The sequence below is a fragment of the Pipistrellus hanaki genome, assembly GCF_964339955.1.
Source record: "Pipistrellus hanaki genome assembly, chromosome: 5".
Classification (NCBI taxonomy): Eukaryota; Metazoa; Chordata; class Mammalia; order Chiroptera; family Vespertilionidae; genus Pipistrellus; species Pipistrellus hanaki.
In genome coordinates, this window is record NC_140507.1 from 26,077,704 (window position 1) to 26,144,826 (window position 67,123).

General features: G+C 47.0%; 2 protein-coding genes across 5 annotated transcripts; one reads left to right on the top strand and one right to left on the bottom strand.

The window, feature by feature from the left end:
• Positions 1-2,864: 2,864 nt before the first annotated feature.
• Positions 2,865-16,128, bottom strand: SLC4A9 (solute carrier family 4 member 9). Its single transcript, XM_084885128.1, has 22 exons — positions 15,851-16,128; positions 15,351-15,511; positions 14,958-15,071; positions 14,490-14,545; positions 14,183-14,340; positions 13,833-13,920; positions 13,303-13,457; positions 12,956-13,075; positions 12,634-12,808; positions 12,349-12,482; positions 11,947-12,209; positions 11,016-11,074; positions 10,379-10,567; positions 10,160-10,273; positions 8,815-8,976; positions 8,511-8,689; positions 7,753-7,825; positions 6,315-6,383; positions 5,884-6,057; positions 5,139-5,294; positions 4,702-4,802; positions 2,865-4,340 (listed from the first exon to the last, which is right to left on the bottom strand). The coding sequence occupies exons 1-21, from the start codon at positions 16,051-16,053 to the stop codon at positions 4,749-4,751; spliced, it is 2,856 nt and encodes a 951-aa protein (XP_084741254.1). The 5' UTR covers positions 16,054-16,128; the 3' UTR covers positions 2,865-4,340; positions 4,702-4,748.
• Positions 15,935-42,079, top strand: HBEGF (heparin binding EGF like growth factor). Of its 4 annotated transcripts, XM_084885113.1 has the most exons (8): positions 15,935-16,057; positions 29,433-29,606; positions 29,927-30,225; positions 30,437-30,610; positions 33,552-33,729; positions 39,278-39,433; positions 40,211-40,301; positions 40,649-42,079. In XM_084885113.1, the coding sequence occupies exons 3-7, from the start codon at positions 30,180-30,182 to the stop codon at positions 40,281-40,283; spliced, it is 627 nt and encodes a 208-aa protein (XP_084741239.1). In that variant the 5' UTR covers positions 15,935-16,057; positions 29,433-29,606; positions 29,927-30,179; the 3' UTR covers positions 40,284-40,301; positions 40,649-42,079. The 4 variants fall into 4 exon arrangements, with proteins under 4 accessions (XP_084741239.1, XP_084741236.1, XP_084741238.1 ...); XM_084885110.1 differs by lacking the exon at positions 40,211-40,301; XM_084885112.1 differs by lacking the exons at positions 15,935-16,057; positions 40,211-40,301 and having other exon boundaries at positions 26,626-29,606.
• Positions 42,080-67,123: the final 25,044 nt, after the last annotated feature.

Sequence of the window (67,123 nt, forward strand, 5' to 3'; positions counted from 1 at the left end):
CCAAAACAAGGTCAGAAAAATATAAAAGGGAAAAGAAACCAAAAAACAGAACAATAGAAAGCCAAATAAAACAAAACAAAACATATTAATAATTGCTCTAAATGTACTTAGTTCTCTTATTAAAAACTGGGATTGTCAAATTGGATTAAAAACAAAAACCGGGACGGGGATGGGGGGTAATGCAAGGATTCTTTTGTTATTGATGTTTCTATCTCCTTCTCCCTCTCCCTTCCTCTCTGAAATCAATAAAAATATTTATTTTTTTTAAAGAAAAGTCGTGAAAGCCCGGCCTGCGTGGCTCAGTGGTTGAGCATCAACCAGGAGGACACTGTTCGGTTCCGGCTGGGGCACATGCCTGGGTTGTGGGCTCCATCCCCATGTGGAGTGCGCAGGAGGGAGCTGATCAATGATTCCGATCATTGATGTTTTTATCTCTCTCCCTCTCCCTCTCTGAAATCAATAAAAATATATTTTTAAAGTGAAATATATAGAATATTTTGAACAGCATAATTAGGCTTAATAGAAATAGATAGAAATTTATTTTTTAAAATGGATTATAAACATTTTAAGCATACATGGAACATTTATTTTAAAATGATCACATGTGAAATGATAAAGTTAGCTCCACAAATCTTTAAATGCAATTAAGTTAGAAATCAGTTACAAAAAAGGTAACTAAGGTGGAAAACATATCTTTGGAATTTTTAGAAATGCACTTAACTTTTGGGTCAAAGAGAAAATAATGTAAAAATTAGAAAATACTTAGAAATGGCAATGAGAATACTGTATCAAAATTGTGGGATGCTGATAAAGGAGTATTTTGAAGGAAATCTATAGCAGTAGTGTTTACTGCTATAGATTTGGGAAATAATTAAGGCTCAAAATAGTGAGCTAAGATGTTGGAAAAACAGAATAAACCTAAAGAAAAATTATAAGGATTACTAAAGAGCAGAAATTAATAAAGTAGAAAAATATTAATTAGAGAAGATCAACAAAGCCAGAAGTTAGCTATTTGAAACTACTAGTGAAATAGACTGACTTCTACCAAGAGTAACCAAGAACAAGAAAGAGAATGTACAATATTAAGAATGATAAGGGAACCATATCTAAATAGCTAAGTGGGCTAACTAGATTAACTAGATAAATAATATAACTTTATGTCATAAGTATAAAAAATGAAATTAATAGATTTCTAGAAAAATACAATTTACCAAAACTGACTAAAGAGAAATAAAGATCCTAAGAATCCTATTACTTGAACCTAAAACTGCTCTAAGAAAAATAATGTCTTTAATTTAAAAAAAAATCCACCCTAGCTGGTTTGGCTCAGTGGATAGAGCATTGGCCTGCAGACCAAAGGGTCCTGGGTTCAATTCCATTAAGAGCACATACCGTGGTTGGGTTGCAGGCTCCTTCCTGGCCCAGGCCCTGGTCAGGGATCATGCAGGAGGCAACCAATCAGTGTTTCTCTCACATCAATGTTTCTATCTGTTTTTCCCTCTCTCTTCTACTCTCCCTAAAAATCAATGGGAAAATATCCTCAAATGTACATTAACACACACACACACAAATTTTTTTTTTAAATCCCATAACTGTCAAAGAATTTGAATCAGCTTAAACTTCCACAAAGCAAGTATCAGGTTCAGATGGTTTCACCAATAAGTCAATAGAAAAAAATGGGTAATTGAACTGTGGTAGAATCATACAACACAGCAATGGAAATAAACTATACCTGCCTACATCCACATGTTTGGTTCACAAAACAATGTTGCGCGAAAGAAGCAGTCACAAAAGAATTCATATACTATGATTCCATTTATATAACATTTAAAAATCGGCCAAAAAATAAATACACAGAAATACATAAATGTAGCCCTGGCCAGTGTGGCTATCAGTTGGTTGAGTATTGTCCCGAATGATGTTTCTCACATTGATGTTTATCTCTCTTTCCCTCTCCCTTGCTGTCTCTCTAAAATCAATAAAAACATATTTTAATAAAAATATATAAATGAATTTGTAACTATAAAGAAAAACAAGAAAATAATTACCATAAAATTTAGATAGTGTTTACCTGGAATTGGGGATGGAATCTGGGAGGAACAGAGGGGCTTCTGTAGGGCTAGAAATAATCCTAATTTATAATATGACTGTTGGATACAGAGGGGTGCTTTTTATCATTCCTCTTTAGATTCATACCTAGATATATACTCTGGAGAAATTCTTGAATTTGCCAAAAATATTTATCTAGATAACATATATATATATATATATATATATATATATATATACACTCTTTTATGTATATGACATACATATATGTATATACATACTCTTGTATATGTGATATCTTTTTTAATTTAAAGGTTATTATTCTATACAGATAACTAAAAAAGAATGAGGTACATATATATATGACATGGGAAAAATATCTAATGCATATTCAGTAACAAGCATGTTAAGGAACTCAACAGTGTAATCCCATTTTAATAAAAATAGTAATGTGTCCATTGAAATAAATTTGAACAATATACACTAAAGTGTGGACACTGGTTATCTCTAGAATGGTTTCCATTTCAAAATCATACAGTTCTGTAGTATTTCAATATTTCTTTAGTAATCTCATTTACTTTTGTTGTTAAAAAAATAACATTGTATTTTTATTGATTTTAGAGAGAGAGGAAGGGATAGGGATAGAGATAGAGATAGAAACATCATCAATTGGTTGCCCCTGCACACCCCCTACTGGGAATCAAGCTGCAACCTGGGCATGTGCCCTGACCGGGAATCAAACCAGTGACTTCTTAGTTCATGAGGAGACACTCAACTGCTGAGTTATACTGGTTGGGCAAGAACATTATTTTTTTAAAATATATTTTTATTGATCTCAGAGAGGGAGAGAGAGATAGAAACATCAATGATAAAAGAGAATAATTGATCGGCCGCCTCCTGTACACCCCACACTGGGGACTGAGCCAGCAACCTGGGCATTGCCCTGACCGGGAATCGAACTGTGACTTCCTGATTCATAAGTTGAGGCTCAACCACTGAGCCATGCAGGCTGGGTGAGAACATTGTTTTTATATGTGAAAAAAACCTGTTTTAAATAGAAGGAGGAATACTCAATTTAGAGGGACTTTGTTTCTCTTTTTTCAAGAATTCCCTGACAACCCACCAATTCTATAAAAGAGAATCTGTGAGGACAGAAAGTTCGAAATGGGAAGGGCTTCTGCACTCAGGTCCCTTTAATGGGGTTGAGTGTGAATGGGGCCTGGTCAGGTCCTCCGGCTTACCAGCCTGTCCTAACCACAAAGCAAACCTGCCTGTTCCCTGACACTCTCCACCCCAGCTCAGGAAGGTGACTGAGGTCTTGGCCAGCTGCCTTCCAGACTTGACCCATTGTTCCAGGTTCCCAACTGACTGAGCATCTGACAGTTAAGCCAAAGGCCAACAATGTCCTGACTTCCTGAGTAAACACCTGTGAACTGAGAGGACGTGGTGGGGTCAGAGCAAGTGTTCAGGACATAGTAGGGCAAAGAACAGAGCAAAGCCTTGATAGGGCATAAGAAAAGCCCAGATCTTATTCTGGGCCAGTCATTAAATTTCTCTGGAACCCCAGAATTTCTATTGCAAGGGGTAGGTAGGCTCTTGGGCTCTGAGAGGCATGGAAAAGAGGGTGTTCTTTAGCCCAAAATAGAGTTCAGCTTATGGGGAGAGGCAGGGGGTATTCCAGGCTTTGTACATGTTGTGCCATCAGCTTGTCCTGGCTAGCTTCTATTCATTTTTCATATTTCAAATTATAGACCACTTCCTCTTAGAAGCCTTCCCCAACTCCCACAACCCCACCTTTACCTCCTCCAAGAAGGACTTAAAGGCCTCTGCTCACACCCTCCCCCTCTTCCCCCACCATGCTTCCCCTTACCCAGCACTGTCCCACTCTAACAGTTACCTGTTTGTCTTTCCCACTGGGATTTTAACTTCCTGAGGTCAGGGACCATGATTATACAGTTATTCTGTATCTCTAGTACCTAGATACTCCAAGGGTACTCAGAAAATGTGGGGTGTGTTGTGTTTTGTTTTGTTTGTTTTCAATTTGACTTGAGAGAGAGATTTATTGTTCTACTTGTTTATTCATTCGTTGGTTGCTTCATATGTATGCCTTGACCAGATAGCAAACCTGCAACCTTTGCATATTGGGATGCTGCTGTAACCAATTGAGCTACCTGGCCAGGGCAGAAAATGTTTTGATAATGAGTGAATATAATGAAGGAATGGCAGAGAGGGCAAGTGATAGAATCCTTCCACTTGTCTGGAGTGTGGTTCTCAGCCGCCTAGGAAAGAGCCTCCAAAAGCAAAGGAAAGTTTCAGGGAAATTTATCCTCCCTTTTCTCCTCCCCTCTCCTCTCCATTCTTCTGACATTGCACTCCTCCCTTCCCCACCTCCCAACTCCACATCCAGTTTTGTGTGAGCTTGAGCTCCCTCTACTGGCCACACTTTAGTGGCCACAGGGAGCCAAGCCCAGGTAACCTCATTTGTGTTTTTTTTCTTCCCTCTATGCATTTCTGGACTCTGGGGTTCATGAGAGATTGGAGCATGTAGAGAAAACAGGCTAGTCAACACACTGGAGGTTTCTTAGGTCTGAGCTCTCTTTCCCACCCCCATTCTGATTCTCGACACCAAGGGGACTTCCCTCACACCCTCACCTCGTGCTCAGTTTCCTGGAATCTCCACTCGCAGATTCCTACTCCAGCTAATTCACAGAAATGTTGATTTCCGGAGCCTTTGGTTGATACATCAGCTCTGACTGTGGAACAGAGATCTCAGTATGAGTTGGGAATAAACAAATAGACAGAGACAACAGAAAGAAAGGACCCTGAGAGTGAAAGGATATAAACCCACCATGAGACAAACACAAAGATCAGGGTTGTATCCCTAGCCCTTTCCACCCCCATGGGCTTATAAACCAGGGCCCTGCCTTAAGAGGGAAGATTTCCCTCACCTCTTCAATGTGCCTATGTCAATACAGAGCTAAGGGGAGTGACTGTATTGACCAGATATTAGACTTCAGGGGCAATCCTGGACGACAGTGCTTCCCCCACCCCTGCCCCCTTCTCCTGAGAGGGCCCATCCTGGAGCTCACATCTTCACTGTCACTTCCACTGAACGAGTACTCTGGCTCCAGCCCCTTCTCTGGGGTGCTCCTTTCCTTCTCTGGCATCAGCTCATCAAGCCAGAGAAGTTCTTGTGGTGAGAAGACCCACTCCAGTACCTTTCGGACCCCCACCAGGCCCAGCAACTGCAGGGATACAAACAAAACCCAGCGCTGTCAGCAACAACAGGAGGAACATGAACAACAGTAACAGTTATTCAGCATTTCCAATGTGCTCAGCATTGGGTACTGTTTCACAGAAAGCTAAGACATTCCTAGGAGTAGATATAATAATTGCTCTGCCATTGTGCAGAGAAGGAAACTGAGCCCTGAAAGTTTAGAAACTTGTAACCAGATTGGTCCTACTGCAAAGACTGTGGCTCTTAACTTCCTCGGTGAGTAGCAAGACCAGAACTGCCTATTTTATCACCTCACCATGTAACAAAAGCGATAGCATTTCCTTTCCCAGGGCCTCAGGATTTTTCTGGGCTTTCCATCCCTCCCTGTGGTTGATAAGCCCAAAGAGGTTGGAAAGGGAGTTGAATCAGGTATCCCAGGACTAGCCCATCTATTGGCATCCCTCTGCCGTCTTTATTTGTCCTAGGATTCTCAACCAGGCACGGTCAGGGGGAAAGGAAAGAGGGAAGAGTCTTCCACTTATGGAAGCCTTGGCCACACCCTCCCAGGCTCAGAGCCTCTCAGGAACCCCCCAGGATGCCGCCCAACCCTGAGTCACCATGATGGGAAAGATGATGGCTGCAGGTGTAGACTTGACTATCCAGAGCAGACCCAGGCAGGCAAGCTGGATGGCTGTGAAGAGGTGGACCCTGCTCAGAGGCACATGCCTCAAAAGCAGGAGGTCTGGCTGGTGCTTTGCTGGCATCAATAATAGCTGCACCCTCTTGGTAAACTGGGGGAACAAGAGGAGGAAGAGAGCAGAGTGTTTAGGTAGCCTGGAGAGTGTCACTGTTAGCCAGTAAAGCTCAGCACTCCCTTGGCCCCCTCCTCACCCAGGGCATGGCAGCGGAATCCCTCTGCCCAGAAGAAACAGGAAAAGAGGACGGGAGGGCGGGGGGGGGGGGGGGGGGGATTGGAAAGTACAGGCAAGAAGTACCAGAAGGAAAGGAAAGGAGGAGTGGGGTTTCCTGGTGATTTTAATGGGCTCACCTGGATGCTGCTAATTGCCGCCACCCCCATGTACAGGAAGATGCCATAGAGCACAGGCATTGGGATGAACTGGTAGAAAGAAGTGGAGAGCCAGCAAAGGAGTTGACCTCTGCCAGCACCCAGGTGTCCCCTTTAGGCTCCCACCCCAGCCTCTAGCACCCAGCATCTAAGCCTACCCAGGTTTATCTCTTCCTTTCCCACTTTGCGTGCCTGATTTCATTGAATCTTCACGTACGTCAGATGAGGTAAATTCTGGAATTGTCTCCATTATACAGATGGGAAAATTGGGTTTCAGAGAGACTTGGTAACTTACCCCTTATCTAGCTGACTCCCCACTCTTATCCATCACTTTCCTCTCTGCTTTCTCTGTTCCTGCTTATACTGACCTCCTTTCCTTCCCTCAACATGCCCACGTTTATTTCTACCTCTTGCAAGGCCCTTTGCTTTGCTATTTTCCTTCACCTAAAATGCCCTGAATTCCTTCTCACTACTCAGGAAAGGTCTTCCCTGATCATTTAAAGTAGAGCCCTGGCTCGAAATCGCCTTATTCTCTTTTACTTCTCATAGAAGTGATCGCTATCTGAAATTATCCTGTTTTATTGTTGTTGTTTTTCACGTCTCCTCTCACCAGACTGCAAGGATTGGCTGATCTCTTTTGATCACCACAATATCTTCAGTCCTGAGACTGTGCTTGACATATGGTTTATGCTCAGTAAATAGCTGCTGAATGAGAGTCACCTGGTTAGTAAGCCGCTGGTCTGGTCCTTCTGGTTCTTTCAACTACTCCACTCTCACCCGGCCTCGGTGACCTTTCCCTTCCCTAACCTCTTGTGGGCCTGCCAGGGACTCTGTGGGCCAGTCTCCACACCCTCTTGGCTGCTTTGCTGTCTTGGCTTGTTGAACCTTCCTGCTATTACTCGTTAACTTTTGTTTGTGAGTGGGTGTTGCTGACAGGTGCTTGGTTCTACATTCCTTTTCAATTCTCTCCTCTCCCCGCCTTCTCCCAGGTGCCTAGCAGAGCCTTGCACACAGAAGGTGTTCTTTAAATAATATGGTTCTGGTGAGGAAGAAGTGAAGTGCTTTTGCCTCAAAGTTTTTGTGAGGTGTGATGATCATACTCTGAATCTAAGGCTTGTTGGGAGGCTGGAGCAAGGGCAGTGCTTGGCCTTTGTGTGTGTGTGTGGGGGGGGGGGGGGGGGCGGGCATTCCTACACCCTGTACACTGGGTAGAAAGCCTACTTGGTAAGAGTTTGGGTTCTCAGATTCTGAGAAACTACCGTAGTTTCTCATTTGTAAAGGACACATGCATCTCAGAGCTAATGTGAGGATTGAATGAGGCCAGGTATGGAGAAACATGCGCTAAGTGTTCAGCAAATGTCAGTTCTTGTGTTTATTATCACTACCCTGCCCCTGACGCCAGCCTGCCTAACAAATGTACCTTGAGTATAGGTGCCAGGAAGATGGAGATTCCTGTAAGGATGAACACCACCAGGCCTGTCAGCCTCTGCTCCCTGTGGGGAGAGGGCAGAGTTAGCCAGGGTCTGGGGAGCCCCTGGGGTGCCCAGGCTGGAGATCCAAGCCAGACATCACTATAGACCCTGGGAGGAGGGAAACGGAGGGATCCTCCAACTATCACCTTAGCTTGGTGTGAAAAACTGGAGAGGAAGGGGCAGGGCACTGCAGAGTGGGGGCCCCGGGCCTCTCCATCAGTTCAAGCTCATAGTTGCTCTTTCTTTCTTTTTTCGTTTTGTTGAAAAATTAGCAGTTTTTACACAGCCACAAAGACTTTCATTTCAGTTTACAAAGTCAATTTCACAGACTTTGGACAGATTGTGTTTCCAGCAGTTACAAAATTGTTTTTATGGTGTTTTACCTTACAACATCAATGCAGTGCCTCCACATTGAGCGGGTTTATTGGGTGGCACCTCTCCCTTGCTCAGCCCTGACTGCCTCCCCGCTTCCTTCAATGACGCTCCTCTTGAGGGCCCTCCCAGTCCCATGGCTGAAGGAGGAGAGGGAAGATCAGACACACCCATCTCAGAGCCCATTCACCCCTCCCCATTCACCCCACTGCAATGATCATGGGGCAGTGAGAGAGCCCTCTGGAGTTACTAGCTTAGAATTTAAGCTGCCCAAATAACTGCCTTGTCCCCTGCTACCCACCTCCCATTCCAGCCTCCTGAATCCTGGCCTCACCTGATGCCCAGGAAGCTGGGGGGCTCCCCCAGAGCACAGGCTCTGCTCTCTCTCCGAAGACTGTCCATGTGGGCCAGGGAGATGACAGTGGCTGAGACATACCAGGGGAGCCCAAGCACTGAAGTGAGCAGCATCAGCAAAGCCACACAGAAGAGGTCCAGGTGGAAGCCAGCTCCCTTCTGCAGGTAATGGTGGGGAACTGGGATGAAACTAGCCCTCTGGGGTGGGAGAGGGGAAGCCTGGAACCCACCCTGGGCTTCTGTCCCTTGGTGCAGGGGTCTCGGGTGCTCCCGGCAGGCCTCACCCGCAGTCTGTGTTCGGCACGATTGAGAATGACCGCTGTGATCTGCTGGTCCATGAAGATGAGAACAGACAGCAGCAGGGCAGGCAGAGCGGCTGCCACACTCAGCCACCAGGGGTTGGTTCCAAAGGGTGACACCAGCCAGTCACGCCCAGGTAGTGTGGGCTGTGGGAGGACATTCTGTGGACGTATTGGAGAGGGTCTCCCAAGAGCACCTCCCCTGCACGCTCCAGCCTTGGCTCTTCCAGTTTCCCTTACCACTGCCCCACCCACCAAGGCCCTGGATGCTATGTGGGAGCAGTGTGTGTGCGTGCACAGCTGGTTCAAAGCATCCCAGTACTTTAAAAGAGGGCAGAAAGAGGGGAACCAGCTAGGGGGTTGGGCTGGAGCCAGGGGCTCTAGACTTTGGTTCTCTTGGGCCCTCCCTCTTTGCAAGAGGAGGAGGGGGTAGATAAGACCTGCCCATACTTTTTTAGTGTACAGAGCTCTCCTCCCTGGGCACCCTCTCTCAGCATCCAGGGTGGGGCAGCTCAGGCTCAGACCTGCCTTGATCTGGGCAGGGGCAGGGCTGGGTGTGCCTGCGTCTGCTCTGATTATAAGCGTCTGTGTGAGGGCCAGGGCCCCAGATGTTGTCTTGGGTTCTGAGTCCCTGAGGCTGCCTCTGTTGGAGTCCCCCTGCTGTCTTGTCTTAGGGGAAGCTGGAAGGGCGGTCTCCAATCGCACAAAGTGTAGGTGCCAAGGTGCTAAGCCCTGATCTGTGCACTGTTTTGCCTAGAGAGGGAGCCCCAACTTTACCGGATCAGGGCAGGCAACATGGGGTGAAAACAGAGAGTGTGGGATAGTGGAATGGGTAGGACTGTGCCCAGGGTAGGGGAAACCATGACAATAACTACCATTTAGTGAGGTCGTGGTATGTGTCAGTCCCAGCATTGTGATAAGTGCTTTACACTATTGTCTGTAAACCTCAGACACCTATAAGTAGGAACTATTGTTATTTATTTCCATTTTATAAATGAATAAATTGAAGATCAGAAATGTGGGTTAACTTGCCTAAGGTCACACAGCTAAGAAGTGGCAGAACTGGTACTCAAACCCAGGCCAACTGCCTGGAAGGAACCCATCCTCCTAACTCCATTCTATAATGATAGCTCCTGAGTATTCTGTGCTTATTATGTGTCTGGAGCAGCATCTCCTTCATCCTCACAACTCTGTGAGGCCATTATTATTACTATTTCTATTTGACAAGTGGGCAAACAGGATCTTAGAGGAGGTGGAATGCAGAATTTATTCATCTTCCCCCTCCAAGGTCCTGTCTGCTGGCCCTGTTTTCCCCTCTCCCAGCTCTCACCTTGAACTCTCTGGGCACAGTGAGCTTTGGCGTGGCCAGGCCCAGGAAGGCATCAAGGCCACAGCCCAGCAGGATGGCCAGGACTGAGGAGAAGTCGCTGAGTACCTTGCGTACCTGGCCACACAGTGGACACTCAGTCAGGTTCACCCCTTCCCATTTACAGGCAGGGCCCAAGGCCCAGAGCTAGTCCTCTCCCACAGAAAGAGAGTTGACACTCACCACAGATGGGAAGAAGCGGCTTGTCTTGACATGCTTGAAGGCCATGGCGAAGAGGAAGGAGGTAAGGAAGAGGAGGAGGGAGAAGAAGGCGATGTCTGGAACTGTATGACAGCCAGGGCCACGAGGGCGGCCTCCCTGCCGGACACACTCGGGTGGAGGCAGCAAGGACGCGTTGACCAGGCCCAGGTCCTATATGGAGTGGTGGTCAGGGGTGAGGTTATGGGCCGCAGGCAGCACAAGCATCTACTGATGCCCCGTGAGACTCCGAGGGCCCAGGACAGGAGGTTCCCAGCTCTAGCCTAACCTCCTAGCTGGTTCCCCAGCCATAGCAAATGGCCAGGCCTCTGTGACCTGTGAGGGTTCCTCTAGCCTAGGGGTGTCGAACTCAATCAGAGAAGGGGCCAAAATCTAAAATCCAGCCTAAATCGCGGGCCGAATGGTTTACTGAACAGTCATAAACTGACAATGTCATAAACTGACAGCGGAGTGCAGTGATAACAGTGCGGTGCGGGCCACATTGCAAGGCCTGGCCGGCCGGATTTGGCCCTCGGGCCTTGTGTTTGACACATGTGCTCTAGCCTGTGGGATGGAAAGAGCCAGGAACCACTGCCTTCTTCCTCCCAGGAACAGGTCTCACCGTGCTTAAGATGTCGTCTCTGTCTTTTGGCTTTGTCCTTGTCCACTGAGACTCATTTCCTGGGAAGCAGAGAAGAATGTGGGTGTATGCCCTGCCCCTGGGGACTTTCTCCAGCCCCTCCAGAGCCTAATCTCACGGGTCCAGCAGAACCAGAAAGCTCTGGCTCATCTGTCTGCTGACTCCAAAAGCTACCATGTCTGCTCCTCAGGACACTGCCTGTGCCCTGGCTCCTTCAAATTCTCTACTTATCTCTTATCTCTGGTGCCCAGCACAGGACTGGCCAGAGCAGATGCCCATCAAATATTTGCTCAATGGAAGAGCATACAAATCTACCAGGGGCGGAACTGGTCTTATTCATGCCTGGTGCAGAGGCTGGCACCCTTGAGGGGACACCTCTTTGCCAGTCCTGCTGTTTCCTTCCAGCGGAGGACTATGTGCAAGTATAATACCCTGAGCTTCTCTCCTATAGGTCAGCCCCTCAGTCCAAGGGGAAGAGCAGCCATTTAAGTGATTGGTGAGCTTGGGATTAAAAGCTGGGCATGCCTGCCCCACCCTTTCCTCCCCGGCTCTTGGGAGTAAGCTGCCTGCACGTGCATCCAACTGCTCCTCTGGAGCAAGACAGTCCCTTTTCCAGTGTGGCCGTGACCAAGTGGGTAAGTCTACCTAATTTGCGTTTTGTCGTTAGGAAGCTCATTCACCCATAGATATAGCCATGTGCTTCTGTCAGCATTGTCAGAAATAAAGATGGCATTGGGCCTGCTCTGTGACTTATTTTCACCTGATTTAGAATCATAGTGGGGAGAGTGCTGCAGTTGTTGGGTAAGTACTCAGAATTTTGCTGAATGTAGCCCGGGAGGGGGGGCAGCAAGAAGTCACCCTCTCCCTCCTTATCATCCCTTGTCTTGCCAAGCTCCCTGTTTCCCTCACCCACCTCCAGGGTCTGGGTACTGGCAGAAGCAGCCATAGGCGGGAGAGCCAGGCCTCTGGATGGGATAGGCACGGGTCAAACTCAGCATTTTGCCCACGGCGTCGTAGATGAAGATGAGGCTGATGAGGGCACAGAAGCCTTCCTCGGTGAATCGAGTAAAGTAGCGCACCAGCACACTGGCCTCTGTGGCCACCAACACCAGGCAAAAGGTGGCCACCCAAATGCCCACCCATAGGCGGAAGGGCAGGTAGTCCAGGCTGTAATCTCTGGGGGGTGAGAGACAGGCAGGGCTTGGCGGGCCATTCTGCTCCCCACTTAACCCAGGACAGGTGCCCCTAGAGCCAGACAGTTCCACCCTCCCCTACTGACTCAGCCAGGATCAGGCTAGTGATGAGGGAGTCCCACCTGCTGAAGGAGAAGAGCAGGCGTTCAAAGACCAGCACTGGCCCGGTGCTGCTGAGGATGGTGAGGGGCTGGCCGGCCATCAGACAGAAGGCAGCGCCTGCCACCGCCGTGCCCAGGAAACTTTCCAGCACCCCCTAGGAGCCACCAGAGGGCCTTGTCAGCTTAGGACCCTGGAGTCCTCAACACAGGAACCCAAGCCCACCTACCCATAGTCCCAGGGAAGGATGAGGGCATGGCTGGAGGAACACCAAAGCTGTGCTGTCCCCCTTCCACATCCCTACCCACCTGAGCACCATCGGTGGCTTCTCCCAGCAGCCCCCCAAAAGTGATGGCGTTAGTGATGGTGGCCAGGTAAATGTAGAGCACAGCTGAGAAGCACTGAGGGTGCAGGGCGTCCAAGAAGTCACTGGGGTACCACAAGGCCTTCCTCCGGACGTCCTGGACAAGGCCCCCAAACAGCCTCCCGCCCACTGGTCGTCAGTGATACCAGTTTCCACGCCCCATTACTGCCCCTGAGCCCCTGCCACAGTGAGCACACCTCTGTGCTCCTGGGTCTCCTTCCCCCTCCCCGTACACGGATCCTTACTCCTACCCCAGCTCGCCTCACCTGCCCATCCGCTGCAACTCCGGGCTGGGTGCCTGCGGCACGTGGCCGTGCCTGTCCTCAGCTGGAGACCCATATCGCCGGGCAGAGGAGCCCTTGACCTCCTGCATTTGCGAGGGGAGCCTGAAGGGAAGGGGAACCCCAGGTGACTGAGGTTCTCCAACTAGCCGCAGACTGGGAGCCAGCTTCATGGCGCCCTGCCCCCTGGTGGCTGCTCGTATCCCTGCGGGCAGACTCCAAATTCAAAGGTAAGTCCCTGTTCCTTTTGGAATCCCCTCCCCTTCTCAACAGTGGAACTGGACCCAAGACTGGGGAGAGGAGGATCTAGATGGGATGATTACCCCAGATACCTTTTGTGTTGTGAGGGCAGACATTTAGGCGGGGGAATCCGGGCTGTTGGGTCCCACCGGCCTGGAGGGAGCACTGTCACCTCCTCTAGGAAGGCATCCAGGGCTGCCAGAAGGGCATCAAGGTTGCTGGCCCGTCGAACTGACCACTGGAATTGCTGGGGACAGGCACAGAGTGGCAGTAAATGCATATCTGAGTTCTTACGTCCATTTCCACAGTCTCAAAGCTGGACACACGAGTCACAAAGCCGACTAGTCACTCAAACATGCGTCCATTAATGCATGCATTCAGTATCTACTGGGTGCCTATTGTGCCAGGTAAGGGGGCTACATGGTAGCCAAGGAAACTTAAGTCCTCTTGCTCACACACAAAGCCACAGTCTGCCTCATTGCTGTACTCAATACAGAAAGACTACACACACACACACACACACACACACACGCATACACACACACACACATATGCATACACACACATACACACACACGCATACACACATACATACACACACACACACACCTGCCCAGCTCACCGGGTCACTGAGCAGGACAGCCATCGCTCGGCCCATTTCATGGTAGCTCCTTCCCAGCATTGGGGGACCGAGAAGGAGGCAGAAAAATCTGAGGAAGGAACCAGCCCCAGAGAGGGTTAGAGGCTGCTGTGCCATAGGGCAGTCCTGACTTATGACCTCCCTACCAGTCCCTATAAACACACTTATGTGCACACCCACTTTGCTGTCCTGACCCCTAACCCCTCCCCAGACCCCTGAGGACCATCCCCCGCACACCCCAAGAGATCTGGACCAGAGATCTCGCAATCCCCTTCCCAGTAACGGCCCTTCTCTGGGCTCCAGGATCCCTCACCCCCACTCCGCAGCCTCACCTGCTGGGGAGGGGCACCTCAGTAATGGGCCCCAGCACCACTGGATCCCGCAGCCGCACAAAGGCCCCCAGTGGCTGTGCCAGGAAGCCCAGCTCTCCTGCCAGCACAGCCCCGGCCTCAGCCCCTGGAGGCAGCTTCTGTCTCAGGGAGTTCTGACGCTGATGGGGGTCCAGGGAGACACAGGATGAGAGGTTATTTGGGGAGGGGGATGTTGGCAGGATATTGGCTGATGAGGAGTCCAGTGGAGGGTGGGCCCCTGTTGATCCCTGCCCCCTGCCCCAGCCCTGCCCAAGGAAGGGCGGCAAACCTGCTCCTTCAGGAAGGCTTCCTCATCGCGGGAAGCCTCTCTTGGATGGGCAGACCCTTTAAAACAAGGTTTTGCAGGGATTTAGAGCACTGGCTTTGGGAAGGGACCCACCGGGGCTTCCTAACCAGCGTTGTCACTGACAAGCTCTGAAAACGAGCACATCCTTCCCCCGTCTGAGCCTCAGTTTTCTCATCATGAAAATGGACACTATTGTGGTACTTCCGAAAGGGTGCTTGTAAATATTAAACAAGAAGCTCTCTGTGCAGTGCTTACCAAGAACACCCTTTCACAAAGCTCTGGTTGTTATGGTTCTAGCCTCTCCCTTCTCCCCTCTCGCCCATGAGTCCTGGGTGGAGGGTGCAGGTGTAAGCTGAGGCTAGGCCACTCGTGGTCCAGAAAGGTGCAGGGGGATCTGGGACTCTCCCACCCTAGGATTTTTGGTTCTGGGCCCAGGGATGGGCCTCTTACCCCAGCAGGGCCTGGTGCTTGTGATCTGGATGAGGTGCTGGGGTCTCTGCAGCAACAGGGACTGCAGCTGCCCTCTCAGCTCCGGGCTCAGCGACTCCACTCTGGTCACCTGCTCTGGGAAGCAGAAGTGGAGCTCCAACCTTTTCCTGAGAGCTCCCTGCCCCGAATACTCCCTGTCCCCTCTGCCCAGGTCACTTTCCCTCTTGGGAGTCCCAGGAAATGGAGGAGCCAGGGAACTTCTTCACTCTGCTTTTCCAGCTCCTCCTTGTAGGGGATGGATAATCCCTAAGGTGAGTGTGGTGGGCCCTGGAAAATTCCAATACTTTTGAGGGAAATCTTAGGGAAAAGGTGGCATGGCTACCCAGATCCTCCCTACAAAGGGTCCCAGCATACCCACGAGCTCCAGGAGGCTCTGAGCTGGGCAGTCCAGCAGGACAAGGCCCTCCATGAGAAGGCTGCGGAGCTTCTGCAGGCTGGGCAGTGCCAGGGTGGGCACATGGGGGGCACTCCACCGGCCCCCACCCATCTCCAGCTTCTCTTCAAACAGCACCCACCTGCAGTGGAGAAGGGTGGACAGTGTTACTGGGAGCACCTCTCCAGGTCCAGGTGGGGACCCAGGAGAGCCAAGGAAGGTAAATTCACGAGGGAGACGTGACCCCAGTGGTGCAGAGTAGGCCCTCCTTTCACAGTCACCTCTCATCTTGGTCTTGGGGAACTCAAACCTAGACTGCAGAGAAGGCAGAGCATCAGAGAGGGTGGGGACCTGATATGTGGATGGAGGGGAACTTCTAATTAGGGGTAAGAATACCCCCTCCAGGAAGAGCTGGGATCATGGAGGAGGCCCCAGCTGAGAAGGGGGAGGACCCCATAAAACTGGTCTGGGTTTCACTCACCTGCCTGTCTCTCTCCACTCCAGCGCCTGGGGCCAGCCCAGCAGCTCATTCAGCTGAATGAAGAGCAGAGGGTCCTTGGGTGCCCCAGTGTCTGAGGAGCCATCAGGGCTGGGGCCAGAGCCAGGGCCACTGTCCAACTCTCCTGTGGACCCATTTTCATGAGAACTGTAGACTTCAGACTCCGCCTGGCCTGGCAGCTTCATCTCGGTGAGGCTTGCGCAGCCTTTTGGAACGAGTGCAGTCTGAGGTTCTGAGTCCAGGAGCCCCTGGACTGGCCGTATTTATAATGTACCCCACAAGCAACACAATACAAACAGAGCAAGGCCTGCTGACTCCAGAGCCAACCGGACTGCCTCCTCCCCTACTTGCTTTCCCTTTCCCTGACTGGCCTTCTAGTGTTTGCAAGGGTCGCCTGAACTCTCCCAGGCTCTCCAGAAATGTCTTAGCTGGGGCCAAAAGTATTGTGTGCATTTTTTGTGGGGTCACGTCTGACCTCACAGTATTTTGTGTAAATAAATAGGAGTGAATTGTTGGCCTGGGTCTGAGAATTGACAGGGCCAGATTATGCTGCTCTCTATTTTGTGTCAAATAAAAACACCAAATACTCAGGACTGTTTTGGTTGTCACCAACACACCCCGAGGGCACTCAATAGGACAAACAGATAACTAATAACTGGGCCTAGAGAAGCCGGGCAGGGTACAGGGAACAGCAGGTAGGGGCCCCACCCATTAAGTGGGCTACTGGTGGAAAGCGGAAGTGTTGGAAGCTGCCCATGGCCTTCACTAGCAGAGAGGTGTGGACAAGGAGCCCAGAAGGCTGGTCAACCTTGAGGCTCTGGCAAGGGTCAGAGCCATACACCCACATTCTTTTGTCAAACAACACCTGGATACGCTCCAATTTAACTGTGTCCTTGAGGTCTTCCCTGCTAACTGAAGCCCCCAGTGAGGATGGAGGTGCCAGCTAGGGTGTGTGTGTGCTTGAAGGCATTCCTGCAGCTGAATGAGCAAAAGGAGAATGTGGGATATTGGCAAGTCTTGTTGGCTCTACTTAGGCCTAGCATCCAACCACATTGCCCATCTCCAACACTACTACCCTGACCCAAGCTGCTATCATTTCTCACCTGAATTTTTTTTAATAGCTTTCTAATCTCTTGCAATAATCTCCCTGCTCCCACTCTTTCTTCCTTCCTTGCCCAAAGTCCATTAAAAAATTTTAAAAAAAATATATTTTATTGATTTTGTACAGAGAGGAAGGGAGAGAGAGAGTTAGAAACATCGATGAGAGAGTCATCGATCAGCTGCCTCTTGCACACCCCCTACTGGAGATATGCCTGCAACCAAGGTACATGCCCTTGACCAAATCGAACCCGGGACCCTTCAGTCCCCAAGCCGACACTCTATCCATTGAGCCAAACCGGTTTCGGCCCAAAGTCCATTTTTAAAAAATATATATTTTTGTTGTTTTTTCTTCTTTTTTTATTGTTTAAAGTATTACATTAGTAGTACATATATCTCCTTTTCCCCCCCATTGACCTTCCCCCAGCCTCCCCTAACCCCTGTTGCATGTCCTCATCTCCCCTCTCCCTCAGTGTCTTGTGTCCTTTGGTTGTGCTTATATGCATGCATACAAGTCCTTTGGTGATCTAAAATATATTTTTATTGATTTCAGAGAGGAAGAGAGAGATAGAAACATCAATGATGAGAACAAATTATCAATTGGCTGCCTCTTGCACACCCCCTCTGTGGATTGAGCCCACAACCCAGGCATGTGCCTTTGACCGGAATCGAACCTGGGGCCCTTCAGTCCGCAGGCTGACACTCTATCCATTGAGCCAAACCAGCTAGGGCCTAAAGTCCATTTTCTACACAGCAGCCATAGGGGTCCTTTCAAAAGTCAATGTAGGCACATTAGTCTTGTGCTCAAAACTCACCCAATACATTCCCATTACTCCTAGAAGATTTAAAGTCTGTTGTGGCCTACAAGATCTATAGTCTGGCCCAGTCCACCTTCCTGACCATATCTCATATCACTCTCCCTTGCTCTGCTTTCCGGTCACACTGGCCTTTGTTTGTTTGTTTTGCAAAGCCTGAGGGCCTTTGCAGTTGTTCTTTTCTCTGCAAGGAAAGCTTTCCCTTAGACCCTTACATGACTGAATCCCTGTCATCTGAATCTCATCTCAGATGGTATCTATTCAAGGAAATTATACTTTTCCATCCTGCCCTGAGTTTTCCTCTTGGGTCACTCTTCACATTTCTCTGTTTTATTTTCTTCCTAGCAGTTACCATTATAATAACTGCTCCCATTATTTACTTGTTTATCATTTATTGCATGCCCCTCAACGCACACACGCTGGAATGTACCATACACAGAGCAGGTATTTTATCTAGAATCCTTATCGCTACCCTTAGAGCACCTCGTGGCTGGCCCTCAATAAATACTAGTTGTTCAATGAGCACATAGAAAGGGTGGGGCTGGGGAATGAGTTGCGTTTCTCTTGGAGGCCACACGATGGCGCTACTCCCCGTGGACCGGATCTTAGGGTCTCTAGTGATGATGGAGCGGGGTGTGTGTGTGTGTGTGTGTGTGTGTGTGTGTGTGTGTGTGTGTGTGCCGAGAAGACGAAAAGACAAGGAGGGGTCCTGGACCTCCAGGGATCCTGGCCCACAGCTGACTGGCCAGATGGGACGAGGTGTTGGGGGAGTGCAACAGGGATGGGGAGAGAGAGCTGAGCAGGCACAACTGATTGTGGGTAAAGCCCCCACTAGATACCTGGGACCCATCTCCTCCCAGAAAAATGGGACTCACGTTAGCTCTCCCCACCAACCCCAATCTGGACTTGGGAGAGATTTGCCCCAACTCCATGGAGCTCATAGGAGTGAGTCACTATGATTATTACCAGTTGGGGACAGGGTGCTGAGTCTGAGGGGGGGAGTTGGTTTCAGTCTCAGGAGGAATAGAAACTGGCTTAGGGCCTGAGAGGGCCTGGAATTCTGTGACCACCCCCTTCAGGAATGTGCCCCAAGCTCAGGTGCGACTCAAGGAAGTTTGAGGGGGTATTCACACCAAGCCCAGGAGCATGGGCTTGGTGTGAATACCCCCTCTCACACACACACCCTCCCTTCCTACTCCCTACTCTTGCCAGAGTTGAGATGGTCTTTGCCCTCTCTGGCTCCCGAGAATGCCTGTGGGTAGATGGCCACCATGCCTCCACTCTCCCCAGATCCCACTTCCACCTCATGGGCCCTGAGTGCCCTGAGATGGGGAGGTTGGTAAGGGATGCAAGGAGGAACCCAAAAGTCTACCTGTGGGCACCAGCAATCTCCCAGACAGGACAGGTGTGCTGTGGGCAAGCAGACCTGGGTGTGGGCACGGGACAATACCCTGGCCCAGGAGTCTTAAGACTGGGGCCTTATCCTGGCTCAGTCACAGACTTATTGGGTATCCTTGAGCAAAGGTCTTCCTGAGTTTTCTTATCAGCAAAAGAGGAGTAATAAAAGTACTTACTTCATAGGCTTTATTGAATCAAATAATGCACATAAAATAGACCTTGTACATAGAGTGACGAAGAAAGAAAATATCATACACAGAAATGCCATTGTACCCAACCATTGTACTAGGATTACATATCTTATGTAATCCTTAGAACAGCTTTTAAAAAGCTTTTAATTCTTAAAACTTATTTAACTTATTTTTAAGACTATTTCTATGAGTCTAATTATAGAAGAAGAAATATAGAAGTTTCAAAAAAAAAAAGTACAGAGAAGTCTCCAGTTGGTACTTTTCGTCCATCTTCCCCATCATACATAAAGATAGCACAATATCAAAGCCAGGAAAATGACATTGGCACAATTCTGTTAACTAGACTTCAGGTCTTATTCAGATTTCATGTGTTTCTACATGCACTCATTTGTGTGTATATATAGTTTTTGAAATTTTATCACATGTATAGATCACTTACAAGAAGCTGGGCAAATTGCTCAACCTCTTTAAGTCTTGGTGTTATCTATAAAATGGGGTGAAAATACTGTCTTCCTCAGAGGACTGTTGTGAGAATTAAATGAGATAATGTCTAAAATGTAGTAAGAGCACTTGATAAACTTAAATACTTATTTAGAAAAAGTGTGTTTTGAAAAGTGACTTAAAATACATAAATAATTCAGATTTGTTATAGAAAAATACAGAAAATGTCCATTAGAGTAAAAACAACATGAAATAAAATTTCCATAATGTCCTTACCCCCAAAATAACCACTGTTGAGAATTTCACCACAAATTTGAGGTAGATTTTGCTATTCCCACTTTATTGTAAGAACACTGAGGCTCAGAAAGGTTAAGTAATTTGCCATAGTCACTGAGCTTATGAGTGAGGAACTGACTTTTTTCCCATTTTAAACAGCTTTATTATTTTTTTTTTTGTAAATTCTTTTTTTTTTAATATATTTTTTATTGATTTTATACAGAGAAGAAGGGAGAGAGATAGAGAGTTAGAAATATCGATGAGAGAGAGTCATCGATCAGCTGCCTCTTGCACACCCCCTACTGTGGATATGCCCGCAACCAAGGTACATGCCCTTGACCGGAATCGAACCCGGGACCCTTCAGTCCCCAAGCCGACGCTCTATCCATTGAGCCAAACCGGTCCCGGCTTAAACAGCTTTATTAAGATATAATTCACATTTCACACAATTCACCCATCTACACTAATAAAAAAGTAATATGCAAATTGACCACCACTTCATAATGCACACCAGCCAACCAGGAGTGAGTATGCAAATTAACCAGACAAAGATGGCAGGGGCCCTGCCCCCCAGCTGCTCTAGGTCTCTGGGCAGTATGCATGCAGGTGTGGAGCAGCTGTACAGAGCAGGATGCCTGCTATGAGGGGGAGGGTGGGAGCAGAGAGAGCTACAGGAGTGGCACTCAGGCTGGATCAAAGACTGAAGGCAGCAGCCAGAGCAAAGGCTTGGGTCCCAGATTTGGGAGAAAAACCAGTGCCAGCATCCAGGGGAAGGAAGGTCTATTGCATGAATCTTCATGCAATGGGCCTCTAGTTTAGAATATAAAATTCAGTGGTTTAAGATATATTAACAGTGTGTGCAACCATAATTGCAACCTAATTTTAGAACATTATAATCACATCCAAAACGACTCCATGCTCATTAGCAGTCAATCCTCATTGCCTTCCATGACCACTCATCTACTTTCCATATCTATAGATTTGATGCTTTGGGATCTTTCATATGAGTGAAATCATAAAATATGTGGACTTTTGTGACTGGCTTCTTTAGCATAACGTTTTCAAGGTTTATCCACGTAACATGTGTGAGTACTTTATTCTTTTTTATTGCCAAATAACATTCCTTTGTATGGATTTACCACATTTTATTTATCCATTAGAGATTCTTCCCATTAATCTATTTTTGAGGGGCTGAGACTTAATGCACACTCTTGCCTCCAGACTCACCCCTGGAGGCAACAGACAGGCCAAGGAGTAATAGGGACCCAGGTGGACTGGGAGGAGCAGCCACTGCTGGCTTTGAGCTCTTGCTATGTTCTAAGCACCTCACGGTTTTCTCAGTGAGTCTTCACATTGGCTCTTCGAGGTAGTTATTGTTCCCGTTTCTGGAAACGGGGGCTCAGAGAAGACTCCTGCCCAAGGTCAGAGCTAGGGGCCAGTGGACCCAGGGTCCAGAAAGAGGTTAGTCACATGCCTCAGCCTAATCTTCAAGGCTTCTGCTCTGAGAAGATGCTAGGGTTGTGAATGTGGAGAGTCTCTCCAGTGAGAGCTTTGGGCTTCTCTGATCCTGGAGCTGGGGTGCCCTTCCCTAATCCTGCTCTGGCCCCAGACCACCAAGATCCAGCCAAGACCTGGAGTGGGCTCTGACAGCTGGAGCCTGTTTCCACTCCAGACAATGCCAACACCCCCTTGAAAGGGGAAGAGACAAAGATATCAGAGGTGGAGTCTGCAGAGGAAAACCACCTGAGCCAGCCACAAACTGCCCTGCCTCTGGCGTTTTAGGCACCTCTGACCTAGATTTTCAGACTCAAGAAGTGTTGGGAAGGTGACTGCAGGTACGTGGCTTTTGAGTTTTACATTAATTATGCTCTCCTTACTTCCAGGGAAAAAAAATTAAAGATAACAAGAGGCATAGAGACAAGTAAAATCTTAAAGAATGATTAAATACACCCATAATGAAATCAAATTGGAGAAGAAATGATGGTCTTCAAAATGCTGGGCTAGGAATAATCACCGCAAATGAGCAATGAAACTTAACTGTGATCTTCCTGGCAGTGAATTCATCAAGGGAACACAAGAATTCCACACCTGTCATTCGTTAATAAAAGGAAGTGCCTATATCAGATAGGCATGAGTCAAACTTCCTGACCCTGACCTACATGAAGAATTTATTACACTTTATTCAGGCACTGATCTGGGACCTGCTGTGTAATAGCATCTAGCACAGCATTTTTACAAAGGCTACAGGAAGGCTTTTATGTGGGTATCTCTTGTGTGAGTGGTGCTCAATCCTTTCACAATCAATATTTTCTTTTTATACATATTAATACTTGGTTACTATTCTGAAATAAAGTTCACAGATAATATCCTATCTGCACATTTACTCTTTAAAGAAAGTCAATGCCCTAATTAACATAAAAGAGAAAATGATTTAAAATCTTTGAATATGCAAAGGCACATTCAACTACGCTAGAAATCTCAATGAAGTAGCCCATTGCTTGCATCTACACAGACTTATTTTGCACGTGACAGCTACAAATACTGACTGCTACAGCTGTGTTGTTTGGCCATTCAGATAACACCAAGATGAACAATTCACATCAATTTAATTCCTGGAAAACTCAATGCAAAAGCTCTTTTTTTTTTTTTTTTTTTGACATTAGAGATAATTCTCAGTGCAAATAATTAAAATCACATTTTTTTATCCATATGAATGTCTGAGGGGACACTTAAAAGCAATGTGGAATGCAAGACAATTCTTTATTATGTGGGCCTGACAGCTTTTCCATTCCTAAATGCCCGAGGACTGCCCAACCAGTGACAACCAAAAATTCCCCGAGATTCCAAAAATGTCCTCTAGGGGTCAGTATCTCTTCCTTTGTGAACCACTGTCTTAGATCAGCCCTCAATCTTTTTTTTTCTTAATTCTTGCCAGAGGGTATTTTTTCATTGATCTTTTCAGAGAGCACAGAAGAGAGAGGGAAAGACAAAGAGAAACATTGATTTGAGAGAAGCACATTGATTGGTTGCTTTCTGCACGAGCTGGAGCTGACCAGGCAAGGAAGGAGCCTGGAACCACTGTATGTTGCCATTGATCTGAATCCAACCTGGGACCCTTTGGTCCACAGGCCAATACTCTCTATTCAGTGAATCAAACTGGCTAGGGAACCCTCAGTTATTAAAAAGAGCAAATGGATAATGTTAAACTATTAAACTGCAGCTCTGTGACCACGTTCCTGAGAGAAACTGAACTTACACATTCTTGGTTGTGGATGTACTGTGACCTCATTCCAAGGTTGAGCCCGGATAAGTTAATAACAGTACTGACCTATTTACATAGAGCTTTCCATTTTGCCAAGCATTTTCTCCTTAAATTGTCACAAGAACTTTTTAGGTGATTGCTAGTCTCCCCACTTACAGATGAAGAAGCTGAGGCACAGAGAACAAAGGCTATCATGTCCTATAGATCAGCCACTGTTGATTGTCATAAAATTGCTTCAACAAGCATGACTGCAAACAATTCATGAGGGATGGCGCCTGGCCTGTGCCCCAAACAGAACAATTGTTCCAATCCCTCATTTTACATATGAGGAACCTGAGCTTGAAGAGGGAGATAGGTTGTGTGATGGGTGAGTGAAGGATCACTTGCTCCCTCCCTGCTGACAGCCATCAGTGCTGGGGCAAGTGGCCAAGTCCTGGTACTGGAGTTGTTGTTTTCACAAAGTCAGAGAATGGGCCCCCAAATGGAGGAGGATGGCTTAGACTCCAGGACTAAGCCAAGTACATTATTATAAACTAGAGGACCAGTGCAATTTGTGCGGGGGGGGGGGGGGGGTGGGTGGGTGGGGGGGGGGGGCCTAGGGGGTGGGGGTGTCCCTCAGCCCGGCCTGCACCCTCTCCAATCTGGGACCCCTCAGGGGATGTCTGACTGCCAGTTTAGGTCCCATCCCTCTTGCAATCTGGGACCACTGGGTCCTAACCACTTGCCTGCCTACCAGCTTGATAGCCGCCTAACCACTCTCCTGCTGGCCTCATGGTCCCCAACTGCCCTCCCCAGCCAGCCTGATGGCCCCCTAACTGCCTCTGCCTCAGCCCCGCCACTGTGGCTTTGTCTGGAAGGAAGTTGGATGGTAGGAAGATGTCCGGTCTCCCGGTCTAATTAGCATATTACCCTTTTATTAGTATAGATGTCCCTTTTTCTTTTTTTTTTTTAAATATATTTTATTGATTTTTTACAGAGAGGAAGGGAGAGAGAGAGAGAGCTAGAAACGTCGATGAGAGAGAAACATTGACCAGCTGCCTCTTGCACACCCCCTACCGGGGATGTGCCCGCAACCAATGTACATGCCCTTGGCCGGAATCGAACCTGGGACCTTTCAGTCCGCAGACCGACGCTCTACCACTGAGCCAAACTGGCTTCGGCTAGATGTCCCTTTTTCAACATCTCTGGGGATGACAAGGTTCTTGCACCTCTCAACTCTCCCCACCTCATCCATTCCTATTCTTCATCCTATTCAAATAGATCCCAACCCCAGACAATCAGACAGGAGAGCCTGTTCATTCCCAAGTATGAAAAAGTGTTATCTGGTACTACCTCCAGGCAGCATAGGAGGTTCATAGGGACTACAAAGGGCAAGCCCCAAAACTGAGAGAGCAGGGTTCAGAGAAGTCCACTTGGAGCAACACTTCCAAGTTCAGGTGACTCTGGCTTATGACCACCTGGTAATAAAGGTATCCTCAATGGAAGCTACCTTCCTTTACCCTCTCCCCAGCCACCAGAGCTCTGGGTCTGCTTAGGATTCACTTCTCCTGGTCGGCGGAAGAAGGCAGCTGAATCCTCTCCCTTGGGGAGCACATGCTTCTCTCTGAGCTCTGAGCCAGGGTTGCTTTCTTTTCTTTTCTTTTTTTAAAAGTATTTTTATTGATTTCAGAGAGGAGGAGAGAGATATATAAACATCAAAATGAGAGAGAATCATTGATCAGCTGCTTCCTGCACACCGTCTAGTGGGGTTGGAGCCTGCAACCCGGGCATGTGCCCTGACTGAGAATCGAACCGTGACCTCCTGGTCCATAGTTCATGCTCAACCACTGAGCCATTTCACTGGGCAGGGTGCTTTCTTGGGTGTAGGTTTCCACAACTTTGAGTTGCCTTATAGATCACCATCCCCTGGTAAGCATGGCCATCTATCAGCAGAGAGGGATCACTTCAGTTCTGAGGCCCAGGGTAATACAGCACCTTATTTAAGTTCCCACTGGAAGGAAGGAAAAAAGGAAGGAAGGAAGGAAGGAAGGAAGGAAGGAAGGAAGGAAGGAAGGAAAAAAGGAAGGAAGGAAGGAAGGAAGGAAGGAAAAAAGGAAGGAAGGAAGGAAGGAAGGAAAAAAGGAAGGAAGGAAGGAAGGGAGGGAGGGAAGAGAAGGAAGAAGAGAGGGAGGGAGGGAAGGTGAGGAAAGGGGAAAAGAGGAAAGGAAGGAAGGAAGGAAGGAAGGAAGGAAGGAAGGAAGGAAGGAAGGAAGGAAGAAAGAAGCATTTGTTTTTAATAACAGCTGCCACTGAATAAGCAACTACTTTGGGCCAGACATCGCATTCTGCTTTATGCACATGACCAGAATTAATCATACAAGAGTCCTATAATAATAGATACTATTATCTTCATTTTGCAGATGAGCAAACTGTAGGTCAGAGAAGTTGAATAACATATCCAAAGTTAGAAATCTAAAAAAAAATAGCAGAAACAAAATTTGAACCCATGGCTTGTCTGGCTTCTGAGAGTGTACCCATTTCACTGGCTGCCCGGCTGCCCTTACCTAACTCATTCCAGCCTGTGACACAGATTCTTATCCTCATCTCCAGGATAGACGGAGCACTGAGCCTCAGTAAAGCTGATGCTGTTACTGTTACAAGAAGCAGGGAGAGGGTGGCTGTCACTTCATCCGTTTATTCAGGGTAATGCTGAGCTTAAGCGCACAAGCCCAAGAAAAAGCAGAAGCTGAGATTCTTACTAGTAGGGTGACCTGGAACTCACCTCTTTGAGTTTAGACCCTTTAAAATGGGGAGGATTGTCTAGTTGTAGGACAGTTGGGAGGATCACACAAGATAATGCATGTGACGTGTTGAACACGTGGGAAGTGTCTTTACTTAAAGCTCCCCTACCTCTGCTGTAGAGATTCAGATTTTGTTCAGAGGCTTGACACATTATCCTGGTTAGTAATGCAGACCGCTTAGCTTCTGAGCCTGGCCAATGTAAGAATTACCTGCCCAAAGTATAAATGCTGGGGCCCCACTCCAAGAGATCTTGAATTGGGACTGGGCTGGGGCTTAGGCCTTTTTATCTTCAATAAATTCCCAGGTGATTATCATGCACAGCCAGGATTGGGGTAACCAGCCTACTAGTGTAGACATCTTAGCCACTGTGGGGAAGAGACTCAGATTGGTTCCTCTCTAAGTTCCCTCCTCCCCTTTCTTGTCACCAGCACCCCTTTTGTCCAGTTCCTCCCCATTGGCTTATGAGTGCTCTCCCCAAACCAAGGTCTACATGGCTTAGCAGTGAGTCAGTTAGTGGCACTCAGAGTATCATGGGCCTGGCTCTCCAGAGGCCTGGGAACCCAACGAAGGGCTGGGAGGCAGGATGCCAGGGTTTCTAACCCCTTCGACTCACTAGTGCCCCATGGCCAGTAAGTCTCCAAGCCTCAGTTTCCTCATGGTTAATAGATACGGAAAGCAGAGTGGCCCATTTGGACGCTGCTTCCTTAGAAGTGTGTCCCTGGCGCCTGACGGCCAGAGAACAGGTAGGGGAAGACGTGAAAGAATTCTGCATAACTGTACTTCCCCACTGACATCTCATTTGATCTTCACAATGATAGGGCATAAAACCCAAGGTCTACCTAACTCTGTAACATCCACGGTTATCTGTCCCTAGCCTTTACTCCAATATTATCTTCCATCCCTCCTTCCTTTCTGGCCTGCTTTCTGTTCCTAGAATGCTCCACACTTGTTTCCACCTAGTTTTTGCACTATTTGCATGGCTTGGACTGCTTTTGCCAGGGATGACCACAAATCCGGTTCCTTCTTCTTATTCATGCTTCAGCTTACGTGTTACCTGTTCAGCAAAGCTTTTGTCTAATCAGTCACCGAATCTAAATTGTCACCCCAAGCATTGGGACACAACATTTTGTAGTACATAATTGTATTTTTTTTTGTTGTTGTTGTTAATCCTCACCAGATGATATTTTTTCCCCATTGATTTTGAGAAAGAGTGGAAGGAAGGGAGGGAGGAAAGGAAGAAGAGAGAGAGAGAGAGTGAGAGCGGGGGCGGGGGCAGGAGAGAGAGAGAAAAGAGAGAGAACCATCTGTGTGAGAGAGGCACATTGATGACTGCCTCCCACACGTGCCCACACAGGGGCAGGAGATAGAATCTGCAAGCCAGGTATGTGCCCTTGACCGGGAATCAAACCTGAGACCCTTTGGTCCTCAAGCTGATGCTCTAACCACTCATCCACACCGGGTAGGGCCATTATTGTATTTTTGGGTTCATCTTGACACTAGTCATCATAGCATTTGTTTTTCCTTCTTTATTGACTTGGTCCTGCCTGTCTCCCCTGTTATAGAATGTAAGCTCCTTGAAAGCATACCCTTGGCTGTCTGGTTTATTGCTATGTCCCTGGTGCCAAGAGCATTCATCAAATGTTTGGAATAAACAAGTTAATGAGGTTGCCCCTGCATTAATTGCAATTTCTTTTCTGGTCATCGGACACTCAGTGTTCTAAGCGGGGAAGTGACTGTCGCCAACACATTCCAGGCCTTTTGTCTCCTTTTCCAGGCCCTTCCCGTAAAACCTGGCTGACACGCAGACCTAGCCGGGTGAGGCTTCCAGGTGTGATGAAAGCCTGGAGTTGCCCTATGAATGGGACTAAGGCTGATGCGGGGGTGAGAAGGCGGAAGCGCACACGCAAAGGGAGAGGCAGGCTGGAACAGGACAGCAGGGTGTGAACCTGGCCGTGGGTCAGGGAAAGGGGAGGAAGGTGACTTGGCTGTGTGTCAGGGAGTGTTTCCCTCCACCTCCCCTGGGAGCCCTGACCCCAAGGTGGCTTTGTTTGGGGGAAGCAGGTGATCAGACAGCTGCTGAGGGAGGAAACGAAGGTGCGGTCTTCATGGTAACCATCCACCGAGGTCCTAGGCCCAGTACCTATCACCCAAAGGAGTGATTCCATGGTGGCACTTGGCCAAATAGGTGACAGGTTAAGCTTCCACCTGAAATCAGCCCAAACACAGCATGGCGCCTCATACCGTGGGGCAAAGGGAGAAAAGAGACCTCTAGAGAATGGAGTGACCAAGGTGGGATGCTTAGTGATGATGATGATGACGATGATGGTGATTATACTGTCACATTTATTGAGAGTTTATATTGTGCCTGGCACTATACTAACTGCTTTATATGTGTTCCCTTGTTCAATCTTCAAAAACCTCTCTCCAAAGTAGGTGCTAACATTATTACTGTTATCCCCCTTTTAGAGGTGTGGAAACTGAGGCCCAGTGAGATTAAATATCTTGTCCAAAGTCAGACAGTAAGGAGAAAGGCAGGATTCCAGCTGAGGGCTGTAGTAATTCTAGTGCACCTTAGAACCTAGGCGAGGAGGGCTGCCCGGGGCAGGTTAGGAGGGCAGAGCCTGATTGACCCTTGCAAAAGTGGGGATGGAGAGGGACAGTCGGATAGACTCTGTATAAATAGCAGGCCTGTTTTTATCCCTACACATGGGCGGAAGCAGCTCTATCTGGCACAATTTGAGGGCTCTGAATGCCAACCCAGCCCTGTGTCATACAAATCCCTTCCCAGCACGTCCCTACGAGCTGAAATACCTACTGAGAGTCATTTCTTTGGGTCAGGACATTGACTTCAGAAGACCCTAGTCAAAACTAGTCACAATACATAGGTCGGAAGAGAAACACATCCATCGCCTGGCACCTGTTGAACAAAGCAACCCTAGGCTATCGAGCTTCATCCTGCAGGAGTGGGCTCAATTTTTATGCTGGGGAAGAAGGGGATATTCAAAGGAAAGGAAAAATATGAGGCGAGTTTCATAGCCTGTGTTGTCCAATCCCAGAAGCCTGGGAATTATAACCCATCGTCCAAAAACCCTAATGGATACTATGTCCTCTGGGCGGGGAAAGATGGGGGGGCCACTCCCCGGCTGGAAGAATCCTAGCCTCCTTTGCTTTTGTTGGATTGATACCAAGCGCCTGCAATTGCAACTCTGGATACCTGGGGCTCATGAGATCTGCTGGCATTCATGTGTCTATTTTTTTAAATGATAAATAAATGTATTATTACTTATTCCTTGCAGTGTTAGTAGGCAAAGAAGCGGGTTTCCAGAACTCAGAAGCTGACGCGGAGGAGAGCCCTGGATTGCAGCAGGGAGGCCTTAGGGACTGGGCCTGGGAGAAGGGAAGGAATGAGGGGCGTCCAAGAACAGAACTCAGCTCAGCAGTCACAAGGCTGCATGGAGGCCAGGGTCTGGGGAAAGGTAGGAACCGGTTCCCGCCACCTGCCGGTAACCAGGCTCACCCACAGTCAGGCCCTGGCTGCCCCGGCTGCCCTGGCTGCCCTGGCCTGGTCCCAAAAAATGTGAGCGCCGCCCCTACTCCCGCCCCCTTCCCCGTCGCGCCCGCCGGGTTGGGGGCTGTTCTGCAGGCGCCGGGAGCCGGGCGAGGTCCCAGGCGGGAGGGGGAAGGGGAGGGGATGGCGCGGGGCGGGGCGGAGCGGCGGCGCCTCCCCGAGCCTTATTCCCGGCCGCGCGCTGGCAGCGCTCAGTCGACCGAAGGAGCCGCACGCGTCACGTTGCAGGCCACCCCGACCGGAGCGCAGGGGCACGGGCGGACGGACGCACGCACCGACCGACGGAGGGAGCCGACCGAAGCCCAGCGGCCACTAGCTCCGCGCGGGTTCCAGCAAGGCTTGCACCCCCCAAAGGCCGGCGGCGACCGTGCCCCGCGGAATCTCCCGCGCGCCTCCCGCCCCAGCTCCCGTGCCCGCGCCCCGGGGCCGCTGCCTCCGAAGTGATTGTTGCCTCGGAGCCTCCTCCGCTGGGTCCGGGAACATGAAGCTGCTGCCGTCGGTGGTGCTGAAGCTCTGTCTAGCTGCAGGTAAGAGGGCTGCCGAGGCCCCCGGAGGTCGGGGGTGGGGGGGAGGGGGATGGGGACGCTGTGCTGGGGGTACCGGGGGAAGGTCGCTGCAGCGCCCCTGGCGTGGGCCACTTGGTGGGGCCCGTGCACCCTGGCAGGCGGGCGCTGGCATCGTGTGGCGACCCGGGGTCTGGGCGGAGGGTCTGACGCGGCCTCGCCCCTTCCCTCGCAGTGCTCTCGGCGTCGGTGACCGGAGAGAGCCTGGAGCGGCTCCGGAGAGGGCTGGCGGCTGGAACCAGCAACCCGGGATCGCCCACTGAAGCTGCGGACCAGCTGCTGCCCCCCGGAGGCGGCAGAGGCCGGGAAGTCCTGGACTTGGAAGAGGCCGGCCTGGATCTTTTCAGAGGTGGGTGTGGGGGCTGCCCACCCGCAGACCCTGGTGGGCAGGTGCAGAATGAGCAGACCCAGGATTCTTGTTGGTTGCGCACCTGTGGGGTTGGGGTATTGATGGAAGACTTCAAGGAAAAGCTGCTCGGCCTGGCAAGCTTACTGATGGAGCCCGGAACATGGAGCCCGCTCTTTCTTGCTCTTGGATTCCATGTTCCAAGTTGCTGTTCTTCTGGGTACCTGGGAGAACATTGGAACAGGCAAGGTGTCTGGGGTCCACAGCTTCCTCTGAGGTGTGCTGAGGGGTAGGAACAAGGAATGATTGAGATGCTTTCCCTAGAGTTTCTATGTAATAATGGGCATAAGTCCTAATTTCCGCATCAAACTACTATTATGTAGAAATCAACAGAGGTGGAGATGGCAGGCACACAGAGGTAGGTAGGCAGTGTTGGACTTCTCCATCCACCTGTCTCCAGGTTGGGGAAATAGCGGGGAAGGTGAAGCCAGCACCACCTGGGAGGCTATGAATGAGGAGCACGGGGTCCCTGGGGAGCTGCATTGGTATGCTGGGTGCCTACAAATCCTCCCCCAAACCTGGAGACTTCCTGGCCACCTTGAGTCCCTGAGAGAAACTCCAAGGGAGGATGGGCCCAGGGAGTCCTCCAATCAGCGGATGTGGCTGTGGCTGAGTATTGGAACAGACGGGGCAGAGTCCAGAGCTTCTGACATTGCCTGAATCCCGGACCCAGCCACCTGCAGCAATTCTTGAGGGTGGAGCAGGGAACTGAGCCCTGGAGGACCGGAATGACTATATTTGGCTGGAAAGATACCCACCTGTTCTAGCCCCGCCCAGAGCCACCCTTCTCCCTCCCTAGCCAGCTCTTCCCTTAGGGGCTGTCTCTGCTTTGTATAAATCAAGGGTCTGCTGCAAAGCTGACCCTGGACTCTCACTCTTCATCCTCTCACGGTGGACCTTTCTGGTCACCTCTGAGTGCTCCTGGCCTTCACCTCCTAGGCTGGGCGAGCTGGGCTGTGACTCACCCTCCACTCACATGCTCCTCATACCTCTGCAAACCTGACTCACTACTCCCTCTGCCTGGCAGGAGACAGGTAGTCACCCTGTCACTCTCCCTCACCTCTCTGATTGGCTTGGGCTATCTGCCTCAGTTTCACCACAGCTCTGGTCCCTGGGTTGTCTGGACATCTTTTATTAAGTGCCTACTGTGTTCTAGGCAAGCAGCATGCTATTGTGGGTTAATTAATCCTTATAGCAACCCTCTGAGATGGGAACTCTCATTGTTCACTTTTTATCAAGAATCTCAAGAATCGGAGAGATTAAGGTCGTGCCTGAGTTCACGTGGCTGGAATTAGCGCCCAGGTCTGCTGACTTCAGAGCCCATTTATTGTCTCATTCCTGGCTCTAGACTTGTCTGGAGGAGGGAACAGGAGTGTGTGAGGCAGCTTGGTGTATTGGGAAGGAGCCCTGGATATGCAATCCAGAGATTATGCTTCTGATTCAAACCCTGTATGACTTTATATGATCTTGGGTAAGTCACTGCCTTTTGATACCTCAAGTTTTTCACTTGAAATGGAAAGCCATTGCTATTTTTTTTTTTAATGTTTTTATTGATTTGAGAGAGACGGGAAGGGGGAGAGAGAGAGGAAGAGAGAGGGAGGGAGGGAGGGAGGGAGGGAGGGAGGGAGGGAGAGAGAGAGAGAGAGAAACATTGATGTGAGAGAGAAACATTGACTGGTTGCTCCCTGTACACTGTCCGACCGGGATCAAACCTGTAACCTGGGCATTTGCTCTGACAGGGAATTGAACTGCCTACCCTTCAGTGTATGGGATGACACTCAACCAACTGAGCCACACCAGCCAGTGTGGAAAAAGCCATAATATTCTTTGAAGTCATTTCCAGCTTGAGGATTGTAGATTTCCAGTCTAATGTTTGATGCTCACCTGTCTGCCAGATACTTAGCTCCAGCCATGGACAGTGGACACCTTTTTTCCAGCTGGGGGGAGGGAAGGGAGGTGGTGACTGGGGTCAGACCCCTGGGTTGATGGGCGTAGCCTCTGGTCAGTCCCAGCTGGATGTCTGTGTGAGGTGGTTTTTCCCTTTTGAAGTGTGAAAGGATGGGGGGAGTCATCGTTGTTTCAGTTCCTTCTGGATAGTTCCTTACTTTTTATCTCTCTATCCCTTCTACACACTGTGCTCCCTATCCTTGAGAGCCAGGACATTTGGGGATAGTGTAAATGGACCGATGAGAGAAGTGGTGAGCTGCAGGGGCCCAGAGCAGGACAGATATTTTGCTTGAAGTAAAAAAAAGCAAGGTCCTGAACAGTGATGGCTTACTTGCTAAGGTCATAGTACCCTGGTGCTAATAGGTACCCCAGAGAAGGCCGCCTGGACATGGGCATGGTTCTTATTTTATGACACCCCCCAAAAAAAACAAAACAAAACAAAACAAAAAAAACCTCCAAGAACCTTCTCCAGAAGCAATTTAATCTCTGACACTGTCTTCCTGCAAGTGGGCCACTGAGAGCAGCATCAGGAAATGAAGTTGATTTAAGGCCAACATAGAACCAGGTTGGCATGGGACAATAGGAGATGGGGATGGGCAGTGGAATGGGGGTGAGGTGGTTGGTAGAATTGCCCAGTCAGTTGCAGTTACTCAACAGAAGCTAGCTAGCATTCTTGGAATGAAGTTCTTAAACTGAATATGGGAAATGCCTTCCTTGGGACCCCACCAGCCTCTGCTTCTTCCACCACTTTCTGGTGATTCTGCCCACTCTTTCCTCAGCCCTCGGGAGGGACTGAGCCAATGGTCTCCCCAGCCTTCTGACTTAAGGCGGGATAAAGAGCACATTCTCCTTCGAGATGCTGTGCTCTTCTCATTCTTTCTCTGGAGGGGCTGGTAGGGGGATGTCCAAGACTTAACAGAGTGCTTTTCTCCTGCAGCTCCTTTCTCCTCCAAGCCACAAGCTCTGGCCACACCCAGCAAGGAAGAGGGCGGGAAAAGGAAGAAGAAAGGCAAGGGGTTAGGGAAGAAGAGAAACCCGTGTCTTAAGAAATACAAGGACTACTGCATCCACGGAGAGTGCAGATATACGAAGGAGCTCCGGCGTCCATCCTGCATGTAAGTGTTCCTGCCCCCAGGCTGACTCTTACACACTCTTTGTCAGCCACGTGCCTGTTCCTAGCTGTCACTGTTCCTTGAATTCATAATTGCACCCAGTTTCTTCTCAAACTCAGGCGGAAGTCGGGAGGAAGGGAAATATTTTTAGTCAGAGGAAGGGGCTTCCCCCCGCACAGGAATGCAGTTTCCTGTGGTGTGGGTCCGTGACGCTCTTTCATCCTCGGGGTCGGGGACGTTTCCTGCTTGCTCAGAAATCAGCATGTGGCTAGGAGAGCTGACACCTGAAGGCAGGTCCCTCATTCCCTGCCTCCTGCCTACTCCAGATGGGGTATTTCTGGGTGGAGCAGGGCTCCTGTGGCCTCCTTTCCCAAACCCTGCAGGGAGGTAGGCGGTACATTTGGACACATGCTATGCAGGCATGTGTGCCCTCGAACATGTGTGCACATGAGCGAGCTAATGTGAGTTGAGTCTAAGGCATGGTAGGACTGCACAGGAAGTGGTCATCATGGGAGTGGGGAGGAACCCCTGTTCCCCTTTTTCTCCCCCTCCCCCCAGCAAGGGAACATGGTGGGTATTGGCTTCTGGCCATGGGGTGTGAGAACACTTCCTTTGTGCAATATTCACAGGAAATGGAACCCAATCCAGTAGGCATCAGCCCCCAGTCAGGCAGCACCACCCTTCCCTCTGCGGGGTCGTGGGTGGAGGGCCCACGGGTTCCCCAGCTGATCTGTCAGGCCAAGCCCAGAAAACGGCTGTCTTGGCAACCCCTCAGGGATGACGGCACTGCCATGCTCTCTGGCAGGCATAATGTCGCCAGTGTGCCTGAGGCCAACACCCGCGTCAGGCTGTAAACATCCACTCTCTCCTGCTGGGCATGAGGCCCGGTGGGCAGGGAGACTCCGGACAGGGCCAGGAGACTGTTGGGTGCGCACCACCTCCCAGCCTGTCAAGAAGGCTTGGCTGCCTGTCACCGTTTCTGTGATGGTGCAGATCCCTTGGCTTTTTGAAACTTCCTTGTCCCGTCTGATCTCACACAGCCGTGCTGCCCAGTACTTGGCAAGTGGCAGACCGACGTCTTACTCCCCACCTTGTCCGCAGCCACTTGTGTGTCCTCTCCTATAACACTCTTGTCAGGAGCTTGGTGTGGGAGGGGGTTGCTTGAGAATGACATAGACAGTCTCCACATCATGCTTCCCAAGGCTTTGGGACAGGGCAGGAAGTGTCTGTCTTAAAATTGTTAAATGGCATCATTAACCCAGGGTGGAGGCGGTGACTCCGAGGGTAGTCAAGAGGGATTGAGGCCAGGGATCTGTCTGGGCCAAATGGGATCAGGGCGTTGGTGGATGGACTTCCACTGCTCAACTGAGAACCCTTGTGAGACTGCTCTCCTGAAAAGCGGGGCCCAGCCAACCATCTACACCCAGAGAACCTACAGGGTGCCCACGGCCAAGGTGGCCCCAGGCACGGTGGTGATAACCATGATGCTGCTGCTCTCCTTTGCCCTGAAGTTTAACTTGAGTTGAGCCCAACAGGTATATGATGAGTGCCTACATGGTGCCAGCTATTCTAGAGGGTGGGGAGATATAGACCTATCATGGGATTCTCAAAAGCTCTCTGCTGGGCAGGCATTGCTTACTATCTCTACTTGAAAGATGAGGAAACTGGAGCAGGAAGTAGGAAGTGATTTGCCTGAGATTAACAGCTAAATAAGTGGATGGAAACAGGACAGGGACTCAGGTGCCTGACTTGCAGTCCAACATGCTTTTTATGTCCCCGGGCTGCCCTAGGTGTTGGCTGGCATCTTTCTTCCCTGTCTGTCCTTACAGAGCTTGAGCAGGATTTTAAAGAGGGCAGCTGTGAGCCTAGAGGTCTTTAAGACTTTTACTAGGCTAAGAGAATGGCAGTCTGATTTGAAGACTTTGTGTCTGCTTCCGAGGCATATTTTCAAGGGGCTCGACTGTGTCTGGTTGACTGCCTCCTGCCTCCAGCCCTTGGTATACAGGGCAGAAGGCACCGAGAAGACGCAGAGTTCCTGGTTTGGGGGAAGGTGACATCTGGGCACCTACATCTGGGGCCCTTTGTGGCTCCTCCTCGCCTCCAGACCAGGAACCGCCACAGGGTGTGTCCAGGCTGCTGTGGTGGACTTGAGGCTGGTTGGCTTCCTCAGCCAGCCCTCTCCAGCCATCACCCACAGGAAAACTCTTTTGTGTCACCAGCCAAATGTTCCCCTCAAAGAACCATTTCCTGGGGCTCCTGACTGGCCGCTGACCCAGATATTGGCTGCAAAGTTTCTTGTGGTTGGAGGAGACCTGGGAGCGGTTGGGTTGAGGAGGACTCAGAGCTGGCATGCGGACAGGCCTGAGGGCTCAGCCTGCCTCACTGCCAGGCGCTGAGAAGGAATGACACATCCTTCTCTTCGGACCCGGCTGACTTTGGTGGCCCATTCCTCAGGAATGGGCAGTACCTTCGGAGTCTGATATGGTATAATAATGCGCACATACGTGGGCCTTCACCTCTTATTAAGTGCTTTTATCTGTATTATTTGATCTTCACAATAGTCTAGTGAAGTAGGCATTTATTATTCTTGTATATTTTTAAAAATATATTTTTATTGATTTCAGAGGGGAAGGGAGAGGGAGAGAGGGAGAGCGAGATAGAAACATCAATGATGAGAGAATTATTGATCTGCTGCCTCTTGCACGCCCCACAATGGGGATTGAGCCCACAACCCAGGCATGTGCCCTGACTTCCTGGTTCATAGGTCAACGCTCAACCACTGAACCATGCTAGCTGGGTATTATTGCTGTATTTTATATGAGAAAACCAATGCTTTGAAAGGCAAAAGTAGCTGCCCAAGATTGCCTGGATAGAAGTAGCAGCAGAATCAGTCTGGAACTCGGGTATTCTGAGCCCCCGCACCAATGGTGCCCCCTCCACCTTCTGGAGGAGAGGTGGAGAAAGCCAGTTTGGAAGATGTCTCTGGGCTCTTGCTACTGTTGTCATACAAGCTCTGAAATGGGTCACAGACATGGGTAGGGGGGTCATGTCCCAGTTTGATGGAGCACTCACTCTCTGGCTCTGGAGAAGACACATGATCTTGCCCCCACCCTGGGGTGTTTGGAATGCAGTCACCCTCCCTCCTCCCTTGGGGAAGCCAGGAGTCTGCTGCAAAGGGAGGGGGAGGTCGGTAATATTAGGGTGTTTACATTATTATCCTTTTGACTCAGGGTGGGGGTGGAGGGATTATGTAACTGGATTGCAGGACCTTGAGGCCAATATTTATTTCTATCATCTGAGTAACTACCTGTGGGGTTTGAACGATAGGCTGCAAGTGAAAAACAGGCTCAACTTCAGCTTTCCTCCCACCGGGAGAGCAAAGTATCTGAAGTCATCAAAAGTGCTGGATTGAATCCTGCCTCTACCACTGTCTAGCTGTGTAACCTTCTCTAAGACGTTAAGCCTCAGTCTCGTCATCTTTAAAATGGGGAGAGTAATTCCTACTTCATAGAGATTTTTAAAAAAATATATTTTATTGATTTTTTACAGAGAGGAAGGGAGAGAGATAGAGAGCTAGAAACGTCGATGAGAGAGAAACATCGACCAGCTGCCTCTTGCACACCCCCTACTGGGGATGTGCCTGCAACCAATGTACACGCCCTTGACCGAAACCGAACCTGGGACCTTTCAGTCCGCAGACCGACTCTCTACCACTGAACCAAACCTGTTTCAGCCATAGAGATGTTTTTAAGATTAAATGAAATGATCCTTGTCAAGAAATTAGCAGAGTACCTGGCTTATTTATTATTTAGGTTAATAATAACCGTGACAGCAACAGTAATAATAATAGTAACAGTCAGGGAGCAGCCCTAGGAACCCATCAACCCAGCACATATGTATTTCCCTGGGGTAACTTGTTCATGAATTTGGAATTTGCCAAGACTGGCTTCTAGTCTTAGCGCTCCTGCACGCTAGTTGTTCAACTTTTGGCAAATCAATCTCTCTGACCCTTAATTTTAGGCTTTCACTCTGTGAATTTGGGCTGTGCCTGCCTTCCAAGGTGTTGTGGTCTCAGTTGAGCCTGTAGATGCTAGTAAGGATGGTGTTTTACAGACTGTTAATGTCTGTGCGCAAGTGATTTTCCCTGGGTGTTCCTGAGAGCTTCCTCACGTCCTAGCAGGATGGGGGTCGTGGTCTTGCCCACCGGAGCCGATGAGACAGATGCATGGATGTGCTCTGATGTGTGTACAGGGAGCCTGACCTACATTTATCCTGCCGCGGGGTGTTCCCCAAGGCAGGGGAGCTGGGGCCGGAGAGGCAGGGGCAGCCTGGCCTCCCTGCTGTTGCCAGAACTGGACCGGTCTGCTTCACGGGTTCCTCTCCTTGTTCTCGGGCACCAGGCGCACTTCCCAGAAGGAGGCTGAGCTCAGAAGAGAGGGCCCAGGTTCTCAGAGCTTCCTTCAGAGCGCGTGGCCTGGAGTCCCCAGCAGACAGCATTGGACAGCCTGGCCGGGGGGGGGGGGGGGGGGGGGGGGCAGTTATGCATGTGAGTGGGCAGCACACTGAGCTCAGAGTCAGTCGATCTAGTCCACACCTCTGTCTGCCCTGCTGTGTGCCCAGGAGGAAAACAGCTCTGCCCGCTGTGCGCCATGGCATTCCTCCCCACATCAAAGGGCCTCCTGGGCTCAGAGAAAGGAAGGGACGGAAACACGCTCCTTCAATTGTAAGCGCTTCCGAGTCTTCCTAAGAGCGTCCAGGAAATGCTTTGTGTTAGAAGAAGCAGTTGCCATCTAATTTATTTCTAGAGTGAGAAGAGCCAGGGCTTTGTTTCTGACATTCTTCCGCGCTCTGGCAGCACAGCCAGGCACGATGGTACCTTGGTTTGTTTGCTTTGTCCTGTGGTGAAGGAGGCCCCGTAGCCCAGTGTTCAGAGGCCAAAGGCTGAAGTTGAGCTCTCAAGTTGGACTCTGCACCCGGGGGGAGCTGGGAGTTAATTGAAGGGAACTTGAGAAAAGTGACTCCTGGCAAAGGCATGGGACCTATTAATAGGCTGGGTAGTGGCTGAGAGGGACTGAACTCAGGAAGCATTGATGGGGAAGGCCGGGTTTATTTCTGGGTCAGAGCGCTGAGGGGCCTCACCAGAGGGAGCGATACTGAATCTCCTCGGTTCAACACACCAGCTCTTGTGACTTAAGTCCTCTTCACCGGCTCAAACCGGCCGTCTTCCACACATGCAATAAATCATCCACACGTGGAACACATCTAGCTGAGAGCTTGAAGTCCTCCCTCCCTTTTTCCCCGCCTGGAGCAGGAATCTCAGGCCAGGGAATCAGAGGGATTGGCGAAGGGGAGTGAGAAGGGGGGTGGGGAGGCGATGGAGCCCTCGAGGGGTCTGTGAAGAGCCCCTCCTGGAGAAGGACACAGGGCAGGGATGATGGGGAGGAGCCATGAGGGTGTGAGGAGTGGGGTTTGGCTCATGTGCGTGGGCCGTTGACAAGAGTGAAAGTTCAAACCAATAACCTCATCTTTGCTTTGTTCTGTCTTGAACCAGTTGCGAGCTGGGTTACCACGGAGAGAGGTGCCATGGGCTGAGTCTTCCGGTGGAAAATCGCTTATCTACTTATGACCACACAACCATCCTGGCGGTGGTGGCCGTGGTGCTGTCGTCGGTCTGTCTGCTCGTCATCGTGGGGCTTCTCATGTTTAGGTGAGTGTTGGGGGCCCTTGCAGGCTGTTTCTGCAAATCACTTCTATTCCTCGTCTTCCTCCCGGGTCTTCTGCCTGGTGACCACATAAGCCCTCCTACCTCCCCAAATTCTGGGCTAGCATTCTGATCGCATTCCCAAGGACAGGCTCTCCAAGGCCCTGACTTCTCTGGTTTGACATGAGTCCAGTGTCTAGAGCCAAGGGCAAAACTCGCCAGGCCATAGGAGGTCCTACTACTCATAGCAGACCTAGTAACCCACCCATGGTACCACCTCGCCACACAGTTCTTTCTCCAGTGTGTGGTTTGGCATGGGTGGTGCTATTGGTATATCCTGCAAGTCTGAGTCATTTGGCCCTCAGGCCATGCTTCCAATCCAGGTTATGTTCTAGGTTGGGGGAGACCTACCAAGCACTCTGTGCTCATTTTCAAGCAGCATAACTCATTTGTTGTGAGACCTGGACCAAGTTACCTCCCTTTCTGAGGGTTGTAGTCTTTCAGTGATTACAATCTTTGTCCACCCACCCCATAGCATGCTGTGAGGATTATGTAAGCGAGGAGTACATTTCTTAGCAAATTGTAGCCTGCTGCTGTTAGAGTCAGTTTGGGATCCTTGGCACAGTTGGACCTTTGATCAGAGGTCTGTAGGGCTGCCATCCCTCGGGGATTTTCCAAGTAGTGGGTGGAACCAGCATGACAGCATCCTTCAGAAGGACTCTTTCTGGGACCTGTGCCCTGTTGTAGCGGCAGAGCTTGCTCACAAAACTTAACCTTCCTCAGGTACCATAGGAGAGGAGGTTATGATGTGGAAAATGAAGAGAAAGTGAAGTTGGGCATGACTACTTCCCACTGAGAGAGACCTGTGCTCAAGGTAATGGTCCATTCTTTGCCCCATGGCACCATCACCACCCTTCCTGGATCTGTTTCAAGGCATACTGAGTTCTTCTCTTGACCTGGGAGGTCAGGCTGCTAGAGAGTTAGTGTCCCATTGCAGAATGTTTGTCAAAAAGGCTGTCCGTACTTCATCTCCACTAAGGGTGAAAGTTGCTAGAGAGATATCCAAGAGGGATGCCCGAGAGGACAGCATCTCCAGCCCTTATCCCCTCTCCTTCCACCCTCTCCCAGGTGATCTTTCCACTTATTAAGACTGTATCTGGGAGACTCTTAAGACCTCTTAAGACTGGATCCAGCTTTAAAGTTCTTCCTCTTGTTCTTTAGGAATAAGCTGGGGACTGCTACCTCTGAGAAGACAGAAGCGGATCACAGACTCTGCAGAGGGGAAGGACTTCACAACCAGCCATGAAGACTCCCTCATCCCCAGTTGCCATCTAGGTTGGGCCTCCCAGTATTGCTTTATCAGAGCCTTCAAGTGCCAAACAGAATATGTCCAACGGGATCTGGGTCAGAAGGAAGCAAAAGTGAGGGACCTTCATGCTCTTCTGATTCCCCTCCACCAAACCCCGCTTAACCCGATAAAGTTTGTTTAAACACTTGTCTTCTGGATTAAGATGCCAGTTAATTCCATATGCTCCAGGATCTTTGACTGAAAAAAAGAGAATGAGAGAGAGGGGAAGAAGGAAAGATTTGTGGACTGGAAGAAAGTAACAAAGATTGAAAAGCCACGGACTCAAGTAGTCACCAAGGGATCTGCCATGTGGGCCCTGCAGCGCTGGATCTGATGCGCTAACTGTGAAATACCACACGCCTGAGAACTCTGAATTTTGGGACTTCTACCCAAATGGAAAAATAACAACTATTTTTTTTTTGTTTTGTTTGTAAAATGCCTCTTAAATTATATATTTATTTTATTCTATGTATGTTAATTTATTTAGTTTTTAACAATCTAACAATAATATTTCAAGTGCCTAGACTGTTACATTGGCAATTTCCTGGCCCTCTACCCCGCATTCCCGTACCACTTGGCTCAGCATCACTCTCTGTTGCCACAAACCTGAGATGGCTCTATGACCCATCTGTAACCCATTGTCTGTCCACATTTCCACAGATTTTCCACGGTCAGAGTGCCACAGGGGGCGGTCTGTACGGTCAGGATGTAGGAGTTAACGTTGTCAGATCCACTCTATGAGTTGGACGGCAGTCTTGCCTAGGCGATTTTGTCTACCGTTTGTGTTTTGAAAGCCCAAGGTGCTGATGTCAAAGTGTAACAGATATCGGTGTTTCCCTGTGTCCTCTCCCTGCCAAATCTCAGAAGAGGTTGGGCTTCCATGCTTGCAGCTTTCCTGACCCCCTGCCCTCGATAGCCTCAGGCCCACAGAGTGGGATCTCACTCTTCCTTGTGTCAAGACATTTCTCTTACTCCTGCCATTCTTCTGGTGCTACTCCAAGCAGGGGTCAGTGCAGCAGATGATAATCGAGAGAGGTATTAGTGGAAAAAAAGGCTGAGGAGGAACAGGAAACATTGGAGCTGGCTGCTCTTGGTAATTGATAACCTATCAATTGCTGCAGAGAAGATTGGAGGTGAGGATGGCTTTTGTGTGAACCCACCCACCTCACCAAAGCTACAAACGTATGCTGTCATGGTCCCTTCTGGAAGTTTCTGGTGCCATTTCTGAACTGTTACAACTATATTTCCGAAACTGGTTCATATTTGTACTTTGCAATTCAAATAAAGATAACCCTTATTCCATAGCCTTCTGTCTGCTTGTTTTAACTGGGAATTAGTTTGACATAGGTATTTTCTAAGTTCTGATTCAATATTAGATCTGCACTAGGCCTGTTTATATATACTATCCCAACAACCCTATGATGAAGGTACTACTATTGTCCCATATTTACAAAAGAGGAGGTTCAGAGAGGTTATGCAACTTGCTTAAGGATACACACAATTGATACGTGACAGCTGGGATGGATAGTCTGACTCCAATTATTTGTCTAAATAACCTGCATTACACTTCCTCTGACATGAAAGAGAATAAATCTTTCACATAGCAAGTTTGGCTGGCTGTAATCAGGAAAGACATCTGCCCATTCAACCAACAGACCCTGGACCCAGGGCCTGATCCTTGGCTGTTTATGCATGCAAGCATTGCTCTTGGTGGAAGGTAGGTACTTTTGATTCCCCTCTCCTGCTCCTCGGCCAATTCATTAGCAAGTCTTATAACCCCTACCTTTAGAATATATGGCGAATGAAGCCACTTCTCATCACTGCCACTGCCATTACCCTAGTCCAATCCACCATTATCTCTTGTCTGGACTCTTGCAATGACTTCCTGTCTCCTTTATTTCACTTTGGCCCCATATAGCCCATTTCCAATATATAACAGCCAAAGTGATCATCTAAAACATAATCCAGATCTTGTCTGCTTTACAGGCCTTCCCTGACCACTCACTTACACAATAGCACATTCTTCCCCCAGCCCACTCTTCCTATTCTCCTTATATTGTTTTATTTTTCTCTATAGACCTTATCACCACTAACATAGTTCTTTATTTTCTTTCTCTTCCTACTAGGATGCTAGCTCCATGAGAGCAGGTGTACATTTCTGCAATCCCAGATTCCAAAACAATGCAATAGAATTGTAGGCACTCAATATTTGTTACAATGGATGAATATGAGAAATGACTAAAATCCACTCCAAGGCCAGCCAGTGAACAGGTATGTGATCCAATGCCTCCCTGGAAGTGTGGTGGGGTTAAAAGAAGGGCCTTTGTTTGGGAGTGTGGATGGGAATGGCAGGTCATGGGGCCATGGTGTCCTGGGTGGATTGAACACAAAGAGACCTATTGGGAGCCTGGACAAGTGCCTCTGGACTGCCGCCCCCTCCTCATCCTCTTTTCTTGGAAGTCTGTGATACTCTGAAGTTTTCCTAGGAGCCAACACAGAGATCTTGTATGTACTTTTAATATCCTTGTAAGAATTCGGGCAGTAGTAACTATAGTATATACACATGCTATAATCCAGCAATTCCACTCCCAGTGCATATGTTCACCTAAAGATATGTTCAAGAGCGACTTAGTGTTATTTACAATAACTGGAAACTTCCCAAATGCTCGTTAGTATTTGATGATGAAATGAATAGATAAATTGTGATATATCTATACAATGAAATACTAAAGAACAATATGGATAAATCTCACAACCATATGCTGAGTGAAAGAAGCCAGACACAAAAGGTTACATCTGTGCCTTTCCATTTATTTAAAATTTAACAACATGCAAAACTAATACAGTAACTGGAAAGAAATTCGGAAAAGGGTTCTATTGGGATTGGAAATGACTGGCAGGGGCAGATAGGGCAACTTCTAGTGTTCTGACAACATCATGTTCCACAGTCTGGGTGCAGGTCAACCAGGTGTACTCTCTTTGAGAAAATTCATTGAGTATATTTGTATATGTCTATATCTGTTTTAAGCACAAATAAACATAGTTTTTAAAACTTGTGGATAGGGGATTCTTGTGCTATTTGCATTATAGAAATCTCTGTAAAATACCAAGGAATTACTTTGGTAATCAGAGAAAATAGCACAGATGTAAAAAATAACAGTGAGTTACTTTGAATTCTTCAGGGGGCTCCCTTTCCTGCTTGCTTCCAAACTTCAAGCCTCCAGCCTTCACGCAGGGCTGGGCTTTTCTGAGCATACTTTGTTTCTCCAGCTAATGTTTCCTGTGGGCTCTGGGCTTCCTGCCTTTCAGCTACTCTCTCCTCCGGCCCCTGCTGTTGATGGGAGTTCTCCTTGGCGTTTTCAGAGCTCCCCTGGGTATCTGCTTGGCTGATATACTGACTCCGGGAGCCTCTGAACCTGCAGCCACTTCTCAGAATTGGCCAGCTCAGTAAGCATGGCCCACTGGACCGCACCCTTTGCAGGCATCATCTCTGCTTCATCTCATCACAACCGAGGAGGTAGGTGCTCTGATTCTACTCATGTTGTAGATGCCAAAGGTGAGCAGTAAAGGCAAGATGGGGACTTAGGAAACCTACCTCCCAAGCCTTCATGCTAACCACTGAGCTACATTCCCAAATGAGTTAATTCTCAGTGCCGGGCTATTTTCTCTTCTTTCCGTACCCCCAAAAAATGGTATAGTAAAGAAATCTTATGAAAGGGATCTTAGAGATAAGCTCCTTAGAGCCCAAGAGTTTCTGCTCCTGCCCCCAGCTAATAGCTTCACAGCAGGCCCGAGGTGCTATATCAGAAAGGAGGGGAAGGAACAGAAGTGCAGGCTAACAAAAATTTAGGTCTGAGTCTCTGCTCCATTGTTTACTAGGGAGTGCCCTCCTGCATACTACCTGGCCTCTCTGAACCTGTCTCCCTATCGATAAAATACAGATGATAAGAATATCCACCTGGAAAAGCTGCAAAAACGATATGTGTGAGTAAAGTGTCTCGCTCGGGGCCAGGCACATGCTAGATGCTCAGTAAATGTCAAGGAGCTAATTAGTGAACAGCCAGGATTAAAACCTGGCCCTCTGATTCCCCATCCACAATTCTTTTCTTAGAAACAAACACAGCTTTTCAATCACTATTTTACGTTTTAATCTCAAAGAAGCCCAAACGAGTCTTAATAAATATTTTTAGGTTTAAGAAGCCATGGAACAGCAACTATGTCCAAATATATCACTTCAACTCTGGCTGGCCTGACATTTTTCTTTTCATCAACAATGCCTGAAATTCAAGCTTCCTGTTTGAGAATGCTAATACTCCTGGGAATAGCCAAGCATTAAGAGGCTGGCATTCTTTGTTGGTGTCATTTGTTTTAGCTTCATTCATTCAGCAAATACTGTGGAGGCCTCCCTGTCACCTTCCAAATGAGATTCATGCTCTGAAGGAGGGGGCATTTTGATTGAGGGTGGAGTAAGAAAAGAAGTAATTTTGGAACCAGGGCATTCATTTATTCATAAAAAAAGTGAACTGGGCAATTATAATATGCCATGTACTATTCTTGTTGGAGAATAGGGACATGACTGACACATGGACCAACAATTCATGTGTAAGTAAAGAAATAGGATAATTTCAGGAATAAGTAATAAGCACAAAAGAGTGATGTGCTAAAGAGTCAGTGGGAATTAATATATATAGGCAGCTCAAGGAAGGCCACTGTGAGGAGGTAACATCTGAACTGGAATAAGAGGGATCAAGCATGTGAAGGCCTGACACAAAAATAAGCTTAATATGCATGAGGGCCAGAAAGGGATTCCTGAGCTGCAGCAAAGCCGCTGGAGGTTGAAGAGGGAAAGAAAACTGGATCACATGAGGCCTTATAGATCACAATTTGGAAGCCAATGGAGTGTTTTGAAGAAGGGAGTGATATGATTTGATTTATGTCTTAAAAATAAAAGTATGTCCTGGCTGCTGTGGCTCAATGGTTGAGGGTTGACATATGAACCAGGAGATCATGGTTTGATTCTTAGTCAGGGCACATGCCTGGGTTGCAGGCTTTTTTTTTTTTTTTTTTTAATTTAATATATTTTTTTATTGATTTTTTACAGAGAGGAAGGGAGAGAGACAGAGAGCTAGAAACGTCAATGAGAGAGAAACATCGACCAGCTGCCTCTTGCACACTCCCCACTGGTGATGTGCCTGCAACCAATGTATATGCCCTTGACCGGAATCAAACCTGGGACCTTTCAGTCCGCAGACCAATGCTCTACCATTGAGCCAAACCAGTTTCGGCGGGTTGCAGGCTTGATCCCCAACACGGGGCATGCAGGAGACAGCCGATTAATAATTCTCTCTCATCACTGATGTTTCTATCTCTCTCTCCCTCCACCTTCCTCTCTGAAATCAATAAAAAGATATTTATTTTTTTTACAAAATGACTGCTCTACAGAGAAGAGGCTCTATGGGATGAAAGTAGAAGAAGAAAGAACAGTTAGGAGACTTTTGCAGTCATCCAGGAAGACATGCTAGTGGCTAGGATTAGAGTGGTAGGAGAGGAGGTGGTGAGAAATGGTCGGATTCAGGATATGTTTTTAGAGCATGGTACCGACATGCTGATGGATTGAATGTCGGTACCATGAGAAACAGAAAAATCAAGGATGATTTATTGGATTTTAGCCTAAGAAACGGGGTAAATGATGGCTCCGTTAATCCAATTAGGAAAGAAAGGAAGTTCAGAAGAGCCATGAAAATAAAATACTCTTTTGTGGACATAGTAAGCCTTTCTGGGGTGAAGGAGGGCAGTGCAGAGAAAGCAATGGGAGGAAGGGGAATGCAAGGAGAAAAAAGAAAAAAAGAGGCAAAAGGCTTCTTAATAAAAAGACAGAAAAAAAAAATGACACCTGACAAACGGTGCTTCACAGCTGTAAAATGCACTTCTTTTACAGAATCATACTCAATCCTCACACTGCCCCGGGGAGGTGGGCAGGATCATTATGGCCCCTTTAGTGCATGAGGGCCCTGAAACTCAGAGGAATGAAGAACCTTGGGCAAGGCTGTTACTAAGTAGTGCCCTTTGGCCTGATGCCGACCTTTTCCAGGAGGGTCCAGGCTCCGCACTGGCCACGAGCTCCTATCTTGGCCTCCATTCTCCAAAGAGAAGTCTCCATGTTTTCCTTCTTGCTGAGGTGAGATGCCCAAGCCAGGGAACAGGGCCCTGGGCAATGTCTGTCTGTCACTCCATGGAGACCAACCCCCCAAAGAGAAAAACACAGTCTGACCTAGTCCAAGAGCGGGGGGAGGAGGAAGTCAGACCCGCCCCTCTCGGAGATTGATTTCCGCAGGGTCGGGCCACCACCAAATCAATGTCATTTGGAGGTTGTTGTGGTCTGGGTTTTCTTTTTGAACTTTTAAAATTGCACATTTTTTCTTGATTGCCCCCTTGATTGATGGAGAGGAGAACAGGGGCCTCTTAGCTCACTGCCACCCACACGGCTGTGAAAGAAGCCAGCTGCCCTCTCGCTCCTCAGAGGACATCCCTCCCTCCCTCCCTCCCTCCCTGCTTCCCTCCCAGAATCTTGGCCATTGCCAACCAACAGGGCCGCCAAGGAAAAGGGCTCCTTTCAGGGCTGGAGTGCTGTGCTTGGTGGATCATAGCCTGTGTGGGAGGCTGCTCCAAAGACTTATGATGTGGGTGTAGGAACCAGACAGACAGGAGGAATTAAGTCACCCTTTCCCCCGACCCTTCTTCCCTTGCTTAACCTAGAAGTCACTGCGTTGGTTTCACTAGAATGAGGGAGAGGTTTTGTTTCTGCTGTCCCCCAACCTTTGACAGCGGCCAGGCTTTCAATGGGAAGGTGAAACAAGGAAGAGCTACCAGTGTATTCTTCCTTCATGCCACAAGTGTTTACATAACACTGGCTGTGTAAACCGTGCCGCACCCAAGGCTCTCTAGGAAGGCCTTCCTTCTTTCTATAATATTTCGTTAGTCGTACTGAGTGTGTTGCTTGAATGTTGCTTGTGCTTGGTAAGGAGGGCCTTCAGGTCCTTCTGGAGTAAATGTTATGTCCTGCCCAGTGAATGCAGCTCCAGACCCAGGCCTGAGAAATCTGACTCAAGTTCAAACTTACAAGTACAGACGACCTATTCCAGGTGTGTGTTTGGTCATCTTCTGGAGAAAGTCTGTCGCCCATCCCCAGTCCTGGTTGGCTTAGTCACTCCTCCTCTGCGCATTAGACAATGCAAGAAAAATTGGTCCTCTTCCCACAGCAGCTTCGGTGTTCTCCTCCCAGGGATTCCATCACATTGTCTATTGTCATTGTTTGCTCATCTATTTCTCACCCTGTGAACTCTCGGAATTCATGGAGTGTATCCTTTTGCAGCTCTGTACACCTGCGCCCCCATACAGTTCTCACCACATCAGAGGCTCTCACTCAGAGTTTGAGACATACTCGAATGAATGGACAATTGAACAAATGAATGAATGCATGACTAAGTGAATGATGAACATAGAGTGGAGGTTTAAGAGTTTTGGCTCTTTGTCAGACAACCTGGGTTCAAATCTTGCCCATGTGTTTTCTGGTTGTATTACATCATGGATAAGTTATTTAACCTCTCAGAGCCTCGGTTTTCTTATTAGGACTTTTGTGAGGATAATAGTGTATGTAAAGCCTTTATAACAATGCCTGGCATGGAATAAGGACTCAATACATGATGGCTATTAACAAGCTCTGACTTTTAGTTTACCCTCATGGGTCTTATTGGCACCTCCTTTTCTATATTCTTGGCATAGCCAGGTCCTTTCCAGACTCAGGACTTAGCAAGACTGTCCCAGTGGGTAGAAGTCAGGGTCAGGTTGTGTAAGTGGGTACTGCACTGGACATTCCTGAGAAAGGGAAACTGTGACAGGGGCCTACAGCTGCGCAAACAGGTCAACTGTCACTCCATTGTCTCAGGCCTTCTCTGCTGGCGGGTATCCTCAGGAAAACAAGAACAGTGCTACATTTAAGGTGTCCGGATGACAGCCACATCAAATATGTGACCTTTTCCTAGGAAGCCTGTTTCCATGGTGAGCAGGGCCTCACGCTCTTTCACAAACCACGCTCTGTGGCTCACAGCCTGCTCTAGAATGTGATGGCAGTGGCCCCAACAGCTGGGTGGGGACATCTGCCCCGGGTCTGCCCCTCCAAGATCTCCAGGGTGGGGGAGAAACTGAGATAGCCCCTGGGATATCTGATGCCCACACCAGCCCTCCAACCTGGAAGGATTTGCACTGAGGCCCTGATACCATGCTCCTACCCCCATCCAGTATACACTCACACACTTAATGGCTCATGGCCAACTGGCTGCCAGGCTGGACAGAAAGAAGGGGGCCCTTTCTATGATTCCTGCATCTTAGACACAGGCCCTGACCTCCTCTACCTCATCTTGGCAGCCTAGGCTGGGAGAGAGAGCCTGCCTCCCTGGCCTTGGCAGAATGTGTGTTCAGGCCCTGCCTCTGCAGCTGCCAGAACAGGAGCTGAATGCCCAGTGCGTCTGCCAAAGCTTGCTGACTTCTTTCTTCTTTCTCAGAGCTATGCAAACGGAGGCCTCTGAGGAATGCCAGGCTAACCTCCCCAACACCCGCCTCCCTCCTCCTGTGGCCTGTGCTCCCCCAACCCCCAAGGCTGGAGTCACATCAGAAGAATGCAGGGCCAGAAAGAAATCCCCCAATGTGTCATGACATTACATTTCCGCCTGGTGCTCAGAAACGAGAAAAACAGGAGGGGGAGGCGGAGGTAATGTGCTCTGGAGCCCAGTGACTGTCTCATTTCCACCTCACTGCCTCCCTGGGGGAGATCACCTGTTGCCTTGGGGCTGTTTCCTCATTAATAAGTGGGGGGCAAATCACCCTGACTCAGGTGGCCAAGAAACTCTAAGAATTAACCCTTTGCTATCACAAAAGAACCATGATATTCCTAAGAGGCTGCTGAGAAATGCCCTATTGCAACTTTAAGTTGCAACTAGTTCACTGCTCACCATGTCTTCTTTTTAACAGATGTGCGGTGATTCCTACTCTGTTTTGGAGACGAAGAACACAGGGGTGGACAGGATCCAGGCTCTGCCCTCTAGGAGCTTGCACTCTAATAGGAAAGACAGACATTAAACAAGTCACAACAGTCAAAAGGCAAGAGTTCTCACGGGCAGTAGGGAGTGCCAGGGACTGAGCCTGTTCCAGGGCTCAGGGAGGCCACTGCTTGAGGAAGTTAAATTCAAGCTGAGGCCAAAAGGATGAGCAGATGTAGTCTAAGGGAAGGGGTGGGGTCTAGAGTACTTGGGCAGAGGGACTAGTCAGGGCAGAGAGGGAGGATAGTGTGAAAGAGGAAGTGAAATGGGTTTGGTAAGGTAGCAGAGAGAGCTGGGCTGGAGTCTGCAGAGCAGTGAAGGAGCTGCAGAGGGAGGCCAGGCCAGCTCACGCAGGGCCTTTCAGATTGTGCCAAGGAGTGTGGACTGGATCCTCAGGGTAATGGGGAGCTAGGTGAAGGTTGTAGAGTGAGTGTGGGTAGGTGGTGGCACGATGGGATCCACTTTGGGTAGATGACTCAGGCTATCATGTGGAGGATGGGCTAAAGGCATAGCTATAGTAGAGTGGGGAGACTAGTTAGTTGGTAGCTGTTACCGTATCTAAGGAGTCTGATGGTAGTATCAGTGGAGAAGAAGAGAAGTATATAAATTCTGTCCTAGCTGGTTTGACTTAGTGGATAGAACATCAGCCTGCGGACTGAAGGGTCCCAGGTTCGATTTCCAGTCAAGGGCACATGTCCGGGGTGCAGTCTCAATCTCAATGGAGTCAAAGGTGATACTTGAATTTTAGACTTGTGTGCCTGGGTGGGAAGCAATGCCATCCACTGAGATGGGCCACACTGGAGACAGAGAGGCTGGTTGGGGGGGAAGATAGCAAGCCCAGTTTGGTCACCTTAAGTCTGAAGCGGTGACCACCATGTCACTAGGGATGTCCAGTGCACAGTTGCAGAGCCAAGTCTGAAGCCCAGGGGAGAGTTCTGGGTTGGAGAGGTGTCATTGTCCTGGAGAGAGCAAGGAACTGGGCAGTTAAGACAATGCTAGCTGCTCTGACAGCTAAGCTCCCAGCCCCAGTGGCATATACAGTACTTGATTTCTTGTGCAGGTTAAATCCAAAACGGGGGCTCCAATAAACAGGAGGCTGTTTCCCAGGTAGTAGTTCAGGGACCAATGTCCTTCTAGCTTGTGACTCTGCCATCTTTAATACATGGCTTCCAAGGGCACTGTGATTGGGAAAGCACACGATGGGTCATGAATGGGAGATTCTATCATTGGCACGCACATTCCACTGACAAAATCTCATCCCATGGTCATGCCAACTGCAATAAAAGTGGGGAAATGTAGTCTAGGTGGGTTCCCATGACAAAGAGGAAATGAGTTTAGCAACCAGCAAGCCAGCCATGGCACAGGAAGGCACAGGAGTGGATAAGATCACTTGGCAAATCTGGGGCTTGCACTCTTTCATGTGTCCCCATTTTTACATGCCAACACCAGCACAGGACTGACAGGAGTGAAGATAAGCCATGTTCTCCCCTCCCCAGACTCATGTTCTTGCAAACCAACAGGAGAAAGTGGGCTCCAACTCATTTTGGTCCCTCTTATAAGTTGGGCAGATCTTCTGGGTACAATGATCCTACACTAGTTTGTTGTATTCACTCTGACACAGACCTTCACTGAGGCTAGTTGCCGTTCACCCTCACTTCAACTTCCTTCCCCTCAACAGGCGTTTATTGAATATCTGCTCTGTGTTGAATACAACGTCTATAAATGTACCAGTGAATAAGGCAGAGGTCTCTGTATTAATTGCTTATTTGTTTATTGTCTGTGCCTCTCACTAGAATGTGTCATAAGTAGGGTCTGTGGCTTAGCTTGCCTATAACTGTATCCCTAGCCTCCAGAACAATGCCTGCTACATAGTAAGAATTCTGGAAGTATCGATAAATAAATGGTTGGATGAAGGCCCTTTGGGAACTCATATCTGTAATGAGTTCTATGAAAGAGGAAGATCATGGTTCTGTGGGGGTATGGCACAGTTATGAAATCTGGTTCAGGAGGTCAAGAGAAGTGTTCTGGGAGGAAGAAATTGTCAAGTTTAGAATTATAGAATGAGTGAGTGACAGGCAGATAACAGAGCATAGGCAAAATCCTGGCATCAAAAGGGTGCAGGAAGAACAAAGGAAGTTCAAATGGCTGGGACCTAGAGGAGAGGGAGGAGTGCAGCAAGATGAGACAGAAGGGGCAGGCATGGACCGGACTGTATGTGACCTTGAGGGGTCCTTCTAGGTCTCTGTATTGTGTCCTGAAGATGCATCACTCAGCAGCGTCTTTGACATGCAAACATTATACTTAAAGTCACGGTTTAATTTTTTTCCATGTTAATGATTCTCACATCACTGTCTCATTAATGTTTGAACTGGGTTCAGAGTTAATGTTCCTGTCTGCCTGACCCTACTTCCCGTGCAGAGACTTCTTCATTCTTCATTTTAGCAAAACAGCCACTGGGACTCTTCTTTTTGCTGAAGGGGGTGGGAAAGTGAACACCTGCTTTGCTGTGCTTGATGCTTTTACATACGCCCGCATTCCATATCACAGCCCTGGAAGACTGGCACAAGTATCCCCATTTTATGGATAAGGAAACTAGTCCTTAAAAGAAATGAGAATCTGCAGTTAGGTTCAAGTGAAGTGCATCTCTATAAATTTAGAGCTTTTGAAGAGAACACTAGTCTTTATTGAAAAAATAACAACTCTGAATTGTTCTAACAGGCTGCAAACTGGCAGAGTTTAAGAGAATTGCAAAGGAGCCAACAGTCGATGAGTCAGACTAGATAAGCAGCCAGTCAGAAAGTATTCATTGACTTCCAGGATGCTTAGCACAGCATTCCAGAAAAGTAGAACGTGGTCTTTGCCCTCAAGGAGCTCACCGTCTTCTGGGAGAGACAGACAAACCAGTGAATAATTAATTTCAGCACTGTGTGAGAAGTTGCTCTCACAGGTATACACCAAGACTTAAGGGAGCACAGGAGCATGGGTAAAGCTGACAGTGTGCTCAGTGCGGAGCGGGGCCAGGGAAGATGAGTAAGAGCTGGCAGTTTAGATATTGACCCAATCTCTCTGTTCTTTTAACATCTATTGATTCATCTTACCAACACCTATAAAGTGCTGATTGTGTGACAAGTACCAGGAATAATGCAATGAGCAAATAGACACAGTACCCGTGCTCAGTCTGGTAGAGGAAATAGCCACTTAATAAATAATTACATGGACCCACAAAACTACTTAGACTATCTATAGAATGTAAGTGATAATAGCATTTGCCCATGGAAAGAAGAACTGAAAAATCAGGGGTCAACAGCAGAGAGCTAGTTTTCTTTTCCTGTTATATGGTATACTGTTCTCATTTCATATGTGGTTATTGTATGAATTAGGTGTTTTTTTTAGTGAAGTTTAAAAATAATCACACAGCTCTGACCGGTTTGGAAGATCAATTTAAAAAATATATAAAATAATCACACAAATAAATATGCTATTAAAATTGTGATAAATGCTATTAAGAAAAAGTGGAAGGTGCTCTGGGAGAGGACAAGGTGGGGCACTTTATTATTTATTTTTAAAATATATTTTATTGATTTTTTACAGTGAGGAAGGGAGAGAGATAGAGAGCTAGAAACGTCTGGACCAGCTGCCTCTTGCACACCCCCTTCCGGGGATGTGTCCGCAACCAAGGTACATGCCCTTGACCGGAATCGAACCTGGGACCTTTCAGTCCGCAGACCGACGCTCTACCGCTGAGCCAAACCGGTTTCGGCAAGGGGGGGGGGGGGCACTTTAAATTGAGTAGACAGTTAAGGCCTCTTCAAGGAAAGGCCATTGCAGCTGACACCCACAGGTTTAGTCGCAGGAGAATGGGCAGAGTGCAGGTAAGAATGTTCGAGCCAGCGTGTGTCAAGCCTGGAGGAAAGAAAAGGCTTGGTGTGTTCTAGGAATAGAAGAGAAACTAGTGTGACGAAGCCACTAAAATAAAGGGGAAGATCTCTTTATGACCCCAATTTTCAGTAAGTCTGTGACATGAACCCAGTACGTATGCCAGATTGCAAGGGTCATGAGGACTGCTATAGCAGTACTTAGCAACTGGTAGACACTTAAATATTTGCTCCATGTATAGCTAAAGTCAACGTGTGAGTAGTTTTTCATTCAGAAATTACAAAAATGCCAACATGCGATGGGTTTGCACTGATGTCCTATTACCCGGAGGGTTGGGGATTCACAGAATCTGATGGTCCCTGAAGGATCCAGTCGGGGAAACAGAGTGTGTACTAAGAGCTAAGTTGCTGGGGTGTAAGCTATGGTCACAACGCAATGTAACAGACCCTTGGCCTTCTTCTGAACCCCACTGCTTTCTCTAAGACTAGGGGTGTCGAACTCAATCAGAGAAGGGGCCAAAATCTAAAATCCAGCCTAAATCGCGGGCCGAATGGTTTACTGAACAGTCATAAACTGACAATGTCATAAACTGACAGCGGAGTGCAGTGATGACAGCGCGGTGCGGGCCACATTGCAAGGCCTGGCGGGCTGGATTTGGCCCGCGGGCCTTGTGTTTGACACATGTGCTCTAAGACCTTTGGGGTTTCAACTCCTCCTTTCCAGGAATTCTTATTTTTCTTTGTCATAAATACCTGGGTTATTTACATCAAAATGGCTTTAATATGCCAAATCCTGAGGCAATTTTCCTTTTCCCTTACAGAAAAGCATTTTCGTTAGTATTTTCTTCTAGAGCTGTAACTTCTAAGCCTGGTGAGATTCTAGAAAAATGCAGATTCTTTGGGCCCAACACAGATCCGCTGAAGAAGCTCTCTGAGAGGGGCCCAGCTATCAGTGCTTTTAAAGCTTTTCTGCTATCTCTGATGACAACTCACTTTTGAAAGCTCACTTAACCTTTCGAGGGTTATCAGCCCCTTTGAGATGCTGAGGAGATATGCTCATCCTGATGCAGAGAAAAAAGCCTCACAGGTACAACATTTATCATATGCTGCTAGGTATATCATAGACCTCCTAGTGTATTTATGGGATACCCTAAATTCTTAGTGCAAAGCCCATGTCTGCTATAGGGACCAGAGCGCTGGAGCTTTTTCTATTTCTTCTCCTCTTGGTGCTCTGGGATTGAGACCCTTTTTAAGATGGATATGTCTTAAGTGCCACTGAGGTGATGCAGGCCTGCTGGGGTCTGGGAACCAGAGGGTCATGGCCCACTGTGGGTTCTTGGCTTTGTGCAGTGAAGAATTCAAACGTTTACCAGCATAAAGTGAAAGTGAGTTTACTAGTGAAACTCTGAGACAGAGTGACTCCACAGGCAGAGCAGCCCTGCCTTTCGGGGAATTTGCTTCCTTGGTTAAGGAGAAGGAATATTCAGAATTCCGGGAGGAGGGTGGAGACTTCTCAGAGGAGCTCCATCAGCCATTTTGGGTCCTTATGTTGGCTCTCTGTTTCCAATCATTGCCTTTGGGGAATGTCGTTTATCATGCTAATGTATTACAATGAGCAAATAAGGAGGCTAGGGGTTACCATTAGGTGAAATTAGTCACCGCGTGGATCAGGCTAATCTCTGCCGTTTTTAAGCCATAAATCTGGTGATGGAGGCTGGTGGTCTTACTTCCTTGTTGGCATTTCCAGTAGCTGTTTTACCACATCCCTACAAAAAGGAGCCCCATGTTCCTGAGACAAATGGAGCCTCCTGACTCCAAATTGTTGTGTATGAGACTCCGTAGTAGTCTTGCTGGAATCCACCATGAGAGGCCACGGGGTGAAGTGGAAGGAACTCTGGAAGGGAATTCAAGACTCCTAGGCTCTAGTCTTAGCTTGGACACCATTTGCTATGTCCTTGGCTAATCGCTTCTCCCTGTGAGCCTCATTTTTCTCAACTATAAAATGAGGTGGTAGACTAGAAAAACCCAAAGATCCCTTCCAGCTCTTTGAGTCTAGAATTCTTTTCTGGAATTTTTATACAGGACCCTGTACTTCAGATGGCAGAACGCAAAGGAGATTTGTGACAAATGGGCAGACTAGTAGGGTTTCCTTGGACAGTTTTCCCCTTGGTTATATGACCTTCTGCCCTCAGAGTCTGATGTTTCAGGATAAGCATTCCTGCTAGTGACCTCTTATGCAATCTACTAATCACTGTGGTTAGAAGGAAGGACCTGTGAGGTCACTGAGGTTACTTACCCACAGCCAGCCACACTTTGCCATCTTCCCAAAGGCAGGCTAAGGCATTTGACCTTAGCTGAGGGGACAAAAGGAAGTGGTAACTTCCACAATCCTATCAACAGTGGCTGCTACAATTTGTGTTTAATGAAACAGAGAGACAGCTGTTTGTTTAATGTTTCTGAGCTAGAAAAGCCAAACAACATTAAGTGTTAGGTTTGGTTCCCTTGGATGGGACTCTTCATGTCCAATGATCCAAAGACTCCATTACAAAGCAAGACTGTGACCTTGAGTTCTCACCAGCACTCTGGGAAAGAATAGGGGCTCACCATCATGAATTTCAGGTAGTAACCATTGAAATGAAATTGGCTTTTTCATTAGGAGAGAGGATTGAAAAAGTTGAAATTTTGGCAGCTAAGGCACAGTGGACATTTACTTATTTTTCTCTCTCTTTGTGATGTCCATTTCCTCTTCCTTTGATAGTTTACTCTTTTGATATATTTTTATTTATTTCAAAGAGGAAGGGAGAAGGAGAGAGAGATAGAAACACCAATGATGAGAGAATCATTGATCAGCTGCCTCCTGGACACCCCACATTGGGGATCGAGACTGCAACCCAGGCATGTGCCCTTGACTGCAATCAAACCTGGAACCCTTCAGTCCACAGGTCTAGGCTCTATCCACTGAGCCAAACTGGATAGGGTGATAGTTTACTCTTTTGTAAAGAAGATACTTTTCCAATGTAAGCTCAGTCCATGTGTTTTTTGGGTGAGGCTGCTACTCCTAGCCTCACAGGAAAGGCTAGATGACCTACACGTGGCTAATCAGATCATTCTATGTCTCTGGCTATTGTGGTAGTTTCCATGATGGGCACATGGCCCAAGCTAGGCCAGGGATACCCAATCCTAGCACTCTTTCTGGAACCATAAAGGAAAGAGGCATTATCTCTCTGCACCGTGGAGGCTAAATTGGTCAAACATAAGCCTGGAGTTGCCTGTGGCTATATATGAGAGTAACAAGGTAGACTATGTAGGTCTTCCTGTTTTAACTAAATTTTTTGCTTGTAGGTGCTAGAATCACTCACAGTCTTCTAATTTAAAAAAAATATATATATTTATTAATTTTTTACAGAGAGGAAGGGAGAGGGATAGAGAGTTAGAAATATCAATGAGAGAGAAACATTCATCAGTTGCTTCTTGCACACCCTACTGGGGATGTGCCCGCAACCAAGGTACATGCCCTTGACCGGAATCGAACCCGGGACCTTTTAGTCCGCAGGCAGACGCTCTATCCACTGAGCCAAATCGGTTTTGGCACAGTCTTCTAATTTATAATAGGGAAAATATTATTTTTTTTGTTTCTCACAGTACAAAATAAATTTAAAAACTTTTGGAGCTGCTAGATGTTGGTGCTCTGTGGAAAAGCTTTAGTCACCTTGTCATAGGTAGAGTCCTGAGGGTGAAAAAACATTCCTTTGCGCTGGTACTTTTTGGTGCCTATTTATAAAATGCATGGTGAGTTTTGTCCAGATTTCAACTCAACACCATTGTATTTCTCTTCCTGTTCTAAAGGATCATGAACTTTTTCCTTTGGGGTGAGCTGGTGGATTCTCCATCAGGCTTTTGATTTTCCTGATTTTATTTCTTTCCTATTCTTGGCCCCACACCCTTACTTTCTCTGATGAGCAACGGCATAAATAACTCAGCCTTTGTTATGCTCTGTTACCCAGCTTCATCTCTTACAAAGGCTTAAATCATCTAACTGACTTATATTCACTTTCTTTGGACTTTTCATAAACATATTGAATCAGATGTGGCAAGGTGCCTGGGAAAAGCCACCAGCAATTCCTGTCTACGACTCACTTCCTCTCCTCGCATAGTTTCCAATGACTATTTCATTGGGTAGGTACAACTAAGTCCCCCTTTCCCTCCTAGGAAGGTCCCAGCTCCAAGCCTTACTTTGCCAGCTGGAAGAGCTACCTCAGTGTTTCTTGGCAAATGTGTCACTTGGGAAGGCTCAGTCCCCATCCCTGTCCCCGAGGCCCTCAAAGAACTGTCATGCAAGCCTTACAAATGCCTCACCTCATCCCATCCTCCAAGGCAGGCAGTTGTACAGAATTTGTTTTCAAAGGATACAGGTGCAGATGTCCCTGTTATTAGGAAATCTTAAAAACCTTCAATCTTGTTTAATTCAATTTAATACTCTCCGAGGCTACCCACAGGCCAGAGAGTTTCCTGTGTTACATATCTTTTCCTTGCCTTTGGTGGGATGACTGAGAGCTTGAAGTGAAGGGTCTGGAGACATCCAGAAAGGATGACAGAGCAAGGGGATGTGTGAGACAAAGTGAAATAAACCAGAAGGCAATAGGTTTATAATAGCTAGAATTTCAAAATGCTCACAGCAAACAGAATGTTCCAAGCACTATTCTAAATAGTATCTGTTATTTAATCCTCACAGTGACCCTGTGAGGTAGTTACTATACTGCATCATCCCCATTTTTCATGTGGGAAAAATGAGTTACAGTAGTCACTTGCTTCAGCCATACACCTGATACATGAAGGGGCTAAGATCTGAATTCAGGCAATCTGCCTGTAGGCACTACATTGACTCCCTACAAGGCTCCACAGGTTGGTGACCAACTATCCCAGCCTGCCCAGGACTGAGGGATTTCCCAGAACACAGAACTTTCAGTACAAAAACTGCTATAGTCTTGGGTGAATCATGAAATTTGGTCAATCATTTATAGAAATGCTATCAAAGGAGCTATTTGAGTGATGAAAGCAGCTGAGAAAAGGCAGAATTAAGAGAGCACTTGCTCACACTAGCTGGTTGCTCAGTGGTTAGAGCATTGGCCCATGGACTAAAAGGTCACTAGTCAAGAGCATGTGCCTCAGTTGCAGGCTCAATACTGATCCTGGCCATGGTCAGAGCATGTGTGTGTGTGTGTGTGTGTGTGTGTGTGTGTGTGTGTGTATGGGGGGGTTTGGGGAGGAGACAGTGGCAAACAATTGATGTAACTCTCTCACAGGATATTTCTCTCTCACTATCTCTCCCCCTCCCTTCCACTGTCTCTTAAAAAATTAATGGCTCCTGAGAGGAGGTAAGATGGCGGAAGAATAGATGGGCGGATTCTGAGCCCTCTCCCGAAGCAGAAAGAGAGAGCAACTGAGGGTCTTGTGCTGTGAGTGTTTATTGGCAAGCTGGGAGACAGCGAACACCAGAAGAAACTGCTGGGGGGCTGCTGACAGAGGTGCCCCTCACAGGGAAGCACCCACGCGGGCTGTCTCCCTGCCCGGAGCTACCTACCGGCTTGGACGGGGAAACCTCGCCATCTTGAGAGGAAGATAGGATCGTGTCAGAGGCCTGAATATCCACAGCAGCAGCGACCACCAAGCATCTGTGACCCCCAGAACACGGATCCCAAGCGGCGCGAACACTTGCCCTCACAGGATTGCCCCACTGCTCAGCGAAAAGGTCAGATTTCGCGGGGAGAGGGTGGAGAGGGCTCGCGGCGAAAACAAAAAGCCTGTGCGCACAGAGCGCGCTCCCGGAAGCTGGAGGACAGGGGTGGTGATTACAAGTAGAAGCCCCCGCTGTTGGGCGGTTGTCACCCTTGAAAGTGGACGGGGCTCCTAACAGGGGAGATATCTAAAGAGCAACACATTTGGATCCGGCTCGGAGGGATATCGGAGAGTTGCGGGAGATCGCAGTTGCTCGGACCTGCCCCCTCCCCCCCTCCATAGTTCCAGCTTCAGAGAGGACGGAAAAAAAAAAAAAAAAAAGCTGGAGAGGCTTTAGAGTCTGGGAAGTCAACCTAGAAACACTGCCCCCAGAGGCTAATTCACAAATTGACTCTAGTGTAATAAAAACAAAGCAAAACCTGCCTAAAAATCAGGACTGGATCATAACAATAGAGGAAGCGAATGACCTTCATTACTGCTAATTTTAATTAAATTTTTAAAATTTTATTATTATTATTTTTTAATTTTTAAATTTTTGTTTTTTACTTTTGTTTTCATTATTTGCAACGTTTACTCAAGAAACTATTTTTTTTTCTTTTTCCTCACTTGATTTTATCTTGATAATTATTACATTGTATATGTAATCAACATTATTACTACTACTAATTTACCTTTTTCATCTTATTTTCTTTTGTTTATTTTTATTATTTTTATTCCATTTGATTATATATATATATATATATATATATATATATATATATATATATTTTTTTTTTTTTTTTTAATTTCAGGATTACTGTTCTACAGTCTTTATCTATCCTTCTTTCTCCAACGCTTTATTCTATCTCAACCCTACCTTTATGCCCTCACCCTCTTTCCAATCTTTTCCTTTGATACCCTGTTTATCTTAACCCTTTCCTGCTCTAGATTTCCCCCATTCCATCTGTCTACCCCCTCCTAAAATTTCACCCTACTTGTATATATCTAATTTCCAACTACCTGCTCCAAACCCATTCACACCTCCCTCGCAGTTGTCCTAAAAACAAACAAAAAAACAAAAAAAACAAAACAGTCTTACTCTCTAACTCTGAAGTTGTATGTTGAATGTTAACTTTACTGAAGTTGTATGCTTTTCTTTTATAAGATTGATTTGCCTATGCTTTTTGTTTGATTGCATGCTTTTGTTAGCTGGGTTCTAGTCACCCTTATTGGTGGTTATTAATATCGCAAACACATTTCGATTCAGTGCCTTGTGTGTTGTACCTGGTTGTGTTGTATTTTGTGCCTTTAAATCAAAGCAGGAGAGAGAGAACTACACAACCAGACATCATAGATCATGGGGAGACCAAAAAACAGCCCACATATGAAAGAAAAGCAGGCTTCACCAGAAAAGGAAGTAAACGATATAGAGGCAAGCAACCTACCAGAGCAAGAATTCAGAGTAACGATCTTAAGATGGCTAAAAAGAATGGAAGACAAATTTGACAATTTGAGTAAGACCCAAGAGGAAATGAAAAAAACCCAAGAGGAAATGAAGATGACTCAAGATGAAATGAAAAATGACATCGCTACTATGAAGAACTCAATAGATAGCATCAAGAGCAGACTAGAAGAAGCAGAGGATCGCATCAGTGAGCTAGAAGACAAGATGGAAAAAAATACCCAATTAGAGCAGCTTCTAGAAAAAAAAATTAAAAAGCAGGAGGAGAGCCTACGGGAGCTTTGGGACAATGCAAAACAAAACAATATTCGAATAATAGGGGTTCCGGAAGGAAAGAAAACCGAGGTAGACATGGAAAATGTATTTCAAGAAATAATGACAGAAAATTTTCCTGAGATAGAGAAGAAAAAACCCACACAAATCCAAGATGCTCGCAGAGTCCCAAGCAAAATGGATCCCAGAAGACCGACGCCAAGACATATTATAATTAAATTGGCAAACACCAATGACAAAGTTAGAATCTTAAAAGCAGCCAGAGAGAGACAGAAAGTTACATATAAAGGAACCCCCATCAGACTAACAACTGATTTCTCAACAGAAACTTATCAGGCCAGAAGGGAATGGGATGAAATATACAAAGTCATGCAAAGAAAGGGTCTGAATCCAAGAATACTGTACCCAGCAAGACTATCAATCAAAATTGAAGGGGAAATCAGGAGCTTCACAGACAAAAAAAGACTAAAGGAATTTATCTCCACCAAACCAGCAATGCAAGAAATGCTCAAAGGTCTACTGTAAAAATAAATAAATAGGAAGCGAAGAAGGAACACAGGGGTATAGAATAAAAATGGCATCAAATGAGTACCTATCATTAATAACATTAAATGTAAATGGTTTAAATGCTCCAATCAAAAGACATAGGGTAACAGATTGGATAAGAAAACAAGACCCATACATCTGCTGTCTACAAGAAACCCACCTCAGAAAAAGAGATGCACACAGACTGAGGGTGAAGGGATGGAAAAAGGTTTTCCAGGCAAATGGAAATGAAAAGAAAGCTGGGGTAGCAATACTTATATCTGACAAATTAGATCTCAGAGTGAAGGACATAACAAGAGACAATGAAGGCCACTTCATAATACTAAAGGGAGCAATCAAACAAGAAGAAATAACCCTGGTAAATATATATGCACCCAATACGGGAGCACCCAAATACATAAAAAAACTGCTGGAGGACATTAAGGGAGAGATTAACAGCAATACAATCATAGTAGGAGATTTTAATACCCCACTGTCACCCTTCGACAAATCATCCAAACAAAAAATCAGCAAAGAAATATCAATCCTAAATGACTCACTAGACCAGATGGAATTAATTGACATCTTCAGAACATTCCACCCCAAAGCCACAGAATATACATTCTTCTCAAATGCACATGGGACATTCTCAAAGATAGACCACATTTTGGGACATAGGCAAAGTCTCTTCAAATTCAAGAAGATAGAAATCATATCAAGCATCTTCTCAGACCATAATGGCATAAAACTGGAAATTAACTACAATAAAAATAACCCAAAGAAATCAAACACATGGAGACTAAACAGCATGCTATTAAACAAGGACTGGGTTACCAGAGAAATCAAGGAAGAAATTAAAAACATCCTGGAAACAAATGACAATGAAAACACAACAATCCAAAATCTATGGGACACAGCAAAAGCAGTTTTGAGAGGGAAGTTCATATCCTTACAAGCCTATTGCAAAAAACTAGAAAAAAGTGTAACAAATGATCTAACTCTACAACTCAAAGAGTTAGAAAAAGAGCAACAAGAAAAGCCCAGTGTAAGTAGAAGGAAGGAAATAACAAAAATCAGAGCACAGATAAACGACATAGAGACCAAAGAAACAATACATAAGATCAACAAAACCAAGAGCTGGTTCTTTGAAAGGATAAACAAGATAGATGGACCTCTAGCCAGACTAACCAAGAAACAAAGAGAGAGGACCCAAATAAACAAAATCAGAAATGAAAGAGGTGAAATAACAACAGACCCCACCGAAATACAACGGATTGTTACAAAATACTATGAACAACTCTACTCCAACAAACTGAACAACCTGGAGGAAATGGACATATTCCTAGAAAAATATAATCTTCCAAAACTCAATCAGGAAGAATCTAAAAATCTCAATAAACCAGTGACTTGGGAAGAAATTGAAACAGTCATCAAAAAGCTTCCAGCAAACAAAAGCCCAGGGCCAGATGGCTTCACAGGAGAGTTTTACCAAACATTCAAGGAAGAACTAAAAACTATCCTCCTCAGACTATTCCAAAAAATCCAAGAGGAAGGAACACTTCCAAATTCCTTCTATGAAGCCAGCATCACCCTAATACCAAAACCAGATAAAGACAACTCAATGAAAGAGAATTACAGACCAATATCCCTCATGAACATAGATGCTAAAATCCTCAACAAAATTCTAGCAAATCGACTCCAGAAGAGCATCACAAAGATCATACACCACGACCAAGTAGGATTTATTCCAGGAATGCAAGGATGGTACAATATCCGCAAATCAATAAACGTGATACATCACATAAACAAATTGAAAGATAAAAATCATATAGTCATATCAATTGATGCAGAAAAAGCATTCGATAAAATCCAACACCCTTTTCTGATAAAAACTCTTAACAAGGTGGGAGTACAAGGATCATACCTCAACATAATAAAAGCTATATATGATAAACCCACAGCCAACATTATACTCAATGGGCAAAAACTAAAACCATTCCCTCTAAGAACAGGAACAAGACAGGGATGCCCACTCTCGCCACTCCTGTTTGACATAGTACTGGAAGTACTAGCCATTGCAATTAGACAAGAGGAGGAAATAAAAGGCATCCAAATTGGAAAAGAAGAAGTAAAGTTATCCTTATTTGCCGATGACATGATATTGTACATAAAAAACCCAAAAGACTCCATTAAAAAACTAATTGACTTAATAAATGAATTTGGTAATGTAGCAGGATACAAAATTAATGCCAAGAAATCCATGGCTTTTCTATACACCAACAGAGAAACTGCAGAAACAGAGACTAAAAAAGCAATTCCATTTACCATCGCACCAAAAAAATTAAGATACCTAGGAATAACTTTAACTAAGGAAGTAAAGGACCTATATGGGGAAAACTACACGACACTGAAAAAAGAGATAGAGGAAGATGTAAGGAGATGGAAGAACATACCATGTTCATGGATTGGTAGGATCAACATCATCAAAATGTCCATACTTCCTAAAGCAATCTATAGGTTCAATGCACTCCCCATTAAAATACCAACGACATATTTCACCAACCTAGAAAGAACTCTCCAAAAGTTCATTTGGAACAATAAAAGACCCCGAATAGCCACAGCAATCCTGAGAAAGAAGAGTAAAGTAGGAGGGATCTCAATACCAGACTTCAAACTATATTACAAAGCCACTGTTCTTAAAACAGCCTGGTACTGGCACAAGAACAGACATATAGATCAATGGAATCGAATTGAGAACCCAGATATCAACCCAAATCACTATGCTCAACTAATATTTGACAAAGGAGGCACGAATATACAATGGAGTCAAGACAGTTTCTTCAATAAATGGTGTTGGGAAAATTGGACAGACACATGCAAAAGAATGAAACTAGATCACCAACTTACACCATTCACAAAAATAAACTCAAAATGGATACAGGACTTAAACATCAGACGGGAAACCATAAAAATACTAGAAGCATCCACAGGCAGCAAAATCTCAGACGTATGCCAAAAGAACTTCTTCACTGATACTACCCCTAGGGCAATGGAAGCTAAAGAGAAAATAAACAAATGGGACTACATCAAAATAAAAAGCTTTTTTACAGCAAAAGAAACCATCAACAAAACAACAAGAAAGCCCACAGTGTGGGAGAACATATTTGCAAATGATACCACTGATAAAGGTTTAATCTCCAACATCTACAAACAGCTTATACAACTAAATAAAAGGAAGATAAATAATCCAATTAAAAAATGGGCAATGGACCTAAATAGAACATTTTCAAAAGAAGACAGAAGGAAGGCCAAAAGGCACATGAAAACATGCTCAAAGTCACTAATTGTCCGAGAGATGCAAATCAAAACAACAATGCGGTACCATCTCACACCTGTCAGAATGGCCAACATCAACAAATCAACAAACGACAAGTGTTGGCGAGGTTGCGGAGAAAAAGGAACCCTCGTGCACTGCTGGTGGGAATGTAGACTGGTGCAACCACTGTGGAGAACAGTGTGGAGTCTCCTCAAAAAACTGAAAATGGAACTCCCATTTGACCCAGTAATCCCACTTCTAGGAATATATCCCAAGAAACTAGAAACACCAATCAGAAAGGATATATGCACCCCTATGTTCATAGCAGCACAATCTACAATAGCCAGAATTTGGAAACAGCCTAAGTGTCCGTCAGCAGATGATTGGATCCAAAAACTTTGGTACATCTACACAATGGAATACTATGCGGCCATAAAAAATAAGGAATTCTCATCATTTGCAGCAAACTGAATGGAACTTGAGAACATCATGCTGAGTGAAATAAGCCAATCAATGAAAGAGAAACACCACATGACCTCACTCATTTGTGGATAACAAAGAGCATTATAAACTGATGAACCAAAAGATAGATATAGAGACAGTAAATCAACAAGTAGACTGTCAAATTACAGCGGGGAGGGGAGGAAGATCTGGGGGAGATAATAGATCAACCGAAGGACTTTTATACATGCATATAAGTATAACCAATGGACACAAAACTCTGGGGAGGGAGGGGATGTGTAGGAGGGAGGGTGGGGGGCAAAAAAAAAAAATCAATAAAATATATTAAAAAAAAAATAAATAAATAAAAAAATAAAAATAAAAATAAATGCTGCACTAAAAAAAAAAAAAAAAAAAAAAAAAGATCACATGAAAAAAAAAAATTAATGGCTCCTGACTGGTGTCACTCTGTGGTTGAATGTTGACCCATGAACCAAGAGGTCACAGGTTCAATTCCCAGTCAGGGTACATGCCTGAGTTGTGGGCTTCATCCCCAGTAGAGGGCATGTAGGAGGCAGTTGATCAATGATTTTTATCATTGATGTTTCTGTTTCTCTCTCCCTTTCCCTTCCTCTCTGAAACAGTTAAAAAAAAAAAAAAAAAAAAAAAATATATATATATATATATATATATATATATTAATCCTTCCTCTCTGAAACAGTTAAAAAATATATAATATATATATATATATATATTAATCAATTAAAAAATATCCTTGGGTGAGGATTAACAGAGGGAAAGAGAGGGAGAGAGAGAGAGAGAGAGAGAGAGAGAGAGAGAGAGAGAGAGGGAGAAGGACAGGAATTTTGAAGAGCAGATAATCATCTCTGGGCTCTCTTCTTCCATTACTTTAGGTTTAATCCCTCAGAGTCTAGATGACTGCTCCAATTCTGATTTCCCTTTGCCTTTTGGGGATCACTTCACATAAAACAGCCATGGTAACTTCTGGAGTGTAGATGTGACTAGTCACTCTCCTGCTTACAACACTCATTGCACTCAGTGACCACAGGATAAAACCCAGTCTCTTGAGCTTGACCTGGAAGGTTCTCCACCATCGGCCCTCATCTCTCTCTGTCCCTTTCTCTGAGTGGTTAACATGCTTCTGTGCTTCAGCCACACCAAACAGCTAGTGTTTCCCTGAAGGCACCAGGCTCTCACCTTGGTGTTTTTGTCTCTTCCAGGAATATCCTTTTTTGCTTCCTTCCAACAAACTCCCATTTTCCCTACAAAACTCTGGATTTAGGAGCCCTCTCCTCTGTGTTCTCCAATCTCATGCGATCACTTCCTCTCTAGCAGAATTTTCATATTCTTTGATACTCTCTATTGAATCTTCCACTGTACTGTGAACTGCTCTTTTGTTTATCTGTAGGTTCACCACATAATGTTGATTAGGTACAACTACAATATATTAGGCACTTTGCATGCATTATTACATTTAAGCCTCAAAACAACCTGTGAGATTGGTACTATTATTGTGTCTATTTTACATTTGAAGCTCTGAGAATTTAAGTAATTTTCTTGGAACCTGACATCCTTGGCGGAAATAGGATTTGACTAGGATGTCAGACTCCAAAGCTTCTACAATT

Bases quoted from the DNA above. Each gene is read 5' to 3' on its own strand.
- HBEGF (XM_084885110.1), top strand. From the start codon at position 30,180: ATGAAGCTGCTGCCGTCGGTGGTGCTGAAGCTCTGTCTAGCTGCAG. The intron at 30,226-30,436 runs GTAAGAGGGCTG...CTTCCCTCGCAG, and splicing joins GAAGCTCTGTCTAGCTGCAG to TGCTCTCGGCGTCGGTGACC. The intron at 33,730-39,277 runs GTAAGTGTTCCT...GTCTTGAACCAG, and splicing joins CTCCGGCGTCCATCCTGCAT to TTGCGAGCTGGGTTACCACG.
- SLC4A9 (XM_084885128.1), bottom strand. From the start codon at position 16,053: ATGAAGCTGCCAGGCCAGGCGGAGTCTGAAGTCTACAGTTCTCATGAA. The intron at 14,341-14,489 runs GTTTGCCGCCCT...GACCCCCATCAG, and splicing joins AAGCCTTCCTGAAGGAGCAG to CGTCAGAACTCCCTGAGACA. The intron at 7,826-8,510 runs GTGAGGCCAGGA...CTCTCCCCACAG, and splicing joins CCCAGCTTCCTGGGCATCAG to GGAGCAGAGGCTGACAGGCC.